The following is a 72,089-nucleotide window of genomic DNA, read 5'->3' as shown; positions in this document are numbered from 1 at the left end:
AATTCCATAGTCTTCTAATGTATTTTTCATTCAAATGACTTGTGCACAACATGCACTTGCAGCAATGTATTCGGCTTCCGCCATAGATAGTGCAATTGAATTTTGTTTCTTGGAAGTCCAAGAAACAAGTGCATGTCCTAAAAATTGGCATGTTCCAGATGTACTTTTTCTATCTATCCTGCATCCGCCAAAATCGGCATCTGCATAAGCTATTAGATCGAATTTTTCAGATTTTGGATACCACAATCCTAAATTTGGAGTTCCTTTAAGATACCTAAATATTCTTTTAACACTCTTCAGATGAGATAATTTAGGATTAGATTGAAACCTAGCGCAAAGTCCTACACTAAACATAATATCTGGTCTAGTCGTGGTGAGGTAGAGTAGAATACCTATCATTCCCCTATATGTTTTTTGATCAAAATTTTCATTATTTTCATCCATATCTAACTTAGTCGCAGTACTCATAGGGGTGTTTATTGCTTTTGAATTATCCATGTTAAATCGTTTTAATAATTCTAATGTATATTTGGATTGGTTAAGAAATATACCATCACTAAGTTGTTTGATTTGTAATCCTAAAAAGAAAGTTAATTCACCCATTAAACTCATTTCAAATTCATGACTCATACATTTGGCAAATGATTCACATAGTGATTCATCCGAAGAGCCAAAAATAATATCGTCAACATAAATTTGCACAATAAGAAAATTATTTTTAAAATGTTTAATAAATAATGTAGTATCAACCTTGCCTTTGGTAAAATTATTTAAAATAAGAAATGAACTAAGCCTTTCATACCAAGCTCTAGGAGCTTGTTTCAAGCCATAGAGAGCTTTAGTCAATTTGAATACATGATTAGGAAGAAGAGAATTTTCAAATCCGGGAGGTTGTTCGACATATACTTCTTCGGAAATAAAACCATTCAAGAAAGCACTTTTGACATCCATTTGAAATAATTTAAAATTATTACTATTAGCATAGGCAAGGAGCATCCTTATGGCTTCTAATCGAGCCACGGGAGTGAAGGTTTCTTCGTAATCGATACCTTCTTCCTGGTTGAAACCTTTGGCCACTAATCTAGCCTTGTTTCTAACCATGATACCATTTTCGTCTTGCTTGTTTCTAAAGACCCACTTAGTACCTATGACTAAGTGGTCACTTGGTCTAGGAACAAGCTTCCATACCTCATTCCTCTCAAATTGGTTCAATTCTTCTTGCATTGCAATGACCCAAAAATCATCTTTTAAGGCTTCATCAATGCATTTAGGTTCAATTTGAGAAAGGAAAGCGGCGTTGGCACAAAAATTCTTGAAAGAAGAACGAGTTTAAACCCCTTTTGTTGTATCTCCTATAATTAGCTCCTTTGGATGAGCATTTACATACTTCCATTCTTTGGGTAAAGAAATTTCGGAAGAAGATGCATTCAAATAGCTATTTTGAAGAGGGGGTTCGTTTAAATTCAAATTATCAAAACCAAGATCATCATCAAAATCATTTTTCTTTAAATCAGAAATTTCATTAAAAACTTCATGGCTTAGAAACGGAGGAGTAACCAAGAAAAATGCCTTCATCGGATTTAGCATCAAATTTACCTAGGGCATCCTTTTCATTTAAAATGAAGCATTTACAACCAAAAACTTTAAAATAAGAAATATTTGGTTTTTTGTTATTCCATAATTCATATGGAGTTTTTGATAGAGATGGTCTTATTAGGACCCTATTCATGATATAACAAGCCGTATTTACGGCTTCGGCCCAAAAATATTTGGGTAAACTATGTTCATTTAACATAGTTCTTGCCATTTCTTGTAGGTTTCTATTTTTCCTTTCAACTACTCTATTTTGTTGAGGATTTCTTGGAGTTAAGAAGTTGTGATTGTACCCATTAACTTCGCAAAAATTTTGAAAGTTACGGTTTTGGAATTCACCACCGTGATCACTCCGAATTGATGAGATCATGAAGCCTTTTTCGTTTTGAGTGAGTTTACAAAATTTAGAGAAACACTTGAAGCAATCACTTTTGTGAGCTAAGAAATAGGTCCAAGTGTATCTAGAGTAGTCATCCACAATCACAAAAGCATATTTGCTTCCACCTAGACTTGTTGTATCAATTGGTCCAAATAAGTCCAAATGGATCAATTGTAATGGTCTAGTGGTGCTAATTTGATTTTTTGGTTTGAAGCTTGTTTTTATTTGTTTGCCTAGTTGACATGCATCGCATACCTTATCCTTAATAAACTTCATATTCGGAATCCCTCGTACTAATTCTTGAGATGAGATTTTAGATATTGTTTTCATGCTTGCATGACCTAATCTCCTATGTCAAAGCCAAGCATTATCACTTACGGCGGAGAAACACATTTCATTACTTAGTTCATCAAGATTGATGGTATAGACATTATTTTGTTTTAAAGCAATCATAGTCATGTTATGATTTGGTTTTTCAATAATGCACATATTTGATTCAAATCTAACGATATAACCTTTATCGCATAGTTGACTAATACTCAAGAGATTGTGTTTCAATCCATCAACTAGTAAAACATCATCAATGGAAAAACTAAATTTGTTACCAATAGTTCCCTTGCCAATGATTTTGCCTTTGTTGTTGTCTCCGAAGGTCACGTACCCTTCTTCTTTGCTAGTGAGCATAGAGAAATGAGATGGATCTCCAGTCATATGTCTTAAGCATCCACTATCGAGATACCATCTCTTGCTCCTAGCTTGTGGGTTTGTCTACAAAAGAGGATGATTTTTAGGTACCCATTTGATTTTGGGTGCCTCAAAAATTGACCCACTAACTTTGTTATTTATTATTGAATCCTTTATAGTTCCTTTAGGAACCCATATTAATTTTTGTGAACTAATTTTCCTAAATGGATATTTGTAGGCAATATGTCCGGATTTGCAACAGAAGTTGCATTTCATATAAGAGGAAACATGTAATGTAGGTCCTTTTATGAAAGTGGTAGGATTTTGATGTAATTCTTTTACAAATCCAATTCCATTTCTATTTGCGATGTGACCCTTGTGTGCAAGGATCATATCTAATCCTTTGCTACCAACCTTAAACTTGTTTAAGGTTTCTTTAAGAAGCAAATTTTTATTTTTTTATTGCTTCTAAATGTTCTTAGAGCATGGAGGAGTTTGAAGATTATCAAACTTATCTTGTGGCAAAGCATGCTCTTTCTTTAAGATACTTAACTTCTTGCTAACAGTTCTACATTCATCAAATAATTCATGAAAAGCGATAGAGAGTTCTTCAAAAGATAAATCTTCATTAAATAAATCACATACCTCTTCTCCTAAAGCCATTAGCGCATAATGAGCAACTTGCTAGGTGTTGGACTCCTCTTCTTCGGACGCACTTGAATCATCCCACGTTGCCTTGAGCGCCTTCTTCTTTGATGTTCTCTTCTTGGCTTGAGGACAATCGTTCTTGTAGTGTCCCAGTTTTTTGCATTCATAGCAAATTACTTGGTCCTTCTTTTGTTCAAATTTATTTTTTGTATTATTTTTAAATTTGTTCTTTCTTAAGTATTTCTTAAATTTTTGAGTCAAAAGTGCAATGTCATTGTCACTGTCCTCATCACTTGATGTTCATTTCAAGTGGTCTTCTTGTGATTTGAGTGTCATATCCTTCCTGTTCTTTGGAAGGGGGTTCTCAAGCTCGTCATGAGCTTGACATGTCATTTCGTAGGTCATTAGAGACCCAATGAGTTCTTCAAGAGGGAATGCTTTAAGGTCTTTGGCCTCTTGAATGGTCGTAACTTTTGGATCCCAACTTTTAGGGAGAGATCTTAAGATTTTAGTTACTAGTTCAAAGTTAGTAAAATCTTTACCAAGAGCTTTGAGTCCATTGATGACATCCGTAAACCGGGTGTACATGTCTCCGATGGACTCACTTGGTTTCATTCGGAAAAGTTCGTAAGAGTGCACAAGGATGTTGATTTTGGACTCTTTCACTCGGCTAGTGCCTTCATGAGTGACCTCAAGAGTTCTCCAAATATCAAAGGCCGAATCACAAATTGAAACACGATTAAATTCATTTTTGTCTAGTGCACAAAACAAGGCATTCATAGCCTTTGCATTCAATGCAAAAACCTTCTTCTCCGATTCATTCCATTCGCTCATCGGAAGAGAAGATTTTTGAAATCCGTTTTCAACAATAGACCAAAGCTCAAAGTCCATAGAAATGAGGAAGATCCTCATGCGAGTCTTCCAATATGTGTAATCCGACCCATTAAACAAAGGTGGTCGTGCAATAGAGTGGCCCTCTTGCATGCCGGAGTAAGCCATCTCTCATGGGTATTAAACCAAATATGAGAGATAACCTCGCTCTGATACCACTTGTTAGGATCGGAGTGGCACTAAGAGTGGGGGGGGTGAATTAGTGCAGCGGATTAAAACTTCGGTTTTAGAAAAATCTTTCGTACAATAAGAACGGAACTTGAAAAGCTTAACTTGAAGGCATATTCTTAAAGTTGCACAGCAAAGGTAATAAGGAACTAAAGCATGTAAGAAGGTTTGTAGTAATGTAAACAGCAATAATGAAATGCAAACCAGAGATTACGCCGATTTTAGAGTGGTTCGGTCAAATGACCTACATCCACTTGCGAGGCCCCTCTTCGATGAGGCTCCCACCTTCCACTAGCAAATCTCTTGAAATGGAAGGGTAAATACCCCTCTTATAACCTTTTACAAACAGTTCAACCTCTTACAAATTTTTCAATAAGAAAGAAGGAGGAGAACTCTCTAGCAAATTGAAAACAAGACTTGCTAAGACTTTCTAAGACTTGTCTCTCAATCAAAATGCTTCTCAAAAGTTGTAATCTCAGTTGAGATTTGAGAGATATTTATAGGCCTCAAGAGGATTCAAATTTGGGCTCCAAAATTTAGGCTCCAAAATTTAAATTCTCTTTGGGTTCCCGATGCTGGCGGTGCCACCGCCCAGCCAAGCGGTGCCACCGCCCAGCGCTCGGGTGCTGGACGGTGCAACCGCCCAGCCCAGGAGGTGTCACCGCCCAGCTCTCGGGTGCTGGGCGGTGCCACCGCCTGGCTCTCCGGTTCGCTAGTTTGGCTCAGTTTTAGCCCAAACCAAATCTGACTTTGGGCCCAGTTGGCCCCTAACCAAGATATAGGATTATCTCTTAATCCTAATCTTAATTACAAGTGAACTACATAACCAAAACACATCCTAAGCAAGTTTTCAACCGCGAACGTCGAGTCTTGTTCCGGCGAGCTTTCCGACAAACTTTCTTCCGACGGACTCCCATCAAGCTCCCGATCTTGTGATGACTTTAACGAGCAGCCGAGCCTTCTCGGTGATCTCCGTGAACCTCCGATGATCTCTTCGGCGAACTTCCGAAAATTCCGATAGGTTCCCGATTTCTTCTCGGTTGGTTCCGGCAGCATCTCCGACGATTCTTCGGACTCTTAAACGTCCATCGATCTTGACTCCGGTATCCTTGCTTTATGTTTTCTAGTTAACGTAGTTAATCCTGCACACTTAACTCAATAATATGGATTAGATCAATTAACCCACCAATTGATTATATCATCAAAATCCGAGATTCAACAATAATTGTTCATGCCTTTACTCGGTTCATGTTATTTTTCAATAGTAAGTGATAGGAAATCAATTATACATGATATGTAGATCACTTTGAATATTCTTCCTTTTTATTGGTTATAATCTTTTCGCATGAAGGAGGAAGGTCATTTGTGATACCAGCTATTTGTGAATTTACACTAAGTGAAGTTAAAATCGATCATGGTTCAAGTATCAAGATATGTATGTGAAGCAAATCTTTGCAAGTAAAAGCACTATCATTCATATTTCAAGATGGAATTCATAAGCAGGAATCATTTCATCAAATCCATTTTAGAAAAATATTTTTCACATATAAGTGTATGAGAAAATCTGATTTTTAGGATACCAATTGTTAAGTGAATTTACACATGAAATGAACACTTTCATGTATTCGGACAAGACTATGCTACAGATTTTCAAATACAATCATGAAGACAAAACATGCTTATGTTATGGAAATTTTTGTATTCAACACATAATTTCCAATATGTTATTTAGGCATGTAACGATAGTCAAGTGATTTGATCATTCAATAAAGTCCAAAGGATAATTTTAACTAGTTTATGTACTCGGACACATCAACATTTCTAACTCTCTTCTTATGAAATCAAATTATTCTTTACTTAGAGGTTTTGTAAAGATATCAGCTAGTTGATATTTAATATAACATGACGCATCAACTGCATTGGTATATCATTTTCACAAATCATATTTATCATGGATACCAAGGCACAAGGTTTCAAAAAAAACATTTAGTTTCGATGTAAAATCCGACAGTGAGTAACGAGATTAAACAATGAGTGATGTTTGTAACTCCGCTCACAAATAAATACATCATGTAACCAGATCAAGGATCAAGGCACAAGGCATTGTGATCATAGTGAGTAACATAAAGAGTTTACAATACACATACAAGCTCATTCAAGAGGTGAAAAATTAAAATGCCTAAATAAAGAGTCAAATTATCGATGAATTTGTTACAGCTCAGATAGGATTTGATCTTGTCGATGTTCAAGCCATTCTTGTCTTTGTTCAAATCGGTCCATCCGAATCCCAATATCTTCCACAGATGATGTATGAGCTGGCTCAAATGAATGTGTTTCCTCAAAGGGACATATCGGAGGAGATTGAGTACCCCTAAAGATTGGTGTTTCCGGTTTTGGTTCAGGTTGAGAGGGATCGGTTCTTCTAGGCATTCTAACCCAGTTACCGTTTCTATAAACACATCTTAATCGGTGAAGTAGATTTTTATTTACTATGCTAAACCTATCTACTTTTATTACTTCTTCTTCTAGTTGTATTAGAATATCGTAGGCTTTCAGTATTCTAGTGATTATACCACCATATGGAAGCATCATGTCTTTCTTAGATAGTTCTAACATGTTTTGCTGGATAAGGTAGCCAAGACAGATGTCATGTTCTTTCATGATCAAATACATAGTTCCTAATTCTAATTGGCTTACTTCATCATGATGGTATTGTTTATGGAGAATGATGCTAGTTAGGATATGATGAAGTACCTTAGTGTTTAGTGGCAGTAGATGTTCATAACTTTTAGGAACAAATGTTATGTTGGGATTAGCAAAAATAGTTCCTAAGGCTTCAACATATGTTGTCCCAACAGTTTCATCATCCCATGATCCTCTAAAGTAAAGTCCTCTACTTTTTATGGGAATGCCTATCATATCGCAAATGAATTTATCCGTAATAGAGATGTGTTGTCCTAAGAGATAGGTAGACATTCTTTCTTCTTCATCTACTTATATGTTGTTGTAAAACAATCTAACAAGTCTTGGATAGATGGGTTCATTAATTTGTAAAATAGGGAGTAGATCTAAGTTTGCAAACCATTGGATTGTCTCTAAGTCTCTTAGTTCATTTAAGTCAACATGTTTTCCCTTATTGACACTCCTAAGTTCGAAAGATGAAAACTTTTCAGCATGATATTTTGAATCGAAAAGGGTAAGATCAAAATCTTCCACTAATCTCCTCTTCCCTTTGTCCCTTGAGGATCTTCTAGACCCCATAACTACTTCTGTTTAGGAGGATAGTAATGAGCAAGAGTAAATGAATCAAAAATAGAATTTAAGGGCTTCTTAGATAATACCTTAGTGAGATCTTCAAGAGGGGGAAAGATTGTTGATCTTTTGCTTCGAAATGAGGAGTATTTGGTATGCTATGAGGGGAGAAATGGAGGTGGAGAAGCTTTGGAAGAGTAAAGAGGGGAAAGGAGTGAGTTGGGTTCGGTTCCACCGCCGGCCCTAGCTCGGGTTAAAAAGGGACAGAGTTGCGGGCGGTTGCACCTCTAGCTGGGGCGGTGCAACCACTTGCAACACGTGACAGCCGGAGGTGCTACCTCCAGCTGGGGTGGTGCCACCACCTACAGGCGGTGAGCACTAGTTCTGACCGCAGTGTGATCTGATGTGAGAGTTTTTGACTTGAGAAGACTTTTCATTCAGAGCAATCAACTTTACTTACGTAATTACGTAAGAGTTTTTATTTTAAGATAAGAACTTTTGTACGATCAAGATAGATCTTTTGACGTGCATACTCTCAATGTCGTACACATGTTTGTGACAGTTTGTTCAAGTTGGTAAGCCTTGTAAGTTCATGACAAACTTAGTCAGTTCATGATATAGAGTTGGATTCGAAAGTTACGAACGGATAAAATCGATGGGCTCGAAAATCTAGAGGATATGTGAATTGAGAATCATGGGTTTCCAATTCTGAGAAATCAGATAGGTTTGAATCTAAATCGCATTTGTGATTTTAAATTTCTAATCTTCATCTATTATTTAGGCTAGAGAGCATCGCGAGTTCTATTTGGATCTCGGGTCATGAATATCGAGAATCCAAGGAGCAGGATATTATTTCTTGCTCCAGCTTATAATTTTTTATGTCTTTATAGGAAAGGATGATTTTTAGGTACCCATTTGCTTTTGGGTGCCTCAAAAATAGATCTACATTGTTTATCATGTTGCATAGAATTTATCATGGTTCCTTTAGGAACCCAAATTAATTTGTTTGGACTAATTTTCTTGAATGGACAATTATGCGTTTTGTGTCTAAGTTTGCAACAAAAGTTGCATTTGCTTTGGTGTCGAACATGTAAGATGGGGCCTTTTATGAAGGTGGTTGGATTTTGGTGAGGACTTCTCACAAATCCGATTCCACTTCTTTTGGGAACGTGACCCTTGTTTGCAAGGATCATGTTCAATGACTTGCTACCAACCTCGAACTTCTTCAAGGTGTCCTTAAGTAGCAAGTTTTCCTTTTGGAGAGTTTCTAGATCATGGAATTTTGTGCATGAACTTAAACTATCATGATATTCAGTTTTTAACTTATCAAAATTACAAGTAAGACTATAATGCTCCTTTTTTAGCAATTTATATTTTCTACTAATAATCTTGCATTCATCAAATAAGTCATGGAAGGCATTTAATAATTCATCAAATGATAAATCTGCATCTATTAAATTTGTTACCTCCTCTCCGATGGCCATTAAGGCGTAATGAGCAACTTGCTCGGTGTTGGACTCCTCTTCTTCAGACGCGCTCGAGTCATCCCATGTTGCTTTGAGCGCATTCTTCTTTGATGTTCTCTTCTTGACTTGGGGACAATCACCCTTGTAGTGTCCCGGCTTCTTGCACTCATAGCAAATAACTTGGTCCTTCTTGGGTTCAAATTTATTTTTTGTTTCATTCTTAAACTTGTTTCTTTTAATGAATTTTTTAAATTTTCTTGTTAGAAGTGCCAAGTCATCGTCACAGTCCTCATCACTTGAGTTTTCTCTCAAGTGGTCTTCTGAAATTTTAAGTGTCATATCCTTCTTGTTCTTTGGAAGGATGTCTTCTTGCTCTTCATGAGCTTTGCAAGTCATCTCGTAGGTCATTAATGACCCAATTAGTTCTTCAAGAGGAAAGTTGTTTAGATCTTTCGCCTCTTGAATAGCAGTGACTTTAGGATCCCAACTCTTAGGAAGGGATCTTAGAATCTTATTTACGAGCTCAAAATCCGAAAAATATTTTCCGAGTCCTTTTAGACCATTGACGACATCCGTGAAACGGGTAAACATGTCGCCAATAGTCTCACTCGGTTTCATCCAGAAAAGTTCGAAAGAGTGTAACAAAAGGTTGATTTTTGACTCTTTCACTCTACTTGTGCCTTCGTGAGTCACTTCGAGTCTGTGCCAAATATCAAATGCGGTTTCACAAACCGAAACACGGTTAAACTCGTTTTTATCAAGTGCACAAAATAAGGCATTCATAGCCTTTGCATTAAGAGCGAAAGCCTTCTTCTCCAATTCATTCCAATCGATCATTAGAAGAGAAGACTTCGAAAATCCATTTTCGACAAGATTCTAAAGTTCAAAATCCATAGAAATAAGAAAGATCCTCATTTGGGTCTTCCAATAGGTGTAGTCCGTCCCATTGAACATGGGTGGACGTATAATAGAGTGGCCCTCTTGGTTTCCGGCATATGCCATCTCTCTTGGGTTTTAATCCGTTTGAGAGTTAACCCCGCTCTGATACCAATTGTTAGGATCAAGAGCACTAAAAGGGGGGGGTGAATTAGTGCAGCGGAAATCTTTCGACGATAAAAACGTTTGAACGATAAAAACGATTTTGGTGTGAAAGCCGATTCTAAGATTACTTTAACTTAAGATCAAGCGAGATGACGTTAAAGTCAATCTATGAAGGCAGTTTACAGTTATGATGAAAACCAGCATACGAGCGCAAACTGAAATATGACGTTCGTATGAAGAAACTGATTTACGTCTAAATGCTGATTCGTAAATCACTTGATTAGGCGAGATGCAGATTAAGCAAGGATATTAAGGTAGTTTGCAGTTAAGATAGAAATCAAAACGTAAATGCAAACTGAAATATGATGATCGTACGAAAAAACATATTTACGTCTAAACGTTAATTCGGAAAGTGCAAAGCTGAAACCCGATCGTATATGCGCAGAAAGCAGTAAGCTTTAGAGGAGGTTTGCAGTAAAGGTAAAATGCACAAAGTAAATGCAAACTGAGATTTAGAGTGGTTTGGTCAATCTTGACCTACTCCACTTTTGGCTTCCTCCACCGACGAGGTCACCGACGTCAACTAGAGGCCTTCCTTTAATAGGCGAAGGCCAACCACCCTTTTACAGTTTCACTCCTTTTGACGGGCTTAGGAGACAACCCTTATAGAATTTTCTCTCCTCTCCTCTCTCTACAGCTCAGAACTTAGAAGAAAAGAGGGAGAAGGACTTTTGGCCTTTACAACAATTTTGAGGCTAACGATTCATGAATTTTGGGAATTTGATATTCAAGTCATCATAGTTCTCCCAAGTGGCATCTTCTGTTGGTAGGTTCACCCACTGTATTAGCACTTTAGTAGCGGGTCATCGTCGTCGAGTCACGATCCGTTGATCAATAATGGCACTTGGTTGGGTCTGGAGTTCTCCTTAGATAGTCATATTTGGTGGGTGGCTTTAGGCTGTCTCCAAGCACCTATTTACAACTTTTGTCTGGCCGTTGATTTGTGGGTGATATGTCGTACTCCTTTTCAATTTAGTACCCTGCATATGAAATAACTTTGTCCAATATCTGCTCATGAAGATGCAAGTAGAATTTATCATAAGCACCATGCGTCCCTTATAGTGTAATTCTTTTGAGTCTCAATTGTAATGAGCCACGGAGCTTGGTGCTTCCTCCAATTTTTTTATAATCTTACTAGTCTGTGAATCTTCCTGCCATTCCATCTTAATATCCTCAAGGAAGTCGCTGATCGGAAGTGAAATGGCCGAAATTTTAGCTTGCTCGGGTAGCTGCGAAAACGCACCTGCAAGAACATTCTATTTCCCCTTTTTGTAAGTTATTTCATAATCAAATCCAAGAAGTTTTGTTACCCATTTTTGCTACTCAAGGGATGATATCTTTTGCTCCAAAAAGTACTTGAGGCTTTTATGGTCAGTTTTAATTTGAAATCGTCGACCAATCAAGTAGGGTCTCTACCTCGTTGCTGTGCGCACAATGGCGAGCATCTCTTTATCATATGTTGACTTATTTTGATAGGAGGGAGATAATGCCTTGCTAGTGTATGTGAGTGGTCGACCATCTTGAATGAGAATGGCTCCAATTCTGACTCCATATGCGTCGACCTCAATAATGAAGGGTCGGTTGAAATCTGGTAGTGTTAGCACCGGCGTCGTCGTCATGGCTGCCTTAAGTTTGTCGAAGGCAGCGAAGGCTCTGTCTAACCATTGGAAGACATCTTTTTCCAGTAAGAAAGTAAGTGGTGCATTGATCTTTCCATAGTTTTTCACGAACTTACGATAGTAGCCTGTTAAACCCAGAAAGCCATGTAGCAATTTTATGTTCCTCGGGGTAGGCCAGTTTTGCATTGCTTCAATTTTGAAGGGGTCCACTATCACACCTTCCTCTGATATGATATGTCTAAGATATTTCACCTTCTATTGAAGAAAGCAAAAATTCATAGTGGTTGTTGTGTGTTCAAAAGGTAGTTTTCGGTATGTCTTCTTCGCACACTCATATTTGATGATACCCGGATCAAAGGTCCAGCTTTGTAAAGATTTGTGCTCCCTTTCATCTAGCAATTCATCTGCTATTGGAATAAGGTATTTGTCCTTGATGGTTATGCCATTAAGAGCTCGGTAATCAACGCATTTTCGCCATGTTCCGTCCTTCTTGCATACAAGTAGCACCGGTGAAGAATAGAGGTTGCAACTTGGCCGAATAACTCCTGTTTTGAGCATCTCTTTCACAATCCTTTCTATTTCATCCTTCTGGAGATGTAGATATTGATATGGCTGAGTATTTGCTGGAGGTTTTCCTGAAAGAATCGTTATATAATGATCATGCCGACGGGTAAGAGGTAGGTTGTACGGTTCGTTAAATATATCTGAAAATTCAGCAAGCAAAGGAAGTAGGTTTGGATCTTCAAATTCTATTGGCTCTTCCTTAGTTTGCTGCTCAAGTTGTACCAAAAATCTGCTGCATGCTTTATGCAAAACATTCTCCATTTGTTGTGTGCAAATCGTAGTTACATCGCCCCCATGTTTCCCGTTCAGTATCACCTGTTTCTCCTTACTGTAAAATTTCATAATTAGTTGCATAAAATTCCAATAAATATCATCTAATGTCATCAACCATTTAATTCTAAGTATGGCCTCATGATCATCAAGAGGAAGGAGGAAGAAATCTGCAATTATCTCTTGGTCCTGCAGCAATAGTTTCACCTGCGGGCACCTATGATCACACTTCAAAATCCGTCCGTTAGCGACCTTAACGACAAACCTGCTACAATTCTCAATAGGTAAGTTCATATGGACAGCAACCTTACTGTTTAGGAAGTTATTAGTGCTGCCCGTGTCGATGAGAATAGTGATCGGTTGTTGTTTGAGAAGGCCTCCAACTTTCATCGTTTGCGGGTTTGAGTAGCCAGCTAGTGTATGTACCGTAACTTCGGTCAGTTGTGGCTCTTCTTCTGCATCTTTTTCTTCATGTTCAAGGCTCTCTTCTAAATGTTCAATGACCTCTTCTTCTATCGGTTCAATCATAAGAAGTCCCCCTTTACTACAGCGATGCTCACAACTCCACGGCTCATCATAATGCCAACATAACCCCTTCGCATATCGCTCCCGAAGCTCTTCTCTTGTTAACCTCTTTGGTGTAGGGACTTGGTCGACGGTAGGGGGGGCTGAGGGCTTCAATATTACTAGTTGAGGAGCAACCCTAGTCCTCCGAGCTTCATGGTTCAATTGCTCCTCTTAATGTCTTGCGAAAGAGATGGTTGCCATAAGCGTATACAGTTGTCGCGCTTTAACTTCTCCTCGGATCTCCGGCTTCAAGCCCTCAATGAAGGTCCTCAATAGCTATTTTTGAGACTAATCATGAGTTTGATTAGATAACCTTTCAAACTTGGTTTGGTACTCCTGAATGGTAGAGGTTTGTCGGATCTTTGCTAGTTGTCCGTCAATATTCTCGTAATCGGTTGGTCTAAAGCGGATCAGCAGTCCTTCTTTGAATTGTCGCCATGAAAGGACTCCATAAGTATGTTCAAACTAGTCAAACCACTATATAGAATCCCCTTCAAGATGTATAGCTGCAATTTTCACCATAGATGCATATGCGATTTTATGGTACCGAAAATATCGCTCCACACGTGAGATCCAACCAATTGGGTCTCCTTCTTCCCATCTAGGGAAGTCCACTCTCATGAATGGATAGTTGGGGTTGGTCATAGAGCTTCCCCTCTCTTGGAAGTCATATCTTCGGGCTTGGTGCGATTGGGCAAAGCTCTCTCCTTGATGTGATTTCTTCGGGCTTAATGGACGACCCAATCTGAGTTCGGTAAAGAGCGTTCGAATCTTATCCTCCATTCGCACCTCGAAGGCTTCAAATTTAGCATTGATTACTTCCTCAAATGCCATAGTATATGCCACCAAATCTGTGATGTTAAGATCTCTCTTTTGTTGTTAGGTTAAAGGCATGTATTGGTTGAGAGAGGTGATGGTCGAAAGGGTTGGTGGATTGGTGGATGTAGGCTATGGTTTAGGATTGTTTTGTGGCTATTTTGGGTGCAGTTTGAGGGTGTGGTTTAGTAGAGTTTTAGGGTTATGGATGAATGTTTTGGATCTGTGGTAGATGGTAGCAAAGGTTTGATAGAAATCAGTAGAAGTTGCAGCAAGTATGTGCTATCTTGTAAGAGTAGAATTGTCGTCGAAGAAATAACGGTTTCTCGATATAATTTCCACCAAAAACTTGAGAGAATTGAGGAGGGAATTGATAGCAAAATCACAGTTTATATAACAGCAAGGATATCTAATTTAATCAAGAAAATTTCGACAGTATAACAGCAAGGAAATTGGTGCAAGTTGCGATTGCAGAATTTTTGTCGAAAAATTTCAGCGGGTTACGACGAAAATTTGTAGTAACATAAAATTGTTTTTAGAGATAAATTTCTTAATAGATCAATCTTAAATGGAAGCCAAGATGATCTATGAAGTGTATAAGAAATTTCATTCAAAAAAGATTGCAAATAGATGGGTTAAGGCAACAATATGCGGCTGAAATTTTCTGCAACATAGATTTTTAGGTATAGCAGATTGGATGTAAAAGATCTGTAGTTTATATTGAGAATTTTTTTATGAAACCAAAGGGAAATCCACTGTTAGGAAGTGTCAAAGCTATCATAAAAATTTTGTAGAGATTTGGATAGAAACAATGTAGTATCAAGATCAAAAAATAGTGCTATACGGCTGAAATTTTTCAATGCAGATTTTCAAGTATAGCAGATTAGATGTAAAATATCAATGGTTTATATTAAGAATTTTTGACAAAACAAAAGGAAAATCTGCTGTTTGGAAGTGTCAAAGATGTCATAAAAATTTCGTAGAGATTTGGATAGAAAAAACATAGTAGCAAGATCAAATAGTCGGTGCTATACGGTTGGAATTCTGCAATGTATCTTTCGTCGTAGAGATGAAAACTTTATGACGAAAAGTTTATGCAGAAATATAGGAATAGTTTTTTTGAGATTTTCAAATAAGGATAACTAAATTGTAGCAGCAGTAAGGTAGAAAATCAGAACCTATTACAATTCACGGGGAGATCAAAGGATGATCCGTGGTGGTGGAGATGACGATAGAATTTGGTGATGATCTTTTAAGCAATTGTGGGAATTGCTTTGAGCAGTTGTGGAGGGTTGATGGAGCTGTGGAAGGGTAGCGAGATGCCAAGAACGCTGCTCTGATACCAAGTGATAGAACCCTTGCAGATTCTAATCTTGGGGTTGATCTCTTTAAGGGGATCGGCCTCCTTGGAACTCTATAGGGGTTCCTCCCTCCAAGTTGCTGCTCAAAGGCTGCAGAAAAGATTCATCTATTGCTTATCAAAAGAGGAGGAATACATGGCTATTTATAGGGTTTCTAAACCCTAACTCCTAATAGGACTCCTACTCAAGACTCCTACTTCTAACCAACTCCTAATAGGACTTCTACTCAAGACTCCTATTCCTTTACAACTCCTAATTCATCTCTAAGAAACAACCTCCTAACCCTAGCCGGCCTCTTCACTTCTTTAATAGGGGTCGGCTTAGGTAGGTTTTACATGAATGTCCCTCTCAATTAGGACTCTCCTAGCTAGAGTCCTAACACTTACTGCCTTCTGCGCATTTACGATCGTGTTTCAAAGTTCAGTATTTTTCAAATCGGTGTTTAGATGTAAATAAGTTTTATCGTACGAACATCATATTTCAGTTTGCGCTTACATTCTGATTTCCATCATAACTGCAAATTGCCTTTATAGATTCGCTTTAACTGTATCTTGCTTGATCATAAGTTAAAATGATTTACGAATCGGCTTTTCTACCGAAATTGCTCTTATCGTACGAACGTAGTTTTAATCGTCGAAAGTTTTCCGCTGCACTAATTCACCCCCCCCCTCTTAGTGCTCTTGATCCTAACAATTGGTATCATAGTGGGGTTAACTCTCAAATGGATTAAAACCCAAGAGAGATGGCATACGCCGGAAACCAAGAGGGCCATTCTATTACACGTCCACCCATGTTCAATGGGACGGACTACACCTATTGGAAGACCTGAATGAGGATCTTTCTTATTTCAATGGATTTTGAACTTTGGAATCTTGTCGAAAATGGATTTTCGAAGTCTTCTCTTCCAATGATCAATTGGAATGAATTGGAGAAGAAGACTTTCGCTCTTAATACAAAGGCTATGAATGCCTTATTTTGTGCACTTGACAAAAATGACTTTAATCGTGTTTCGGTTTATGAAACCACGTTTGATATTTGGCATACACTCGAAGTGACTCACGAAGGCACAAGTAGAGTAAAAGAGTCAAAAATCAATCTTTTGATACACTCTTTCGAACTTTTCCGAATGAAACCGAGCGAGACTATTAGCGACATGTACACCCGTTCCACGGATGTCGTCAATGGTCTAAAAGGACTCGGCAAAAGTTTTTCGGATTTTGAGCTCGTAAATAAGATTCTAAGATCCCTTCCTAAGAGTTGGACCCTAAAGTCACTGCTATTCAAAAGGCTAAAGATTGAAATAACTTCCCTCTTGAAGAACTAATCGGGTCATTAATGACCTATGAAATGACATGCAAGGCTCATGAAGAGTAAGAAGACATCCTTCCAAAGGACAGGAAGGATATGGCACTTAGAACTTTAGATGACCACTTGAGAGAAAACTCAAGTGATGAGGACTGTGACGATGACTTGGCACTTCTAACAAGAAAATTAAAAAAATTCATTAAGAGAAACAAGTTTAAAAATGACACAAAAAATAAACTTGAACCCAAAAATGAAGTTATTTGCTACGAGTGCAAAAAACTGGGACACTACAAAAGTGATTGTCCCCAAGCCAAGAAGAGAACATCAAAGAAGAAGGCGCTCAAAGCAACATGAGATGACTCGAGCGCGTCCGAAGAAGAGGAGTCTTAACACCGAGCAAGTTGCTCATTACGCCTTAATGGCCATCGGAGAGGAGGCAACAAATTTAATTGATGCATATTTATCATTTGATGAGTTATTAAATGCCTTCCATGACTTATTTGATGAATGCAAGATTATTAGTAGAAAATACAAATTGCTAAAAAAGGAGCATGATAGTCTTACTTGTAATTTCGATAAGTTAAAAACTGAATATCATAATAGTTTAGGTTCTTGTATAAAATGTCATGATCTAGAAACTATCCAAAGGGAAAACTTGCTACTTAAGGACACCGTGAAGAAATTCGAGGTTGGTAGCAAGTCTTTGAACATGATCCTTACAAACAAGGGTCACATTCCTAAAAGAAGTGGAATCGGATTTATGAGAAATCCTCACCAAAATCCAACCACCTTCATAAAAGGCCCCATCCTATATGTTCGACACTAAAGCAAATGCAACTTTTGTTGCAAACATGGACACAAAATGTATTATTGTCCATTCAAGAAAATTAGTCCGAACAAATTAATTTGGGTTCCTAAAGGAACCATGATAAACTCTATGCAACATGACAAACAATGTAGATCAGTTTTTTAGGCACCCAAAAGTAAATGGGTACCTAAAAATTATCCTGTCTTGTAGAAACGTAAACCATCCCAAGCTGGGAGCAAGAAATAATATCCTACTCTTTGGATTCTCAATATTCATAACCTAAGATCCAAAAAGAACACGCAATGCTCCCTAGCCTAAATAACAAAAAGAGGATTAGAAAATTAAAATTACAAGAGCAATACAAATACAATCCTATTTGATCCCTCAGAATTGGAAACCCATGATTCTACCTTCACATATCCTCTGGATTTCCAAACCCATCAAATTGACTTGTTCGTTACTTTCAAATCCAACTATTTCATGAACTTACGTCTTGTAAACAAAGTTTGTTATGGACTTGCAAAGCTTACCAACTTGGATAATCTGTCATAAACATGCGTACGACATTTGAAGTAGAGTATGCGCGTCACTAGATCTATCTTGATCGTGCAAAATTTCTCATCTTAAAATGAAAATTCTTACATAATTACGTAAGTAAAGTTGACTGCTCCATAAATAAAAAATTATTCTCAAGTCAAAAACATTCAAATCAGACCACACAGCAATCAAAACGAGTGCTCACCGCCTGCAAGCGGTGGCACCACCCTAGTTGGAGGTAGCACCTCCAGCTATCACGTATTGCAAGCGGTTGCACCGCCCAGCCAGCGGTGCAACCGCCCGCAATCCTGCCCCCTTTTAAACCAAGCTAGGGCCGGCAGTGGAACCGACCCCAACTCACTCCCTTCCCCTCTTTACTCTTCCAAAGCTTCTCCACCTCCATTTCTCCCCTCTTAGCATCCCAAATACTCCTCATTTCGAAGCAAAAGATCAACAACCTCTCCTTCTCTTGAAGATCTCACTTAAGGTATTCTCTAAGAAGCCTCTAAATTTTGTTTTTGATTCATTTACTCTTGCTCATTACTATCCTCTTAAATAATAGTAGTTATGGGCTCTAGAAAATCCTTAAGGGACAAAGAGAAGAGGAGATTAGTGGAAGACTTTGATCTTACCCTTTTCGATTCAAAATATCATGCTGAAAATTTTTCCTCTTTCGAATTTAGAAGTGTCAATAAGGGAAAACATGTATATTTAGATGAACTAAGAGACTTAGAGACAATCCAATGGTTTGCAAACCTAGATCTACTCCCTATTTTACAAATTAGTGAACTCATCTATCCAAGACTTGTTAGATTGTTTTACAACAATCTACAAGTAGATGAAGAAGAAAGAATGTCTACCTATCTCTTAGGACAACACATCTCCATTACGAATAAATTCATTTACGACATGATAGGCATTCCCGTAAAAAATAGAGGACTTTATTTTAGAGGATCATGGGACAATGAAACAATTGGGACAACATATGTTGAAGCCTTAGGAATAATTTTCGGTAATCCCAACTTAGTAATAGTTCCTAAATCCTGTGAACATCTACTACTACTAAACACTAAAGTACTTCATCATATCCTAACTAGCATCATTCTCCCTAAACAATACCATCATGATGAAGTAAGTCAAATGGAATTAGGAACGATGTATTGGATCATGAAAGGACATAACATCTGTTTTGGATACCTTATCCAACAAAACATGATAGAACTATCAAAGAGAGACATGATGCTTCCATATGGTGGTATAATCACTAGAATACTTAAAGCTTACGATATTCCAATCCCACCCGACAAAGAAGTGATGAAAGTAGATAGGTTTAGCATAATAAACAAAAATCTACTTCACCAATTAAGATGTGTTTATAGAAACGGTAATTGAGTTAGAATGCCTAAAAGAACTGATCCCCCTCAACCTGAACCAGAACCCAAAACACCAGTCTTTAGGGGCACTCAATCTCCTCCGATCTGTCCCTTTAAGGAAACACATCCATTTGAGCAAGTTCCTGCATCATCTATCGAAGACATTGGGATTTAGATGGACCGATTTGAACAAAGACAATATCTGCTTGAACACCGGCAAGATCAAATCCTATCTGAACTGTAGCAAATTCATCGACAATTTGACTCTTTATTTAGGCACTTTAATTTTCCACCTCCTGAATAAGCTTGTATATGTGGACACAATCACCTCTTGTTGTAACAATTGCGTTGTTGTAAACTCTTTATATTACTCACCTTGATCACAATGCCTTGATGACTACTAATCTTTGATATGGCTACTTAATGTATTAATTGGTGAGAATATGCAAGGTTATGTTGCTCAATCTCGTTACTCATTATCGGATTTCATGTTTCTCTAATGCCAACTTTGAAAACGTTGTGTCTTGGTTTCCATGATAAATGTGAAAGTAATATAGCCATGAAATTGATGTGTCATTTCCATGATGTTAATGTGACATAATATTACCATGATGTTGATGTATTGCCATAATACTAAACATCAACTAGCTGATATTTTTACAAAAACTCTAAGTGAAGAACAATTTGATTTCATTAGAAGATAATTAGGAATGTTAATGTGTCCAAATGCATAAACTTGTTAAAATTATTATTCGGACTTTATTGTTTCAATGATCAAATCACTTAATTGTCATTACATGCCTAAAATAACATGTTGAAAATTAATACAAAAATTTCCATAACAATGAGCATGTCTTCATGATTGTATAGTCTTGTCCAATTGCATGAAAGTGTTAAATTAAATTTTCAGTTCCAATCGGATTTCATGAATACATTATTCTCTTTCAGACTTAATAAACATATGTCACATATAGTTTGATTCACATCATTGATTTTTGACAAATAGAATCATCTAGCAAATGCATATCTTTTAGACTTATCATGTGAAAAATATTCTCTTTGAGAAATAGATTTAATGATTCCTTCTTATAAAAGGAAGATATTTTTATGTGCAAGGATTTGATTCACATAAATATCCTAATCCTTATAAAGCATGTCTTAATATCCTATCGATTTGAACTACACAAATGACTTTCCTCCTTCATACAAAAAGATAATAACAAATAAAAAGGAAGAAGTTTTTACTCTATAATCTTCATGTCATGTTTTTCTTGAGATGTTTGTATAATTTATATCCTATCACTCTATATAGATAAATGACATGAACCTACTTATGGCATCACACGTATATTTAAAAGTTGTTTATATCGTTCTCCTTTTTGTTGATGACAAAGGGGGAGAAATATATGAATTGATGCTATAAATGCCATATTATGTTGAAATAAGCAGATATATGAGTATTGATGCTATGATTATGCCATGCTTGCATCATCAAAAATATATGAATTGATGATAACTATGATTGCCATATTTGCATTATGCCATGTTTGCTATGATTGTTATATTTGCATCATGTTAAGATATCAAGAACTTGCATCGTAATTTTACGTGTTGATATCTTACCATGTGATGAAATTCTATGATTGCTAAAATACTTGAAATGTGTGCATCATGTTAAGATATCAAGAACTTGTATCGTAGTCCTACGTGTTGATATCTTACCATGTGATGAAATGCTATGATTGCTAAAATACTTGAAATGTGTGCATCATGTTAAGATATCAAAATCTTACTTCGAAATTTTACATGTTGATATCTTACCATATGATGAACTGCTATCATTACCATCATTCACATTTGAAATTTGAAAATGGATGTCAAGCCTTGACATCATACATCATTTTCAGAGAGATACATCATGATGGGAATCAAGATGGGAGTATTGATAAAGTTAAATGATTTTAACTTATCAATATGTCTCTTAAATTCAAAGGCTTTGAATTTAAAAATGACTTATCTCAATTATGGCACATAGATAGGGGGAGTTAAGGTAAACTCCGTTATCAATTGATTGTCATCATAAAAAAGGGGGAGATTATTGAATCTCGGATTTTGATGATAACGTCAATTATCATTTGTTATCTAATCCATATGTTGAGATAAGTGTGCAGGATTAACTATGATGAAAGTAAGACATGCAGCAGGAGTTGCGCCGGAGTCAAGCCTATGATCACGGTGGGAGTTCGAGAGTTCGACGGAAGTCCGGACGGTCGTCGGAGGTTCTACGGGAACAAATCCGAGAAGTCCAGGAGCTTGCCAAAAGAAGCTCGTCGGAACTCGCCAAGTGGATCGTCGCAAGTCCAGGAGTTTGCCGGAAGCTTGCAGGAGCATCACCGAGGGTTCATCGGATGATCGACGGAAGTTCACCGGAAGCTCGCCGGAAGAAGCGATTGACGCACTGGAGCAAGTTACAGTAAATGTCTTAAGAAAAATCATAGTTAGCACGATAATTAAGTTAGAAATGGGAGGTAATCTCATTAACTTAATCTTGGGACAATTGGGCCCTTAATAGACCCAAATTGGGCCGAATGGATCAGCCCATTCGGACCTAGATTTCTTGGCCAGAGGTGGCACCGCCTGGGTCGGCGGTGGCACCACCCAGAGCTCAATCTTTGAGCTCTGGCTGGGTGGTGCAACCACCTCTGACAGAGGTGCAACCGCCTGAGCTCGGTCTCTGAGCTCTGGCAAGAGGTGCAACTGCCCCTGACAGGAGGTGGCATCGCCCAAAGGCTCAGTCTTCGAGCTCTGCCAGGCGGTGCAACCGCTAGACCCCGGAATTTCGGGAATTGACAATTTTGAGCTCGGAATTCAAACTGGGTTGGAGCCTATAAATACCCCACCCTTTCAGCAATGAAAGCGCAACAAAAAAACACCAAAATCCTGATCTTACTCTATAATTTTTAGATCTCAAAAGTATTGTATGAGTTAGAAGTTCTCCTCCCTCTTTTCTTCCAAGTTCTGATCTTTCAAGAGAGGAGAGAAAATTCTGTAAGGGTTGTCTCTTACGCCCATCAAAAGGAGTGAAACTGTAAAAGGGTGTTTGGCCTTCACCTATTGAAGGAAGGCCTCTAGTGGACGTCAATGACCTCGTCGGTGGAGGAAGCCAGAAGTGAATGTAGGTCAAGATTGACCGAACCACTCTAAAATCATGGTGCTCTTTGGTTTGCATTTACTTTGAACATATTATCTTTACTGCAAACCTCCTCAATAGCTTACTGCCTTCTGCGCATTTACGATCATGTTTCAAAGTTCAGTATTTTCCGAATCGGTGTTTAGACGTAAATCAGTTTTATCATACGAACATTATATTTCAGTTTGCGCTTATATTCTGATTTCCATCATAACTGCAAACTGCCTTTATAGATTTGCTTTAACTGCATCTTGCTTGATCACAAGTTAAAGTGATTTACGAATCGACTTTTCTACCGAAATCACTCTTATCGTACGAATGCAGTTTTAATCATCGAAAGTTTTCCGCTGCACTAATTCACCCCCCCTTCTTAGTGCTCTTGATCCTAACAAGAAGATTATAAGATTCACCTTAAGAACATTCCCATAAAATGTGATAACACGAGTGCAATATGTTTAACAAAAAATCCTATTCAACACTCCAGAAATAAACATATTGACATTATGCATCATTTCATAAGAGATCATATTAATAATCATGACATATCTTTAGAGTTTATTGATACGAAATATCAATTAGCCGATATCTTTACAAAACCTTTAAATGAAGAATAATTTAATTTTATTAGAAGAGAGTTAGGGATGTTAAATTGTCCGAATGCATGAATTTGATGTATATCTTTTCCGGACTTTCTCGATTTTTTTTAAACGACTTTCATGAAATTATTTCATTTCGTATCTAAGGCCTTTATGAAATCCGGAATATCAATTTACTTAGTATCAAATTTATTTCATACCCTTGCTCCATCACTTAATGATTCTTAATACACTTAATCACTTCACTCATAGAATTCATTGATAAATGCATCTCTCACAGATTTCACTCTTGTGAATTTTTAATGAGAAACGAATTTGATTTATAAAGTTTTATTCATGAATTTCTTTTTATATGATGCTCCTCTCCCATGAATTCTTCCTTATTCTTCTCATGAAAGATGAATTTTATAAATTCCAATGGATATCTTGATCTTTGAAAGATGAATTTTAGTGTGTGATGATTACTTGCAAGAATGGCGATTTGATTTCACATGGATATCTTGATCCTTTTCTTGAATCCCTTCTCTTTGTTAAAATTGAAACATGAGTTAATGAAACTTATTTATTATTTTGAATTTGACTTGATTCAAATCATTTCATATATTTGGTTCTTAATGGATTTTATCCTTACCTTTCTTCCTCTTCTTCTTATTTTTATGATAAAAAGAAGAAAGAAACCTGCACATCTAAAAAAAAAAAATCAAAAAGCCCTTGAGTAAAAATATTAGTTTATCCAAAAAGATTATCATGCAAAGTTTTTGCTTACCTTCCTTTATGGCTTGGATAAATTGGTGTGAAACTTGCTTAATGGTTCTCCTTTTTGTTTACCACACTTGCATTGTTGAATAGTACTCATTTTTTGTTGATCACAAAGGGGGAGAAATGATATCAAAATGTGGTAAATTGATGACAAATTGGCATTATAAATGTATACAATGTATCTTATCGTATATGCTTATATCTTATCTTATCTTATCTACTTGTATGTTTTGCGAATGCTTAAAATATAATTAGAATCATCAAATACATCGCAACACATCGCAAATGCTTGAAACATATCAAAATACATTTCATATGCATCGTAGATACTTGAAATATTTCATGAATGCTTGATAATTGTCTATCATTATGATAAGATATCATGAGCTCAACTTGCTATTATGAATTGCTATCTTTGTCATTTTGCTAAATTTTATATTTGAAATTTGTATCATACTTGAAAATGATGATTGTCTATCATCATTAGGCTTGAAAATACATGTCAAGCCTTGATATCATTTTTTATTGATAAATACGTGATATCGTATTCGTAAATCATAATAAGTATCATGATGTGCATGTTTGATAAGTTTAAAAGAATATAACTTATCGGTTTGATGCTTGAATTCAAGGCCTTGAATTCAAGAACATCTTTTCTCAGGTATGACATATAGATAGAGAGAGTTAAGGCTAACTCCGTCATCAATTGATTGTCATCATAAAAAAAAGAGAGATTGTTGAATTTCGGATTTTGAGGATGAAATTAATTGGTAAAGTGTTTAATCTAATCTATATGTTGAGATAAGTGTGTAGGATTAACTACGATAGTAGTAAGGCATAAAGTAGATGTTGGGCTGGAGTCAAAAATTGGACGATACATCGAAGATTCGAACGATGTGCCGGAAGTTTGTCGGAAGTTCGCGGAGAGTTCATCAAGAGCTCGCTGAGAATTCATTGGAAGATCGCCGAGAGTTTGTCGGGAGTTCGTTGGGAGTTTGCTGGAAGTTCATCGAGAAATTCGTTGGAAGATCGTCGAAAGAACAATCGACATATCTAACAAGAGATTGCTTGTTTAAGTGTCTTAATTATGATAGTTAGACCTTAAGTTGAGTTAGGATTGGGAGGTAATCACATTAAGTCAGTTAAGGGCTAAGTGGGCTCTTAATAGGGTTGAACTAGGCCGGTTGAATAACCCATTCAGCACTTGAAGTCATGGTCAGTGGTGGCACCACCTAGTGACCCAATCTCCTAAGTGGGCTGGGCGGTAGTACCACCGGCAGTTAATGCTGCCAATAGTGGTATCATCGATAGTTAATGCTACCAACGATGGTACCACCCCTATCAAGCGGTGGTACCGCTAGAGCTCGGTCTCCGAGCTCTGTCGGGCGATCATATTGCCCAATGTTAGTCTGCAGGCGGTAATACCGCCCAATAATGGTGGTGGTACCACCGGTACCCCGAAATCCGGGGATGTGATATTTTTTAGCTCCAATTCTGAAGTCATTAGGGCCTATAAATATCCACCCTTTTCTGCATGAAAGTGTGAATAAAATCTTGAATTCTTGGGTTGTTAGAAGTGTTGTAAAAGTGCAAAGAGTCCTACTCCCCCTTTTTTAGTATTATGATTATTCAAGAGAGGTGTAAGACTTGTAAGGGTTATCACCCATGAAAAGGAGAAAGTGTTGTAAAGAGGTGGTTGGTCTTCGCCTATTAAAGGAAAACCATTAGTGGATGCCGGTGACCTCGATAGAGGAGGAATCGGAAGTGGATATAGGTCATACCGACCGAACCACTATAAATTCTAGTTTACATTTATGTTATTGCTATTTACTTAATTTGCAATAGCTTCACTTCCTTCTTACTTATCACTACTCTTACGAACAAACATGCTTTCAAGTTTGTTAGGATCGAGAGCACTAAGAGGGGGGGTGAATTAGTGCAGCGGAAATCTTACAGCGATTAAAAACCAAAAGCTGCGTTCGTTCAATAAAAAAAAAACTATTATGATGTAAAAGCTAATTCTCAGTTTGTATCTAAGTGCAGTTTGCGTCTAAGCGCAGATTGCGTCTAAGCGCAGTTTGCGTCTAAACACAGTTTGCGTCTAAGCGCAGTTTGAGTCTAAACACAGTTTGCGTCTAAGCGCAGTTTTACGTCTAAGCGCAGTTTACGTCTAAACTCAGATTTACGTCTAAACGCAGTTTTACGTCTAAACTCAGATTTACGTCTAAACGCTGTTTTACGTCTAGACGCAGATTTACGTCTAAACTTTGAAACTCGTTTGTATACTCGCAGAAAGCAGTATGCAGTTGAAATCAAGACGTAAACGTGAACTGAGAACTGATGATTGTGAGAGGAAAGCCGATTTACGTCTAAATGCAGTTTTACGTCTAAATGTTGAAACTCGTTCGTAAAATTGTAGAGGACAGTTTGCAGTTATCAATAGGATCAAAATGTAAGTGTAAACTGCAAAGAAACTCTTTCGTAAAAGCACCGAAGACAGTTCTGCAGAATCAAACGTAAACGTAAACTGTAATGTACGAAAATACGAATTTACGTCTGAATGCAGATTCGGAAGAACAGCACTTAGAACTTGTTCATGAAAGCGCAGAGAGCAGTAGTAATGGAGGAGGTTTGCAGTAATGATAAAGTGCTCAAAAATAAACGCAAACCAGAGATTTAGAGTGGTTCGGTCAGCCTTGACCTACTCCACTTTTGGCTTCCTCCACCGACGAGGTTGCCGACGTCAACTAGGGGCCTTCCTTCAATGGGCGAAGGCCAAACTGCCCTTTTACAGTTTCTCTCCTTTTAACAGGCTTAGGAGACAACCTTTACAGACCTTTCTCTCCTCACTTTACAACTGAAAACTTGAAGAACAGAAGGAGGAGACTTAAAGGCTTTACAACACTTTTGAGCTCTTAGAATCACAGAAAAGATCAAGATTTCGGTGTGGGTCTGTTTCTTTTCAGTGCTGAATGGGTGGGGTATTTATAGGCCCCAACCCAATTCAAATTTCGAGCTCAAAACGATCAAATCCCGAAATTCCGGGATCAGGCGGTTGCACCTCTTGACTGGAGAGGTGGCACCGCCTGGCAGAGCTCGAAGTCTGAGCTCAGGCGGTTGCACCTCTCGACTGGAGAGGTGGCACCGCCTGGCAGAGCTCGAAGACTGAGCTCAGATGGTTGCACCTTCTCTGTCAGGGGTGGTTGCACCTTCCTGCCAGAGCTCGAAGACCGAGCTCAGGCGGTGCATCTCCTGACCAGAGAAGTTTCTCTTCTCTGCCAGAGGTGATCGCCCCTTTCTGCCAGAGGTGGTTGCACCTCTCTGCCAGAGGTGGTTGCACCTCTCTACCAGAGCTCGAAGACTGAGCTTAGGCTGTGCATCTCCTGGCCAGAGAGGTCGTACTTCTCTTCCAGAGCTCGAAGACTGAGCTCGGTGATTGCATCACCAGGCAGAGCTCGAAACTTGAGCTCAGGCGGTGCTACCGCTTGACAGAGGAGGTTGCACCGCCCAGTCTCGCTTGGAGACTGAGCCCTGGGCGGTTGCACCGCCTGGCTAGAGCGGTTGCACCTCCCAGTCTCGCTGGGAGACTTAGCCTGGGCGGTGGCACCTCCCTGCCTGGGCGGTTGCACCTCCCACAGCTTCTTGGGTTCGAATGGGTTTAACCATTCGACCCAACTTGAGTTCTTCAGGGGCCCAATTGCCCCAGGATTAAGCTAATGGGATCACCTCCCATTTCTAACTTAATCACCGTGCTAACTACGATTAAATCTAAGACAATTTCTGCAGCTTTGCTTCGGTACGTCAATTGCTTTTTCCGGCGATTTTCCGGCGAACTTCCGTCGATCATCCGATGAACCCTCGGTGATGCTTCTGCGGACTTCCGGCAAACTCCTGGACTTTGCGACGATCCACTTGGCGAGTTCCGATGAGCTTCGCTTGGCAAGCTTCTGGACTTCTCGGATCTGTTCCCGCAGAACCTCCGACGACCGTCCGTACTTCCGTCGAACTCTCGAACTCCCAACGTGATCATGAACTTGACTCCGGCGCAACTCCTGCTGCTTGTCTATCTTTCATCGTAGTTAATCCTGCACACTTATCTCAACACATAGATTAGACAACAAATGACAATTGACTTCATCATCAAAATCCGAGATTCAACAATCTCCCCCTTTTTGATGATGACAATCAATTGATAATGGAGTTATCCTTAACTCCCCCTGTCTATATGCCATAGTTGAGATAAGTCAACCTTGAATTCAAGACCTAAGAATTCAAGTGACGTATTGATAAGTTAGATCAGTTAAACTTATCAATACTCCCATCATGATACCTATCATGATGTATCTCTTCAAGGATGATGTCAAAGCTTGACATTCATCATCAAGTTTGTATGATAGTGTTTGTGACTATTCATCATGTAATTGAACATTATCATTTAAAGCTCGAAGGACTATTACATGATGCACACATATTATCATTCTAGCAAGTTTGCATTTACTTCACAAAATAGGATATCAACTCAAGACATAATGCAAACTATAGCACATGTTTCATATATCTCTTGGTGATGCAAGGATGGCATTGTGCAAACATTATTTATAGCATCACTCAAGGTATTTCTAATCACAGTGTTTATCAATTCATATATTTCTCCCCCTTTGTCATCAACAAAAAGCATTGTTATACAAGGAAGACCAATTTAGACGAAAGCTTATAGAGGGATTTTACATAGATTGCTTTGAAAACTTCTTCCCCCTTTTGTTATAATTCATTTTACCCGTAAAGATATTACAGAATGACATACATATTCAGGAATCACTTTATCAGATTTATTTCAAAAAACTCATTTTTCATGAAAGTGTACGAATAAATCTGTTTTATAGCATTCGAACAACTAAGATGCATTTGGACAAGATTTTGTTACAGATATAATCATAGAAAATGGCATTTATGTGATCTGATCATTCAATATAGTCCGAAAAATAATTCTAACAAGTTTATTTATTCGGACACATGAGCATTCCTAACTCTCTTCTAATGAAATCAAATTGTTCTTCACTTAGAGGTTTTGTAAAAATGTCAGCTAGTTGATGTTTAGTATCAATGAATTCTATGGTTACGTCATGATTGGTGACATGATCTCGTATAAAGTGATGTCTAATATCAATATGTTTTGTTCTTGAGTGTTGTATAGGATTTTTCGTTAAGCATATTGCACTTGTGTTATCACATTTAATTGGAATATTTTTGAGATGAACTTTATAATCTTCTAAGGTATTTTTCATCCATACAACTTGTGCACAGCATGCACTTGCTGCAATATATTCAGCTTCGGTTGTTGATAGTGCAACTGAGTTTTGTTTCTTTGATGACCAGGAAACAAGGGCATGTCCTAAAAATTGACATGATCCTGATGTGCTTTTTCTATCTAATCTACACCCAGCAAAGTCAGCATCAGCATAAGCAATTAACTCAAAATTTTCTGATTTTGGGTACCATAATCCTAGATTTGTGGTACCATTAAGATATCTAAATATTCTTTTAACTGCTTTGAGATGAGACATCTTAGGGTTTGATTGAAATCTAGCACAAAGTCCTACACTGAACATGATGTCTGGTCTGGTTGCAGTGAGGTAAAGTAAACTTCCTATCATACCCCTATAAGTTTTTTGATCAAAGCTTTCTCCACTTTCATCAATTTCTAATTTAGTGGAGGTGCTCATAGGAGTGTTACTGGCCTTTGAGTTGTTCATGTTAAACCTTTTTAATAAATTCATGGCATATTTAGTTTGACTAATAAAGATGCCATTGCTTAGTTGTTTGATTTGTAAACCTAAGAAGAATGTTAATTCTCCCATTAAGCTCATTTCGAATTCAAGACTCATAGTTTTACCAAACGATTCACAAGGAGATTCATTTGTAGAGCCAAAGATGATATCATCAACATAAATCTGAACAATGAGAAAATTATTTTCAAAATTCTTGATAAACAATGTAGTATCAACCTTGCCTTTTATGAAATTATTTTCAATGAGAAAAGAACTAAGTCTCTCATACCAAGCCCTTGAGGCTTGTTTTAAACCATAGAGAGCTTTAGTTAGTCTAAACACATGATTAGGGTAGCCATTATTTTCAAATCCAGGGGGTTGTTCAACATAAACTTCTTCGGAAATGAAACCATTTAGAAAAGCGCTTTTAACATCCATTTGAAATAACTTAAAATTATTGCAACTGGCGTAGGCAAGGAGCATCCTTATGGCTTCCAATCGAGCCACAGGTGCGAAGGTTTCTTCGTAATCGATACCTTCTTCTTGGTTGAAACCTTTGGCCACTAATCTAGCCTTGTTTCTAACCACGATACCATTTTCATCTTGCTTGTTTCTAAAGACCCATTTAGTACCAATAACTAAATGGTCATTTGGCCTAGGAACAAGCGTCCACACCTCATTTCTCTCAAATTGATTTAATTCATCTTGCATTGCGATAATCCATGAATCATCTTTCATGGCTTCATCAACACATTTGGGTTCAATTTGGGAGAGAAAGGCGGCGTTGGCACAAAAGTTTTTAAAAGAAGATCGTGTTTGAACCCCCTTTGATGTGTCTCCTAGGATTAGCTCCTTAGGATGAGCATCTATATACTTCCAATCCTTGGGTAAGGATGTTTCGGAAGTGGATGCATCCAAGTTGCTAGTTGGAGACGGGGTTTCGTTTAAATTCAAGGAATCAAAATCATCATCAAGATCATTTTTCTTAATTTCTGAAATCTCATTGAAAACAACATGGATGGATTCTTCAATAATTAAGGTTCTTTTATTGAAGATGCGAAAAGCTTTAGAAACCGAAGAATAACCAAGAAAGATTCCTTCATCAGATTTAGCATCGAATTTTCCTAAGTTATCCTTTTCATTCAAGATAAAACACTTACACCCAAAGACTTTGAAATATGAGACATTGGGTTTTTTGTTATTCCATAACTCATAAGGAGTTTTGGTGAGTAAGGGTCTTACTAGGACTCTATTTAAAATATAGCATGCAGTGTTTACAGCTTCGGCCCAAAAATATTTGGGTAGGCTATGTTCATTCAACATTGTTCTTGCCATTTCTTGTAAATTTCGATTTTTTCTTTCTACTACCCCATTTTGTTGAGGATTTCTTGGAGTAGAGAAATTATGGTTATATCCGTTGAGTTCACAGAATTCTTGGAAGTCATGGTTTTGAAATTCTCCACCATGATCACTTCTAATTGACGAAATCATAGATCCCTTTTCATTTTGAACAAGTTTACAAAACTTGGTAAAATATCTAAAGCATTCATTTTTCTGTTTTAAGAAGTAGGTCCATGTATATCTGCTATAGTCATCAATAATGACAAAGGCGTATTTGCTACCTCCTAGACTCGATGTAGAGATTGGTCCGAACAAGTCCATATGGATCAATTGTAAGGGCCTAGAGGTGCTTATTTGATTCTTAGCTTTGAAGCTACCCTTAATTTGCTTACCTAATTGGCAAGCATCACATACATTATCTTTGATGAACTTGATATGAGGAATTCCTCTTACAAGTTCTCTAGATGATACTTGAGTGATTAGTTTCATGCTAGCATGACCTAATCTTCTATGCCATAGCCAAGCATCCTCATTCATAACGGCAAGGCACATTTCATCACATAAGTCATTGATGTCAATAGTGTATACGTTGTTTTGTTTTAATGCAATCATAGATATATTTTTGTGTGGTTTTTCAATGATGCAAGCATTAGATTCAAATCTTATAATATATCCTTTATCACATAATTGACTAATGCTCAAGAGGTTATGTTTTAAACCATCAACTAGTAAAACATCTTCAATAGAGAGGTTGGATTTGTTACCTATGGTTCCTTTGCCAATGATTTTACCCTTGTTGTTGTCTCCGAAGGTGACATATCCTTCGTCTATGCTAGTGAGCTTAGAGAATTGAGATGGATCTCCGGTCATATGCCTTGAGCATCCACTATCAAGGTACCATTTCTTGCTCCTAGCTTGCGATTGTTTAGTTTTCTACAAGAAAGGATGATGTTTAGGTACCCATTTGCTTTTGGGTGCATCATAAATAGATCTACATTTTCTATCATGTTGCATAGAGTTTATCATGGTTCCTTTAGGAACCCAAATTAATTTGTTTGGACTTATTTTCTTGAATGGACAACAATGTGTCTTGTGTCCAGATTTGCAACAAAAGTTGCACTTGGTTTGGTGTTGAACATGTAAGATGGAGCCTTTTATGAAGGTGGTTGGATTTTGGTGAGGATTTCTCACAAATCCAATCCCGCTCCTTTTTGGAATGTGACCCTTGTTTGCAAGGATCATGTTTAATGACTTGCTACCAACCTCGAATTTCTTCAAGGTGTCCTTGAGTAGCAGGTTTTCTTTTTGCATAGTTTCTAAATCATGACATTTGATACATGAATTTAAACTATCATGATGTTCGACTTTTAACTTATCAAACTCACAAGTAAGACTATCATGCATCTTTTTCAGCAATTTATATTTTCTACTTATACTCTTGCATTCGTCAAATAAGTCATTGAAAGCATTTAATAATTCATCGAAAGATAAATCAGCATCTATTGAATTTGTTACCTCGTCTTCGATGGCCATTAAGGCGTAATGAGCAACTTGCTCGGTGTTGGACTCCTCTTCCTCAGATACGCTCGAATCATCCCATGTTGCTTGGAGCGCCTTCTTCTTTGTTGTTCTTTTCTTGACTTGGGGACAATCACTTTTGTAGTGTCCTGGCTTTTTGCATTCATAGCAGATCACTTGGTCCTTTTTGGGTTCAAGTTTATTTTTTGCATCATTCTTAAACTTGTTTCTTTTAAAGAACTTTTTAAACTTTCTTGTTAGAAGTGCCAAGTCATCATCACAGTCCTCATCACTTGAGTTTTCTCTCAAGTGGCATTCTGACGTTTTGAGTGCCATATCCTTCCTGTTCTTTGGAAAGATGTCTTCTTGCTCTTCATGAGCTTTACAAGTCATTTCATAGGTCATTAGTGACCCGATTAGTTCTTCAAGAGGGAAATTTCGCAGATCTTTTGCCTCTTGAATAGCGGTGACTTTAGGATCCCAACTCTTAGGAAGGGATCTTAGTATCTTATTAACAAGCTCAAAATCCGAAAAGCTCTTTCCGAGTCCTTTCAGACCGTTGACGACATCCGTGAAACGGGTAAACATGTCGCCAATGGTTTCACTCGGTTTCATCCGAAAGAGTTCGAAAGAGTGTAACAGCAAATTGATTTTTGACTCTTTTACTCTACTTGTGCCCTCATGGGTCACTTCGAGTGTGTGCCAAATATCAAATGCAGTTTCACAAGTTGAAACACGGTTAAACTCGTTTTTATCGAGTGCACAAAATAAGGCATTCATAGCCTTTGCATTTAGAGCGAAAGCCTTCTTCTCCAAATCATTCCAATCGATCATTGGAAGAGAAGACTTTGAAAAACCATTCTCGACAAGATTCCATAATTCAAAATCCATAGAAATAAGAAAGATCCTCATTCGGGTTTTCCAGTAGGTGTAGTCCGTCCCATTAAACATGGGTGGACGTGTAATAGAATGGCCCTCTTGGTTTCCGGCGTAAGCCATCTCTCTTGGGTTTTAATCCTTTTGAGAGTTAACCGGGCTCTGATACCAATTGTTAGGATCGAGAGCACTAAGAGGGGGGGGTGAATTAGTGCAGCGGAAATCTTACAGCGATTAAAAACCAAAAGCTGCGTTTGTTCAATAAAAAAAAAACTATTATGATGCAAAAGCTAATTCTCAGTTTGTATCTAAGTGCAGTTTGCGTCTAAGCGCAGATTGCATCTAAGCGCAGTTTGCGTCTAAACACAGTTTGCGTCTAAGCGCAGTTTGCGTCTAAACACAGTTTGCGTCTAAGCGCAGTTTTACGTCTAAGCGCAGTTTACGTCTAAACTCAGATTTACGTCTAAACGCAGTTTTACGTCTAAACTCAGATTTACGTCTAAACGCTGTTTTACGTCTAGACGCAGATTTACGTCTAAACTTTGAAACTCGTTTGTATACTCGCAGAAAGCAGTATGCAGTTGAAATCAAGACGTAAACGTGAACTGAGAACTGATGATTGTGAGAGGAAAGCCGATTTACGTCTAAATGCAGTTTTACGTCTAAATGTTGAAACTCGTTCGTAAAATTGTAGAGGACAGTTTGCAGTTATCAATAGGATCAAAATGTAAGTGTAAACTGCAAAGAAACTCTTTCGTAAAAGCACCGAAGACAGTTCTGCAGAATCAAACGTAAACGTAAACTGTAATGTACGAAAATACGAATTTACGTCTGAATGCAGATTCGGAAGAACAGCACTTAGAACTTGTTCGTGAAAGCGCAGAGAGCAGTAGTAATGGAGGAGGTTTGCAGTAATGATAAAGTGCTCAAAAATAAACGCAAACCAGAGATTTAGAGTGGTTCGGTCAGCCTTGACCTACTCCACTTTTGGCTTCCTCCACCGACGAGGTTGCCGACGTCAACTAGGGGCCTTCCTTCAATGGGCGAAGGCCAAACTGCCCTTTTACAGTTTCTCTCCTTTTAACAGGCTCAGGAGACAACCTTTACAGACCTTTCTCTCCTCACTTTACAACTGAAAACTTGAAGAACAGAAGGAGGAGACTTAAAGGCTTTACAACACTTTTGAGCTCTCAGAATCACAGAAAAGATCAAGATTTCGGTGTGGGTCTGTTTCTTTTCAGTGCTGAATGGGTGGGGTATTTATAGGCCCCAACCCAATTCAAATTTCGAGCTCAAAACGATCAAATCCCGAAATTCCGGGATCAGGCGGTTGCACCTCTTGACTGGAGAGGTGGCACCGCCTGGCAGAGCTCGAAGTCTGAGCTCAGGCGGTTGCACCTCTCGACTGGAGAGGTGGCACCGCCTGGCAGAGCTCGAAGACTGAGCTCAGACGGTTGCACCTTCTCTGTCAAGGGTGGTTGCACCTTCCTGCCAGAGCTCGAAGACCGAGCTCAGGCGGTGCATCTCCTGACCAGAGAAGTTTCTCTTCTCTGCCAGAGGTGATCGCCCCTTTCTGCCAGAGGTGGTTGCACCTCTCTGCCAGAGGTGGTTGCACCTCTCTGCCAGAGCTCGAAGACTGAGCTTAGGCTGTGCATCTCCTGGCCAGAGAGGTCGTACTTCTCTTCCAGAGCTCGAAGACTGAGCTCGGTGATTGCATCACCAGGCAGAGCTCGAAACTTGAGCTCAGGTGGTGCTACCGCTTGACAGAGGAGGTTGCACCGCCCAGTCTCGCTTGGAGACTGAGCCCTGGGCGGTTGCACCACCTGGCTGGAGCGGTTGCACCTCCCAGTCTCGCTGGGAGACTTAGCCTGGGCGGTGGCACCTCCCTGCCTGGGCGGTTGCACCTCCCACAGCTTCTTGGGTTCGAATGGGTTTAACCATTCGACCTAACTTGAGTTCTTCAGGGGCCCAATTGCCCCAGGATTAAGCTAATGGGATCACCTCCCATTTCTAACTTAATCACCGTGCTAACTACGATTAAATCTAAGACAATTTCTGCAGCTTTGCTTCGGTACGTCAATTGCTTTTTCCGGCGAGTTTCCGGCGAACTTCCGTCGATCATCCGATGAACCCTCGGTGATGCTTCTGCGGACTTCCGGCAAACTCCTGGACTTTGCGACGATCCACTTGGCGAGTTCTGACGAGCTTCGCTTGGCAAGCTTCTGGACTTCTCGGATCTGTTCCCGCAGAACCTCCGACGACCGTCCGTACTTCCGTCGAACTCTCGAACTCCCAACGTGATCATGAACTTGACTCCGGCGCAACTCCTGCTGCTTGTCTATCTTTCATCGTAGTTAATCCTGCACACTTATCTCAACACATAGATTAGACAACAAATGACAATTGACTTCATCATCAAAATCCGAGATTCAACAAAGTTATCTTCCGAGATCATTCTTAATATATAAAGATTTTTAAATTGATGTTTTAATCTATTGCACTAATTCACACCCCTCTTTTTGGGTCAGGAAGTGTATTATTATTTGTACCATGATTTTATATCTTAAGCTTATAAATATTTCTTGTATTTTTCTATAAATATTTTGGGTGTCTCAGGCAAAGTGATAAAAAAAAAAATAGTATAGAAGAGAGTCATTAAGCAATGGGTGAGCCGGAAACGCTAGGAGGGACTCTACCATCTAGATTAGATTAGTCACATAATTATCCCACCATTCTCTCATAGGTAAGCCACAAAGAATCATATCTACTATATTTCTATATACGTATGATATACATATTTTTTGACATAGTAATAATATTTATTTAACACTTGATAAGATGTTTTGATCAACTTTTGTTATAAGTTTTTGTATAATTGATTTAACGTAAAGAAGTTGATATGGCCATATAGCCGTGGAGGCATTGAATACTGGAGCAGCACCGCGTAATAAACCAGCACTCCATACTACACAACGAAGAGTTAAGTCATGGTTGGGTGATCTAGGCTTGGACTATCGAGTAAAGGGAAGAGGTGTGGCACACCCAAAGATGAAGATCGAAACCAAATGCAACCACAAGAAAATTATTAAGGGACAAGAGAAAAAAAAAAAGAGGACGATTTAACCCCAAATCCCCGTCAAACCCAACAGAAGAAGAAAAGGAATGAGCTTCGCACATGTTCTTCCATATATAACAATCAAGCCACCGAATAAAATCCGAAGGATACCATAAAAGAGTATCTGTGCAAGGCACATGTTCTTCCATATACAACAATCAAAATTAAATTTTAAAAAAATAAAATACCACAGGAACCCTTTTGTTGTTTGTTGTTGCTTAACCTTCTTGTTTGATGGATGAATACGGATTGAAGATGGTTGGGTTGGCGTGGAATTAAAAGAGAATATAAATTGGGTGGAGTCATAAGTTCCATTAATTAAACGCATCACTTTCATGGACTGAATCAAGCCACCGACCGACACATCCAAAACACCTTCTGCTGAAACAGCTCACCTCGCACAACTTGCCTTGCATGTCTCGTGAATCTTGCGACACTCGCTCACGGCGTCACCTCTCTCTCTCTCTCTCTCTCTCTCTCTCTCTCTCTCTCTCTCTCTGTAAAAGTTAGGTTGAGAAATAAAAATAAATAAATAAGAAAAAAGTAAGCAGCAAAGGAGTCATTCTATATTACCGAGCTTCCTATATCTAATTAACTACCATCCACATCTTCCATCCAATCTTAGTAGGACGCTAGGAATTCTTTAGCAAGGCAGAAGTGGACCAACTCATAATCCATTAAATCTAATATTAAAAACACAGTCTAGTAAGTGCTATTATAATCCAAAGGAATGCAATTAAAGCACACATGGATTTAGAATGTTTGCATTCGACACGAATCATAATACATTGGATACATGAGGATGGATCAAACTTGGAACTCCTCCCTTGAAAAGACAAAGAATATTCTCCACCTGGTCAAAAGATTTATATTTATTTATATATATATATATATATACACACCTCACATGTATATTATATTCCTTCATTCGGTTCTCGTTCCATCCATCTTTCCTTACCTTATGGCCAGTTTATTCCACCATCGCGGATGGATCGGAGACCGGCACCAAAGTAGTTCATGCAACTTGATTTGGGCACGAGCTTTCGATTCTTGAAAACTTACAACTCCAAGTCAAAACAAAACAATTAGTCTTTCGATTCTTCTTAAAGCTCTACCAATTGAAGTCTAGTCTTATTAAATTTAAATGTTCTTGATGCTCCGCCATTCACACGCGGGAATAAAAGGTCACTTGATGTAAAAAGAAAAATCATTTCAATCACAAAGTTACGATCTAAAGTTAAAGGCATGATGACTGCTATTATGATTGATCTAAAGTTACGATCAAGTCAGTAAGGCAAGGAAGTTTATGAAGGCGGTCAAAATGTGGATATTGATAGTACAAACATTGATGATCTATTTATTATTTATGTGGGTATGGTTTTTATGGTCCGCCGATATTGTGGATGGACTACTTTCACGGAACAATAATTCTACGCCATCTAACGTCAACAGACCATCTAATATCGATGGAGGGTGGAGACGTAAGAAATTAGTGGGACGTAGGGTGACGGGCATGAGAATTAGAATGCTCGCTCCATTACTCCTTTGGAAGGATAGGGAGGACCAGTGTTGTATTGATTGGGAGAATGAGGCCACAACCTCGAGTCCTCGAACAAAATAACTGTGTCAGCCAGCTGGCTGGATGACCAATTTGGGTTGGACAGATCAACCACCCATCAGAAGAAGAAGATGACGGATCAACCAACACGAAGCACGGCAGGCCAGCCAGCCTCACACCGTAGATTGATGGATGGATGGATAGTTATGGTATGCAAACACACATGCGGTCGAAATTGGAATTCCCCAAGTAACTCTCCCTTCTCAAGGAAATGCTCCGTCCCACAAGATTCTAGTTCCGATCTCTCTCTCTCTCTCTCTCTCTCTCTCTCTATCTATCAAAGAATTGCCCCACCACCACCTTCCCCACGTACGGAACACTGAGAGCAAAAATCCATGTCACTTTGAAGTTCCAACTTCCCACATATATATTAAAAAGAAAAGATTCCCAATTCCAACGACCGTCCATGGCTGGAGTTCACGGGAAACCAATCGATTGCTTCAACTCCTCCGCATTCCCCCCTTGGTTGGACGGTCGAATCGGCCAAAGAGACAAAGAAACAAACGGGTGGTGTGGGTCTATCTCTCGGTCTCTTTCTTCATCACTTCGCTTGTTGGTCGGAGGACAGATTGACGCCAATTACACTCCACTACACTTTGCTTCTGCACGTCCCCGTCGGCCCTTCCCCATCACCATGCGATGCATGTTATCATATGCCACCATCCAACAGACTGACGGAAAGCGGTAAAAAGAGAAGAAGAAAACAGAAGGAGAGTCGCACTGACCCGTTATCATCTTCTTTTGAAATTTTACCTATAGGGAGTAGAAGAGAAGGATTTGCATTTGTGATGGGGACGCATTATGATCAGAATGTAGATGGAGAAGGAGGAGGACGAGCCGAGGTTGTCCACCCACATGGCTGTCTGGCGCCGTGAGGTGAGGTGGATTCCGTTATCCCCCTCTTCCTCTTCCCTTCCTCTTCTTGTTTGTTCCGGTCGTCTACACTTATCACAGCTCATATTTAATTTTTAAAAAATAAATTATTATTTTATTATTCATAAATTTACAGAAGATACATTCTTTTTTTTATCTTTAAATTCAAATCTCTATTATTACGATAATCTATTTTATTAACTAGAATGATAGATTATTCTAAAAATAAATATAAAATAAAAATATATCAACTTAATAATCATAAAAATATTTTTTATTATTCATAAAATATATACAAATATTAATAATTTAATATGAGATGATAATATATCGATTCATTATAAAACTAAAAAATTATTATTATTATTATATAATAAATAAAATCATGTATCAATCACATGCAATACATACATAATAGTCAAATAACAAATACATATATCACACTCGACGGTACACTCTCATAATAGCAAATGAAAAGACATAATCCACGAGACAGATTGTTTTCGAGGAAGAGAACTAATATTGTACTCTTAACAACAAATGGAGTAGTATCTCTCATCCGTTTAAGTGGGGACACGTTTCTATCAACAACGGATAGAGAAATTATCTAACGATCATATTTGATGGCCCACTAATCCTCGAAGAGAATCGTCTTATTTTTCTTCATTCACGTATGTATCTAAGAGATAGTATGATAAAATATTATTAGGGACTATGCTTGATATATGATCTGTTAAACTATATGTCCAGTAGTAGCTTCACATTGTGATGAGCCTGTAACAATCATATCAATATCATAAACTTTTGAAAAGTAGTAAACCAATAATCATTTCCATGATACTTTCAAATAAAACTTTTTAAATTCATCAAATTAATTAAAATATTTTAAAGACATGTGATATTAATCTCTTGATAATTCTCAATCAATCAAAATCCTAATTAGAATGACTCAATTAACTTAAATCAAACTAAAATCAATTAGGACGTAATGAACCAACCTCAAATCCTTATAGAATCGATTTGAAATCACCCTAAACTAGTTTAATTTAAATTTAATTAATTTCAATTAGTCATGTTAGTTTGGAATATCCTAAACAAGCTTGAATCAATCAAACATATATGTTCAGTTAATTAATAAGTTCAAACCAATAAAGAGATAAAATAATCAGATTATGTCGCATAGTGATAACCCAAATTGAATTAATGCACCTAACTTTGGGTAACGTGCGCCACACATACTTGTCCTAAGTAATATGTTGGGCTAAGGTACAATGGGTTAGATAGAGGAGCGACGATATGTCTAACACCAATCGCATAGCTAGGCTGGTCTAATTTCGTGAACTAGGCTAAACTTCACTCACAAGTTGAGTTGAGCCTTATCGTTGAACTTGATCATGCTTGGCTCGCAGGTTGGGTCGTGCCTAGACACATGAGTTAGGATCATATTTGACTATATGAGCTAGATCGTGTATAACCATATAGATTAGGTTGTGTACCTTACCACATTGGCTGGGTCCATACATAGCCACATATGTTAGGTTATGCCTGACCACGTGAGTTGAGCCATACTTGATCACATGGGCTGGGTCGACTCGGTCTAGTAGATCAACCTAACTCAAATCAAATCATAATTAGACTCTCCTTATCAAATTAGATTTTAGTATTCTAAATTATTAAAGAATAACTCATATTCATGAATTAAAGAATTTAAATTTATGAGCTTAAATTTAAAACTAATTAAATCATAAAAATTCGTACATAATTCTTGAAACACAAATATATCTAATTAAATAAATCAAAATTATTATGTTAATCCAAATATAAGAATTTTAATAGTTAACTCAATCTTAAAATTCACTTAAGGTTAAGAGACCATGATAAGTCAAATAACCATTATAACACCACAAATTAATTATTATTATTTATTAATCATAAAATTTTAAAATTAAAAATAATATTATGCATCATCTAATTATAACAATCATAACATCAAATATTTCAAAGCATGAATGAAAGTTAATTAAAAAAGAATAGAGGTTTTTATCTTTCCTCGACTATCCTCTTCTCGAAATATCGAGAAGCCCAAAAATATGATGTTCTCAAAAGGTAAATAATAATTTAATTTTTATTTTTAATTTATTTTCATACATAAAGATAGAAATATAATATTTATTTATTATGATTCACATATAAAAATAGAATATAAACTATTTAATTTTAAAAATCATAACATTCACTAGAAAATAAATCGATTAATAATTTAATTGATTGATAAAATTAAACTCATCGATGTGATTAATGAAATCAATCCATCATTCCCTTAACCATAATACATAAACAAGAAAAATAATAATTTAAATAAAAAATAAGTAATATATTTTAAAAGAGAGAAATTATGGTGATTACAATACTCGTCTGCTCTTCATTAGTTAATAATTCTCTTTCTGCTGCGATCTCTACTCTTTTCCATTCTTTACGAAAAAGGAAGGAAGATAAAAAGGAAAAAAAAATCTTATCTTTCCTACTGTTGTTGCGTTCACGGACCGACTTTGTGCAGCTCACCCTCCTCCCTTATTGTAGAGTGGAGTATAAATAAATATCCCGCCTCCTGCCCCCATCCACAGGCTCTTTGTTTGTTGGAATCTTTCCGTTCCATTCCTCTTTCGCTCTAGAGTTCTATATCCTGTGAGGGGGGCTTGTTTCTTGGTACAAGGAAGTGTCATGTCTTTCAAAGGATAACAACACCCTTTTTATCTTCTTCTTATTCTGCTACTTCTTCTTCTTTCTTCTTGTGTTGTTAGTCATGAGCTGCGTTCTTCTCTGTCATCGCTGTTGTACACCCACCTAATTTTGGTCACTGATATCTCTCCTACAATCACTGCTTCGTCTTCTAGTTTTGTGAAATAGTGGTCGCATTTAGCGTGATTTTGCACTTGCATTTGCTTCTGCGGTTTCTGAACAGTAGTTAGCCATTCTTTCCAAGTAAAACCCTCTTTTTTTTTTTTTTTTGTACTGAATTTTCTGGGGATACGTATAAAAGGAGTTGAGAATTCGAGTGACATGTAGTCGCTTCAATTCCATTTTCTTTTTCTTTTTTTTTCGATTCTTATCCTCATCAAATCTATTTGTTCCTCGCTTTGCATCAAACTGATTCATACCCGTCGACAAAAGACGATATGGAACTGCGCTGGATCTTTTGCTTCTTTCTTCTGGCATCCTCACTGTATGGTCATGTCTCCGGCAAGGAATGCACCAACATTCCTACTCAATTATCCTCTCACACGGTTCGTGCTCAGCTTATGTCCACCACCAACCAAACTTGGAAGGCGCAGATGCTCTCTTATTACCACCTAAACCCTACCGATGAGTCGGCATGGATGGATTTGCGACCAAGAAAGCTACGGAACAAGGAGGCTCCGATGGAGGAGTTTGACTGGCTGATGCTCTACCGAAGCATGAAGGGTTTCGGTGGGGCTAATATGCGGCAGCAAGGAAGAAATTTCCTTGATGAAGTGTCTCTCCATGATGTCCGCCTCGACCCGGATTCCATGTATGGACGAGCCAAGCAGACTAATCTGGAGTACCTGTTACTTCTTGATGTCGACCGACTGGTTTGGAACTTTAGGCATCAAGCTGGTCTTCCAGCTCCTGGTGAACCTTATGGAGGATGGGAGGGGCCAAATGTGGAGCTTAGAGGTCATTTCGTGGGTTAGTGACTTCTTCTTTTTTTGATTAGGAATTACCCATGCTGACCGCTTGCCTTTTGCGAACTAATAATGTTCTGTTATCATAGTTCACGGATAAACTATTTTGTGCCTGTTTTTCTCATTAATTTGTTTGGGTTAAAGCCATTTGTTTTTCTCATTAACATCTCACATTGATGTTATGTACTCATAAGTAGTTGATGAGTCACTGAAGAGTGCTTCCTTTTGCTATTAATATTTCAGGGGGTAACATACTTGAAAGAATTGTGACCCTTCCCACCTCTAGTTTTCACTTTGGGTTTCTCAAACATCTGCAGTCATTTCCACATTGTTCGTTTCTTTGTGGTGGATTGAATTTTCTCTCGTTGTTCCTCAACTTGAAAGAACTTTTTGGTACTGCCTTATATGTGGTAAAACTAAGATGTTTGTTGAAGATGCCATGCGGCAATCATTGCTTTCTATCCTATGACCTCCCTGTGGCATGTCTTTCGTGGTTGGGCATCAAATTTTCATGAACTCTTCCTTTCTTGTTAATCTCTTCATCAGTCAAGCCTTTTGGTGATACCTTTTCTGTTTCTTTTTAGATTGACATGGTCAGGTTCTGACAGTTCTATTGTATCTCAGACAACAGAAATGATTTTTTTTTTTTAATTTGTACTTGTTGATGCTTAAAGAAACAGAGCATATTTATATCACCTTACTGCTACCACCCAAATGGCATGGTGGTTAAACTATCCGGAAAGCCTCCTTTTGGTTATCATGGCATTATTGTTTAAAGATTTGCCACTGACACATTAGCACAATTATATATGACACTTTATGTGAGATTAGAAATTGGTTCACTAGTGCCATGATTAACTTGAATGGTTTTAATACATCTACCCTAGTAACTTTTTGATTAACTTGAATGGTTTTAATACATCTTCCCTAGTAACTTTTTGTAATCTTTCATGGTGTACATTATACATAGGTTCATTTCGAATATGTTTAGCTCAATACCTAACTTCGAGTATTATTACAAGTAAAAGAGACTTGTAATTGACGTATGTTTTCCTCTATTTATAGTGTATATAAACTTAAATGTAGCTTAAATTTGATTGTTTATCAGACATCATAAGATAGCAAATCAATGTTTTCCAATTATGGTTCATTGTGCATCTAATTTAAAAACTACAAACATGAACCACTCTAGTTATGCATAGTTGTCTTCTATTTAAAAACTACAAACGTGAACCCTGATTGCCATATTTAATATATCTGCAAGTTACGGCCCATTAAGTTGCTATTACATGTTTTGCGTTTCATTTGATTGAGCATTTAAATACAAGGTTATGTGGCGTCAGACACATTGGAGCTATTTATCATGACCTTATCTATCAAGTTACCCTGGCATTGAAGGAACATTCAGATTCCCTACAGTAAGGGATACATGGATTAATTATGGAAAAGTCATGATCATAATCGATTAATCATTTGAAGTTAATCTGACTACTTATTTCTTGTTTCTATCATGGTTGTGTGATTGTTAACCATCATGTTCTCATGTGACCGCACTTGTATGTTAGTTCCTCCTTGCTTCATATTAAGTATATTGTTAAGGATCCTCCACTTGCATTTTCCAAATCACGAGTTTTTCTTTGCTTAGTTCTTATTAGAAAATTTTGGTGAAATTGGTCTGGGGTAGTGAGAAAGGAAACATGACCCTTAGTCTCTCTAATTGTGCTGCCGTTCACTGAGATAACTACCGGAGATAGCTACAGATCTATTAAGGCTATCACACATGTAGCGGAATGACAACTTTTTGTCATTTTTGTTTAAACTGCCCCTGGAAGCTTAGTTGATGATTATGTTGTTGTCATCTCTATTTTGTTGTGTTTGAAATCAGAACAATAGTCTATGGTACTTCTTGTCATGTTGCAGGCCACTACATGAGTGCCTCTGCTCAGATGTGGGCTAGTTCACATAGTCAAACCCTATATGAAAAAATGTCATCAGTAGTTGATGCACTTTATGACTGCCAGAAGAAAGTAGGCACAGGATATCTTTCTGCTTTTCCTCCTGAATTTTTTGATCGCTTTGAAGCCATAAAAAGTGTTTGGGCTCCATACTACACCATTCATAAGGTAATCTATCTTGATACTTGATTACTAAGGAAAGCTACTGTGACATTTATGCCTACGTCTTCATCTTTAAATTTACTCTATAATAACTAATGCTGATTCATGAGCAGATCATGGCTGGCCTTCTTGATCAATATATATTAGCTAGCAATGTCAAAGCATTGCAAATGGTGGTGGGGATGGCTGATTACTTTGGCAACCGTGTTAAGAATGTCATACTCAAATACAGTATAGAAAGACATTGGACGTCCCTCAATGAAGAAACTGGTGGCATGAATGATGTTCTTTACAGGCTGTACAGTATTACGGTAAATTATTCTTTGAACTGCTACATACTTATTCCAGTCATGTAGTCTGAAGTATGGTAATTTCTACACAGCTTTTTCATCTTGATCGATTATACTTGGCTTTTTTACTACTCATTTTACCATTAGCAGACAGCTTGATGGATTATACTTGGTTTTTTTTACCAAAAAACAATACTACATTTTTTTTTTGTTTTCTTTATGTACAAGAAGTTATTCCATTAATTCACATTGTAGGTTTGCTTAAAGCAATAAGAAGTGTACCATTTGTTTGATAATTTGTATGCAATATATCTGAATATATCCAGGTTACTGAAGCAATTTCACTATGCTACAATCTATATCTGGTTATTCAGGCACCCACGTTAACACTTATTCTTCTAAGTTTGTAACTTAATACATGATGAACATGGATTATTTTTAGGAAAAAATCACTTTTTTGTTGTTTTTATAGGCTTATAGTTTCATGCAGTTTACTGGATCTAGGTGGTCTGAACTTACAAGAAATTTAGCTGGAAAGAAGCTCATGTAGAGTGGGGAATAATGGTCGAACTGTTTAAAGCATTAATAAAGATAATTTTAGTACCCATTGCTTCTCTAGCTAGACTGAAGTTTCTAAAGCTTTTAGTTATGTGCTCTTAAGCTACATGGAACCCTTTTTTTCAGTTGATCAAAATCACTATAGAGATGTGACTTTTAGACAAGTCTGTCATTGTCATGTAGGTAAAATTTAATATGAAGTTACAGCTCCCATTTTCTAGTACTTCTACATAATGTCTGGCTCAAAAACAGCTTTATAGAGCAATTGTAGTGACAGCTTCAGAAAAATTTCAATACTGACAATTTGTAATAATAATTTGTTACCTGCATTTAGAGTCAATCTGTGGACATCTAATTTATTTCTGAGGATCTTGGAGAAAAAACTAAATCAAATTCTTGTTTGAAATTAATGCAGAACGATCCAAAGCATGTGGTATTGGCTCATCTTTTTGACAAACCATGTTTTCTTGGTTTGCTTGCAGTGCAGGTAATCATTCTTTACATCTTTTTGCCTCCATATTAGTTTGTGTATCTTCTTTTTGTTTCACTAGCAGTAAACTTGATTCAAATTGAAAACAGGGTTTCAATTTGATTTTTGCCCCAGTTTTTTGTCACATGATATGAGATACATACTCTTTTGAACTCTGCTTGTGTCATGAAAGATTAACATTAATATATAGATATTTTGATAGACTAATAATGCCTTTTCTGATACCTCTGTTATTGAGCTTATATTTATATTTCTTCATAAGTTTCTTTTTTACTGTCTAATATCAATCACCCAAGCCCATAACACTCTATGCCCAACACTAACTGTATATCTACCACTATATTAGTTGCTTCAAATCAACGTATACATTTATTTTGACTTGGAATATGATATTCAAACTATCATATCTGGAACAAGACATTGTATCTTCAGAATTGGATTTGTCACTGTCCTATTTTAAACAGCCTAATCTATAGCATTCTATCTCCAATTCAAACTCATTGTATATCTGTCAGGAGAAGAATATGCTGCAGACAAACTGACACGATAATTTCTTGGAACAATGTGGAACTGTTGCAATCAAGGTTATAAAGATGACATAATGGAAGGATATTTTATTTTTAAAAAAATAAAGGGTGTTTTCAGTCAACAAATTGTAAATAACATGCAAATCGAGAAAAACAAGTGTAAGATTTATGGTAGTCCTTGTAGTGATCTTTTTATACAAAACTTCTCTTCTTCCCTTGTCCAACAAATTCTTCTCTGTTTATACCTTTTCAAATGTCATCAGTAATGCTATAATCTAGATGCCAAAGAATATGACCAGATCCATTCATGAAGGCATCTTATGCAACAGGTCTCAGTTGTGTTAATCACAAAATGTGATGATTAACATACATTAGTTAACCAACAGCAAGTGTTTTATGGTGATGAACAGTAGTTGCAAAGTGCAAAATCCATTGTATAAACAATGATAGTTTCACCATCCTTGTGATCTGTAATGCTAAGGAAGCTAACTCTTTCATACTTCTGATTACAGGCCGATAGCCTTTCTGGTTTCCATTCAAATACACATATCCCAGTTGTTATAGGAGCACAAATGCGATATGAGATCACGGGTGATCCACTTTACAAGGTAAAATTTATAATTGACATTTGAGTATAGACTTTAGTGGTGTGTAGATCATTAATCATTTAATTGATTGACACTTTTCGATTGACATTAGCAACTTATTAGCCGAGCTGAATTATTTCCATGAGTATGTTCTCCACTCTCTTCATTGGAAGAGTAGTATTCTGTCTGTTGCTCTGTACCTGGTTTCAATGACCGTACTATACAGGGTTACTTCTGAGGTTATTGCATTCAAGAAAGCACTTGTTGCTATATTTGGAATTTCACATTCACAGCTGCATGATTAGCACATAATTTTTTTACCTGAATTGCTTACCAGAACTGTAATTTTTGGATGAACCAAACACATCGGGTTAAATGCACTTGTGGAACCATGGATGCAAGGTAATGTTAAATCCATCTGCTTAGCAGTACCCTTTTGGCTGCCTTCAGTTAAAACTTTTAAGCCCATACCAAATAGGTCCTAATCTTGATTATTTACTTGTTGAAGTCCAGACTGGGTCTGACACAACCTGAATGTATTTGATGCAAGATTTATATAATCACTGAGTATGATAATATATATTCTTTAATTTTATGAGAGATACTTGAACCACAGTATTGAAGCCAAATGAGCCATTGATTATTAGTTTAGTCCTACTTCCTGCCCAAACTCCAAGATAGGCCTCTGGCCTAGAAATTGGCCCATCAGTTAAAGGCTTGTTTCAATTTTTAGAAGTGCTTCCATGCAATCCATCCTTTTCTCTTCTGGAAATTTAGATCTCAAAATTTCTCTTAGTATGTTGAATCACCTAGTGATAGACTTGATTAATTTTTTAGGAGATTGGTGCATTCTTTATGGACATCGTGAATTCTTCCCACAGCTATGCAACAGGAGGAACCTCTGTCAGTGAATTCTGGTAATAGAACTAGCAAAAGATTTTGTTCTTGTTTACAACCCTGATGTACATAATATATACTAAATTGTTCATGTGATGATGAATCCTGAAATTTCATGCCAGAAATATTAGCTTTACTGAGTGTTGATGCTTTGTAACGGTTTACAGACTGTTTTTACCTTAATATGCAGGTCTGACCCAAAACGTCTGGCAGATACACTAAGCACAGAAAACGAAGAATCTTGTACAACTTACAACATGCTTAAGGTGTGGCAATCTTGCTTTTGCTAGTACTACCACTAATATGTTTTTCAGAATATACAGTTATTTCTTTTACATTCGAAGTTCTTGCTTGAAATGACAAATACAAAAAGGTTAGGTAGAGGAGTTAGAGTTTACTTTAAGATGTTTAATTCATATAAAATAAATTGTCGGCATATTAAATTTCATCATTTTTCAAAATTTTTTGCATGCCTATCTTGCAGGTATCTCGAAACTTATTTAGATGGACGAAGGAGATGGCTTATGCTGATTATTATGAGAGAACATTGATGAATGGTGTGCTAAGCATTCAAAGAGGAAGGGAGCCTGGGGTGATGATTTACATGCTTCCGCAGGGCCCTGGACAGTCAAAGGCAAGGAGCTACCATGGGTGGGGAACAAAGTTTGATTCATTTTGGTGTTGTTATGGAACAGGTAGTGTAATGTTTCCTCTGGACCTTTCCGATTCCTAAGTTACCAGAAGTGGTATTTCAAGTCTTTGTGCTTTTGTAAATTTCCTAAGTTATCTATTTGGCAGTGACTACACGATCATAAATTCATAAAGTCTGCATTTGCATGTCAGATAGTAGTTTCTGAAAAATCTGAACTTGTCTTAGTTTCAACTGATCTTGCTGTGTATTTGTAATTCATTAGATGTGTATTTGCTTATGATCATCATGATCATTAGATGGCTGCATATGTATTTGCATATGATCATCTCTTTCCCTTTGCAGGAATAGAATCATTTTCAAAACTTGGAGATTCTATTTATTTTGAGGAGAAAGGGACTACACCAAGCCTTTATATAATACAGTATATATCAAGTTCTTTTAATTGGAGGTCTGCAGGGGTTGTACTCAGTCAGAAGACAAAATCTGTTTATTCATTTGACCCTCATCTCCAAATTTCGATAAGAATCTTGACTAACCAGGTACCAATCTTTTTACTGTGGATTATCAATGAGCTTAGCAGTTAAATATAGTCTGCTGAGCATACCCGTAAATGTTATTCTTATTTTTTAAGAATTATGCATTAATCAAGTTTCATGTTGTAAAAGCATTAAGTTTAGACCTTTGCTCATTGGGTTCACTTCCACTGGCAAAGAATATCACAGAAGTTTTTTTAATGCCATGAGAATTAGTTTTTGATTGAGAGACATTATGAGTAACTTAGTTGACTTTTGTCTTACATTTTGTTTCCCACATGCACAGTCAACTAGTCAATCTTCAACTTTGAACCTGCGGATGCCATCTTGGACATCTTTAGATGGTGCAAATGTGACTCTGAATGATCAAAACCTGCCACTTCCATCTCCTGGTATGATATCTGTCCTTGTGTTATCTGAGATAGTCATCGTCATGGCTATTGATGTTTTTGCAAGAATCGATACGGACATTCATTGATAAAATGTAGTATGAAAGAAATTTGGCACCTCTGCTAGCTCTGTCAGTGTAAAAGAGCTTTGTCGTCATGCTTTTCTCGACATTGATATACGATTTTCATTTATGAAAAGGCAGAAGAAGTGTTTTAGATGCAAGCAAAAACGAGACACTTGACTGCATCAAACCTTAGTTTCCAGTGGTTTTATTTCTTTGTATAACAAGTTCAGTAACCAATTGCAAAATAAGTCCAACTTTGCTACCTAATTTGATTTTCTAAATACCTGTCGATTTCTAAAGAAAGAAAAGAAAAACTAGAGATTGTTCTCACTACGTTGGTTGTTGGTTTTGTCATTCAAGCTTGCTAATACTTGTGTGTTTTGGTAGGAAACTTCCTGTGTGTTGCCAGAAATTGGACTTCAAATGACAACTTGACCCTTGCGCTGCCTCTCAAATTAAGGACGGAACCCATAAAAGGTCAGTGAGTATAAATTCCACAGAGTTCATTAGGTGCATTCATTACTCTTTTTTTTTTTTTTGGCTTCGACTGAAATCAAACTGGAAACGGTATACATGACATGACGATCTCACTTTTGATCTTGCTCCATAATTCTGGCAGATGATCGGCCGGAATACGGTTCTCTGCAGGCAGTTCTTTTTGGTCCTTACCTTCTTGCAGGCCTCACCAGTGGAGAGTGGGACATAAAAACATGGAATTCCAGCTCCATCGCGGATTGGATCACTGCGGTTCCAGCCTCGTATAATGGTCAGCTGGTGTCCCTCATCCAGGAGGCCAACGGGAAGATTTTGGTCTTCTCCAACTCGAACGGTTCGATAACGATGGAGGAGTGGCCGGCGGAAGGGACGAATTCAGCCGTCCATGCCACGTTCAGAGTCATCTTCCAAGACTCTAATCGCCCGCATTTCCTAGCTACCAAGAAGATGAAGACGGCGACGGCAACGGCGACGGCTCAGAATGATGCGACATTGGAGCCGTTTGATCTTCCGGGGATGGTGGTGGCGCATCAAGGGCCGAGCAATGGCCTCGCAGTCTCAACTGCTGCTACCGCAGATTCTATATTCAGTGTGGTCCAAGGGTTGGATGGGAGACAGGACACGGTGTCCTTGGAGTCGAGCAGTCAGCGAGGGTGCTTCGTGTCCGGTGGAGTCGATTACTCTGCCGGAACCAAGGTTCGACTCATCTGCTCCTCGAACTCGGACGTGGCGTTCCGGCGGGCGGTCAGTTTCACTCCTGTTTCCGGGTTAAAGCAGTACAATCCCATCAGCTTCGTGGCAAAGGGAGCGAAGCAGAACTTTGTGCTGGAGCCATTGTTGAGCTTGAGAGACGAGACATACACCGTCTACTTCAACGTCGGAGCTTGAAACTCCAAGGCATGTTCAATAAGAAGAGCAACATCAGGGGGTTCATGCTCGTCCTCCATGTACCTCTAATTCGCACCGTTGATAGCGTTATTCTGGACAAAGAGGGGTACCATAAGATCCACTGGAACTAAGCCTAATGTTTTGGAGTCATTATTGGGTTGAAGAATAAGAACAGGAATTGGGAACTCCGACTCCAGCATATCTATCTGGCTAACCTATATTGTGTTCCTGCGGTTGTCGCTAATTATGGATTCAGTAGCTGTTTCGTCACAAATCTCTCTTGGATCCTTTCGTATATATATATATATATATATATATATATATATATATATATATATATATATATATATAATCATGAAATTTTGTAAAAGATTAGGAGCAATATAAAACTAAGTATACATTAAATTTCAGTTTAAAACAGAATCATTTGGAGACTAAATTATTTTTTCAATTCAATTATCAATATACATAGTTAAATAAATAAAAAAAAGGAAAGGATAATTAGGTATCTAAGTGGATTACTTGTCATTAATTGCTATTACTCACGAAACGGAAGCAAATGGGGAATAAAGTGCCCAATAAAACTAAATAAAGATTAAATTATGATACCAAGTGAAGTCAAGATATAATCCCAAACGATAAACAATCAAAAAATGTGACCCATTTGTCCTAAGAGAACTCGATATACATTAATTTTGTTATGCCCAAAGTCATTCTGCTGCCACAATTAGTCCTCTATGAGTTAGGAGAGAAGGTTAAAACAAACTAATCAACCAAGATTTACAACAAATGTGATCATATACTTGATGTATTGCATCAACATAATAATACCTATAAAAAAATAAGGAACTAAGCTAGTTAAAGACTTCAAGATCAGAGTCACCTGCCTGAAGAATGGAAGAATGAACTCATTAGCTTCTTACGACTCAACTTGGAGTCTCTTAGTGATATACAACATCTTATCAGAACTGATCCAAACCATAATTTGGTTCAGCAGAAGCTAAGAAGATACATCCATGTATGTCAGTTGCTTATTGTAAAGGAAATAGATAAGTTATCAAATGTTGACTTTTTATGTGAAATATGATATCCTGAGTAATAAAAAAATGAAAGACATGTGTTGAATATAGTGTTTTTAATAAAGTTGTGCCAAAGATAATTTCTCTATTCCTCAAATCGTCCGGTTGGTTTACCTTTAAACATGAATCATTAAAGTTCATGGATTCATTTTTGATATACGATCAAATCAAGGTGGCACCCAAAGATGAGGAGCATCCATCATTCACTACTGGTCATGAAATATACTATTACATGCTCATGCCATTTAGACTTGAGAATAATAGTTAATAAAATGAAGATCACTCCTGTTTATTAGTCAAAAGCTAGAAAGCCTTCACCTATTTAGCTGACCTTAAGAAGACCTTCAATACAAGCAAAAGTTGAATCCCTCCAAATATGCATAAGGGTTGGCCTGAGTAAATTTTTAAATTTTATAATTCATTAAAAGATGATCGATATCAACCTAAAAAATGTTAAGATCATCCTCAACATGAAATCTCCAACCTTAATGAAGGAAGTTCAGAGGCTAACTATAAAAATTATCACCCTCAATCAATTCATATTTAGAATAGGTGATGGGTGTCTATCCTTCTTTTAGGCACTCATGCATTCTAAGAAATTTTATTGGACTAAATAATATTATATAATCTTTAATTAATTAAAAAATATCTTAGCTTAACCCCTCAAGTTTCTAGATTTAGGTTTGATGAAGAGCTATATCTCAACCTCTAATGATTGGGTCAATAGTTAATTCCAACTTATTTAAAAAAAATGAAAAAGTTCATAGGCCAATTTGTTATGTTAATCATGTTTAAAGGATATGGAGCAATGTAACCCAAATTTTAAAAAATTATTGTATTCTTGATACTAGGTGTGAGATAACTTTGACCCAAAAATTCGCCCCAAAAAAAAGGTCCCTATCAAGTCTTAGGAAGTACTTTTCCTAAGCAAAGGATTCAGCTCCAACGTTAAGCATAGTGCAAGTATACATCAGTTTTAGTAAAAGCTATACTTCAATGAAAGACAAAAAGTATATATATATATATATATAGTAGCCTTTTACATTCCATTTGTAAAAAAGATAAACTCCTAATAACAAAAAGAAATAAAAATATATTTAGACAATTAGTGAGATGTAAAGGTACTCGATCACTTTCACTACCTTAATGTCATCTACCACAACAATTATTTTAAACATGGAGATGTTGAGCTGCTCTTCAACCCTTGATTTTGGCACCCAATACTACTTCAACTTTAATAGTAGCTACCTCATCCACTTAGCCAATTTTTTTGTTGAATCTTAGATTTTTGATGATAAAGTCAATTATCATTTGATTATATAATCCATATATTAAGATAAATATACAGAATTAACTATGATGACAGTAAGACATGTAGCAGGTGTTGCATTGGAGTCAAGACCAAGATCATATTGGGGGTTCGAGAGTTCGACGGAAGTCCGAATGCTCATCGGAGGTTCTATGGGAACAAATCCGAGAAGTCCAAGAGCTTGCCAAAGAAGCTCGTCGGAACTCGGCAAGAGGATCGTTGCAAGTCCAGGAGTTTGTCAGAAGTCCGTCGGAGCATCGTCGAGGGTTCGTCAGATATTCGCCAGAAAGTTCACCGGAAGCTCGCCGGAAGAAACGATTGACGCACCGGAACACGAGTTGCAGTATTAATGTCTTAAATGTTATAGTTAGCATAAAGATTAAGTTAGGAATGGGAGGTGATCTCATTAACTTAATCTGGGGCCAATTGAGCCCTTAACAGACCCAAATTGGGCTGAATGGATCAGCCCATTTGGACCCAGATTTCCTGGTCGGTGGTGGCACCGCCCAGAAGCTCAGTCTCTGAGCAAAGTCAAGCGGTAGTACCACCCCTGTCAGGCGGTGATACCGCTTGAGCTCAGTCTCCGAGCGAAGTCAAGCGATGGTACTACCCTTGTCAGGCGGTGGTATTGCCTGAGCTCGGTGTCCGAGTAGTGTTAAGTGGTAGTACCGCCCAGTTCTGGTGGTGGTACTGCCAAGACCTCGAAAATCCGGGAGATGATACTTTTGAGCTCTAAATTCAAACCAGTTGGGGCCTATATAAACCCCACCCTTTTCTGCATGAAAAGGCACTGAAAGCTTGTATTTATTCTGAGAATTTGAGAGCTTAAAAGTGTTGTAAAAGGCTAGAAGTTCTTCTCCCTCTTTTCTTTTAAGTTTTGATCATTCAAGAGATGAGTGAAAATCTGTAAGGGTTGTCTCCTAAGCCCATCAAAAAGAGTAAAGCTGTAAAAGGGTGGTTGGCCTTCGTCTATTGAAGGAAGGCCTCTAGTGGATGTCGGTAACCTCATCAGAGGAGGAAGCCAAAAGTAGATGTAGGTCAAGATTGACCAAACCACTCTAAATCTCGATTTGCATTTACATTCTGCTCTCTATCTTAACTGCAAACTGTCTCCGTTGCTTTACTTTAACTATACTTTTGTTTGATTTTAAGTTGAAGAACTTTCTGAAATAGTTTTCATCGAAAACGCTTTCATCGGACAAACATTGTTTTAAACCAATGAAAGTTTTCCGCAGCACTAATTCACACCCCCCCCCCCCTCCTCTTAGTGCTCTTGATCCTAACAATTGGTATCAGAGCAGGGTTCACTCTCAATCGGATTAAAACCCAAGAGAGATGTCATACATTGGAAACCAAGAGGATCACTCTATTACATGTCCACCCATATTCAACGGGACAGATTACACCTATTGGAAGACCCGAATGAGGATCTTCCTTATTTCCATGGATTTTGAACTTTGGAATATTGTTGAAAATGGATTTTCAAAGTCTTCTCTTCCAATGATCGATTGGAATGAATTGGAGAAGAAGACTTTCGCTCTTAATGCAAAGGCTATGAATGCCTTATTTTGTGCGCTTGATAAAAACAAGTTCAATCGTATTTCGATTTGTGAAACTATATTTGATATTTGGCATATACTCAAAGTGACTCACGAAAGCGCAAATAGAGTGAAAGAGTCAAAAATCAATCTTTTAGTACATTCTTATAAACTTTTTTGAATGAAACCGAGCGAGACCATAAGCGACATGTACACCCGTTTCACGGATGTCGTCAATGGTCTAAAAAGACTTGGTAAAAGTTTTTTAGATTTTGAGCTCGTCAATAAAAGTCTAAGATCCCTTCCAAAGAGTTGGGACCCTAAAGTCACTACTATTCAATAGGCTAAAGATTTAAACAACTCCCCTTTTGAAGAATTAATCGGGTCATTAATGACCTACGAAATGACTTGCAAAGCTCATGAAGAGCAAGAAGACATCCTTTTAAAGAACTTGAAGGATATGACACTTAGAACTCTAGAAGACCACTTGAGAGAAAACTCAAGAGATGAGGACTTTGATAATGACTTGGCACTTCTAACAATGAAATTTAAAAAATTTATTAAAAAAAATAAATTTAAAAATAACACTAAAAATAAACTTGAACCCAAAAAGGACCAAGTTATTTGCTACGAATGCAAGAAGTCGGGACTACAAAAGTGATTGTCCCCAAGCCAAGAAGAGAACACCAAAGAAGAAGGCGCTCAAAGTAACGTGGGATGACTCAAGCGCGTCCGAAGACGAGGAGTCCAACACCGAGCAAGTTGCTCATTATGCCCTCATGGCCATTGGAGAGGAGGTAACGAATTTAATTTATGCATATTTATCATTTGATGAATTGTTAAATGCTTTCCATGACTTGTTTGATGAATGCAAAACAATTAGTAGAAAATATAAATTGTTAAAAAAGGAGCATGATATTGTTATTAATAATTTTGATAAATTAAAAACTGAACTTAATGATATTTTAGCTCCATGTATGAAATGCCATGATCTAGAAACTCTCTAAAAGGAGAACTTGCTACTTAAGGACACCTTGAAGAAATTCGAGGTTGGTAGCAAGTCTTTGAATATGATCCTTACAAATAAGGGTCACGTTCCTAAAAGAAGTGGAATCGGATTTGTGAGAAGTTCTTACCAAAATCCAACCACCTTCATTAAAGGCCCTATCTTGCATATATCATACCAAAACAGATGCAACTTTTGTTGCAAACTTGGACATAGAACTTATCATTGTCCATTCAAGAAAGTTAGTCCAAACAAATTGATTTGGGTTCCTAAAGGAACCATGATAAATTATATGCAACATGATAAACAATTTAGATCAGTTTTTAAGGAACCCAAAATTAAATTGGTACCTAAAAATTATCCTTTTTTGTAGAAACATATACTATCACAAGCTAGGAGCAAGAGATGGTACCTTAATAGTGGATGCTCAAGGCATACGACCGGAGATCCATCTCAATTCTCTAAGCTCACTAGCATAGATGAAGGCTATGCCACCTTCGGAGACAACAACAAGGGTAAAATCATTGGCAAAGGAACCATATGTAATAAATCCAACTTCTTTATTGAAGATGTTTTGTTAGTTGATGGTTTAAAATATAACCTCTTGGGCATTAATCAATTGTGTGATAAAGGATACATTGTCAAATTCGAATCTAATGCTTGCATCATTGAAAAACCACACAAAAATACATCTATGATTATATTAAAACAAAATAATGTATACACCATTGATATCAATGATCTTTGTAATGAAATGTGTTTCTCGATTTTGAATGACGATGCTTGGCTTTAGCATAGGAGATTAGGTCATGATAGCATGAAACGAATCATTTAAATTTCATCCAAAGAACTTGTAAGATGAATTCCTCATATCAAGTTTATCAAAGATAATATGTGTGATACTTGTCAATTAGGAAAACAAATTAAGGGTAGCTTTAAATCTAAGAACCAAATAAGCACCTCTAGACCCTTGCAATTGATCCATATGGACTTATTCGGACCAATCTCTATATCAAGCCTAGGAGTAGCAAATACACCTTTGTTATTGCAGATGATTACAGTAGATACACATGGACTTATTTCTTGAAACACAAAAATGAATGCTTTAGATATTTCAGCAAGTTTTGTAAACTTGTTCAAAATGAAAAGGGTTCTATGATTTCATTAATTAGAAGTGATCACGGTGGTGAATTTCAAAACCGTGATTTTCAAGAATTTTATGAATTTAATAGATACAATCACAACTTCTCTACTCTAAGAAATCCTCAACAAAATGGAGTAGTAGAAAGAAAAAATAGAAATTTATAAGAAATGGCAAGAACTATGTTGAATGAACATAGTCTACCCAAATATTTTTGGGCCAAAGCCGTAAACACTGTATGCTATATTTTAAATAGAGTTATAGTAAAACCTTTACCAAAACTCCCTATGAGTTGTGGAATAACAAAAAACTCAATGTTTCATATTTTAAAGTTTTTGGGTGTAAGTGTTTTATCTTGAATGAAAAAGATGTCTTAGGAAAATTTGATGCTAAATCCGATGAAGGAATTTTTCTTGGTTATTCTTCGGTTTCTAAAGCTTTTCGTATTTTCAATAAAAGAACTTTAATTATAGAAGAATCCATTCATGTTGTTTTTAATGAGATTTTCGAAATCAAGAAAAATGATTTTGATGATAATGTTAATTTCGATTCTTTGAATTTAAATGAAACCCCTTCTCCAACTAGCAACTTGGATGCATTCACTTTCGAAACATCCTTACCTAAGGATTGGAAGTATATAGATACTCATCCTAAGGAGCTAATCTTAGGAGACACATCTAAGGGGGTTCAAACACGTTCTTCTCTTAAAAATTTTTATGCCAACGTCGCTTTTCTCTCCCAAATTAAACCTAAATGTTTTGACGAAGCTATGAAAGATGATTCATGGATTATCGCAATGCAAGATGAGTTAAATCAATTTGAGAGAAATGAGGTGTGGAAGCTTGTTCCTAGGCCAAATGACCATTAGTTATTGGTACTAAATGAGTCTTTAGAAACAAGCAAGATAAATATGGTATCATGGTTAGAAACAAGGCTAGATTAGTCGCCAAAGGTTTCAACTAAGAAGAATGTATCGATACAAAGAAACCTTCGCTCTTGTGGCTCGATTAGAAGCCATAAGGATGCTCCTTGCCTATGCTAGTGATAATAATTTTAAGTTATTTCAAATGGATGTTAAAAGAGCTTTTCTTAATGGCTTTATTTCTGAAGAAATTTATGTTGAACAACCTCCTAGATTTGAAAATAATTAGCCTCCCTAATCATGTATTTAAATTAACTAAAGCTCTCTATGGTTTAAAACAAGCCCCAAGGGCTTGGTATGAGTGACTTAGTTCTTTTCTTATTGAAAATAATTTCTCAAAAGGTAAGGTTAATACTATATTGTTTATTAAAATTTTTGAAAATAATTTTCTCATTGTTCAGATTTATGTTGATAATATTATCTTCGGTTCTACGAACAAATCTCTTTGTGAATCTTTTGCTAAAACTATGAGCCTTGGATTTGAAATGAGTTTGATGGGAGAATTAACTTTCTTCTTAGGCTTACAAATTAAACAACTAAGCAATGTCATCTTTATTAGTCAAACTAAGTATGCTTTAAATTTGCTAAAAAGATTTAATATGGATAGCTCAAAAGCTATCAACACTCCTATGAGCACCTCCACTAAGTTAGAAATTGATGAAAGTGGAGAAAGCTTCGATCAAAAAACTTATAGGGGTATGATAGGAATTTTACTTTACCTCACTACAATTAGAACAAATATCATGTTCAGTGTAAGACTTTGTACTAGGTTTCAATCGAACCCTAAGATATCTCATCTTAAAATAGTTAAAAGAATACTTAGATATTTTAAAGGTACCACAAATCTAGGATTATGGTATCCAAAAACTGAGAATTTTGAGTTAATTGCTTATGTTGATACGTATTTTGCTGAGTGTAGACTAGATAGAAAAAGCACATCAAGAATCTGTCAATTCTTGGGATATGCCCTTGTTTCCTGATCATCTAAGAAACAAAACTCGGTTGCACTATCAACAACCGAAGGTGAGTATATTGCAGCTAGTGCATGCTGTGCATAAGTTGTATGGATGAAAAATACCTTAGAAGATTATAAAGTTCATCTTAAAAATATTTTCATTAAATGTGATAACACAAGTGCAATATGTTTAACAAAGAATCTCATTCAACACTCAAGAACAAAACATATTGATATTAGACATCACTTTATATGAGATCATGTTACTAATCATGATGTAATTATAGAGTTTATTGATACTAAACATCAACTAGCTGATATTTTTACAAAGCCTTTAAGTGAAGAACAATTTGATTTCATTAGAAGAGAATTAGGAATGTTGATGTGTACGAATGCATGAACTTATTAAATTTATTTTTTGAACTTTCTTAATTGCTATGATGAGAATTTTACACAATTACATGCCTTAATAATACATTAGAAATTATGTGTTTTTGATGCAAAAATTTTCATGATGATGAGCATTTGAAAAGCTATAGCAAAAATGTATCTGAATGCATGAATGTGTTAAATTTCACTTTCGAAATTTCTTGATCCTAACAATACATGATTTAGTATTTCTCTTCTGGACTTAATATAGCTTTTATAAGCCTATGTCATATCGAGTTTGTTCCGTATTATTGAATTTTGACATATGGAATCAATTAACAAATGCATCTCTCATAGATTTACCTTGTGAAAAATATTTTTTCGAGAAATGGATTTGATGAAATGATTCCTTCTTATGAATTCCTTCTTGATGAAGGAAGATTTTTAAAATGAAGTATGATTTAATCTTTTATCATTTTAACTTCGTTCAAGTAAGTTCACAATGGCTTTCCTCCTTAATGCAAAACATTAATGACAAATAAAAGGGAAGAAGCAATGAAAGCTATCTTCATATCATGTTTGCTTAAAAAATTTGTATAATTGGTATCCTATCACTTATTATTGAAAAATAACATGAACCTTTTTATAACATGAATCATTACCACACTTATGCTTAAAATTTGCTTAAATCATTCTCCTTTTTGTTGATGACAAAAGGGGAGAAATATGTGGTAAATTGATGATAGAATTGCTATAATTGCTATGATTGTCATATTTGCATTATGTTAATATATCAAAAGCTTGCATTGTAACAATGTTGATATCTTACTATGTGATGAAATGCTATGATTGTTATACACTTGAAATGTTTGCATTGTGTTAAGATATCAAGAGCTTACATCGTAATTTTACAATATTGATATCTTGCCATATGATGAAATGCTATGATTGTTATACACTTGAAATATTTGCATTATGTTAAGATATCAAGAGCTTACATCGTAATTTTACATGTTGATATCTTACCATATGATGAATTGCTACGATTGCTATTTTTCATATTTGAAATGTAAGATGTGAAAATGGATGTCAAGCCTTGACATCATTTTCAAAGAGATACATCATGATAGGAATCATAATAGGAGTATTGATAAGGTTAAATGAACTTAACTTATCAATATGTCTTTTGAACTCAAAGGCTTTGAATTCAAGAATGACTTATCTCAAGTATGGCATATAGATAAGGGGAGTTAATGTTAACTCCGTCATTAATTGATTATCATCATCAAAAAGGGAGAGATTGTTCAATCTCGGATTTTGATGATGAAATCAATTATTATTTGGTTATCTAATTTATATGTTGAGATAAGTGTGCAGAATTAACTACGATGGCAGTAAGACATGCAGCAGGTGTTGTGCCAGAGTCAAGACTAAGATCATGTTAGGGGTTCGAGAGTTCGACGGAAGTCCAGACGGTCGTCGGAGGTTCTGCGGGAACAAATCCGAGAAGTCCAGGAGCTTGCCAAAGAAGCTTATCGGAACTCGCCAAGAGGATCGTCGCAAGTCCAGGAGTTTGCTGAAAGTCCGTCGGAGCATCGCCGAGGGTTCATCGGATGTTCACCGAAAGTTCACCGAAAGCTCGTCGGAAGAAGCGATTAACGCATCGAAACACGAGTTGTAGTATTAATGTCTTAAATATCATAGTTAGCATGAAGATTAAGTTAAGAATGGGAGGTGATCCCATTAACTTAATCTGGGGCTAATTGGACCCTTGACAAACCCAAATTGGGCCGAATGAATCAGCCCATTCAGACCCAGATTTCCTGGCCGACGGTGGCACCGCCTAGAAGCTCAGTCTCTAAGAGAAGTCAGGCAGTAGTACCACCCCTGTCAGGCAGTGGTACCACTTAAGCTCGGTCTCTGAGTGAAGCCAGGCAATGGTACCGCCTGAGCTCGATCTTTGAGTAGTGTCAGGCAGTGGTACCATCCAGTTTTGGCAGTGGTACCGCCAGGACCCTGAAAATCTAGGAGATGACACTTTTGAGCTCCAAATTCAAACTAATTGGGGCCTATGTAAACCCCACCCTTTCCTGCATAAAAGGACACCGAAAGCTTGCATTTATTCTGAGAATTTGAGAGCTTAAAATTATTGTAAAATGCTAGATATTCTTCTCCCTCTTTTCTTCTAAGTTTTGATCATTCAAGAGAGGAGTGAAAATCTGTAAGGGTTGTCTCCTAAGCCTGTCAAAAAGAGTAAAGCTGTGAAAGGGTGGTTGGCCTTCGCCTATTGAAGGAAGGCCTCTAGTGGATGTCGGTGACCTCATCGGAAGAGGAAGCCAAAAGTGGATGTAGGTCAAGATTGACCGAACCACTCTAAATCTCGGTTTGCATTTACATTCTGCTCTCTATCTTAACTGCAAACTGCTTTCGTTGCTTTACTTCAACTATACTTTTGTTTAGTTTTAAGTTGAAGAACTTTCCGAAACGATTTTCATCGAAAATGCTTTCATCGTACAAACGTTAAAGTTCCCACCCCTCCCCCCCCCCCCCACCCCTCCTCTTAGTTCTCTTAATCCTAACATATTCTCCATTATAGGATAATCTACCTTAATTAGCCTAATTTGGTGCTATTCTTGCTCCAAAGGAGGGCCATCATCATGGCTAAGGTGATAGATGCTTGGTCGAGTACCACTATCATGAACTGATGCCCTTGCAATATAGAAATTAACACTAGCCAAAACTAATAAAGAAGTCAAAGGCACCAAACCCAAGGACACAAAGAAATTGACATTAGTCAAAACCAATACAGAAGTCAAAGGTGTCAAACCCAAGATCTCAAGAGCTCAATGTTGTCATCACCTGCTTTTGGGCATCGTTGAGGGACTCTGTCTCATGAATACAACCCATTCGTAACGCTCGAATGCATAACCCTTTAGTTCCACTATATCGCCCGCAAATGAGAACTCATCCTTCGTAAGATCAGCCTAGCAGCCTAACAATTGGCACATGAACTCATCCTGCTTAATTGGATAGAGTTCATATATAAAAAGTCAAGCTGGAGCACTCAATTAGCCCAAGAGGGATGCGGGACATTGTTTTGACATCAGCCTACGAGTGTTGGGCTATCTTGATGCTTCCTCTTAGAGGATGAGTGGGGAGCTTACTCCATGGCACCTTGAGAGCGGGAGGTGCCTTCAATCTATCTCCTTTGGCTTTTATAGGAGGGTGAATGATCAATCAAATGCTTCCAATGGGCTACTAAAACTAAGGACCACCTCTCCTCCTCTAGTATGGTACCTTGACAAGAGCCTCGATTGCTCTCTAGGCTCATTCCTCTCTCTCGTTTGGGATGATTTGTTAACATATTTATCTTTTTATCCTTCTTGTAAATAACATAGAAGAGTCTTCGAATGAGATCTCTGTGAGGAATAAAGAACAAAGTCAGATATCGAAGACAAATAAAACAATCTAGTATTCGTAGATTGTTGGGCTCCACTAATCGAGGAAACTACCCTCGAAGGGATAGCCTCCCTCCCTCACAATAACAACTGTAGCCTCTTTAGAGGAGAAGTGGGGTCGAACCAAGGGAGTGAGAAATGGTGACTAGCCCAAATCCGAAAAAGATGATAAAAATGGTCTGGAGAGTCAAGTTGGCAATAAGCATGAAGAAGATAAAAATGGATAACCCTGTTTCACAAGGGTCGTGTTATGTGAAGGTTTGACTAGGGAAGTGAAGTGGCAACCTCTGGTTGGCCATTGAAGTTTGGTCGATAGGATACGAAGATGGATAGCCCTGTTTCACAACGACTGCTCTCACTCGATCACAGATGACAACTCGTCATCCTCTTCGAAGCAGTCAATACTACCGACCCCATAGGCCGAGTGCCCACTTCCTAAGGCTTTAATGTGGTCTTTGGTGATCTCTCGTGCTTTGAACTCTGAAACAGTTTTTCTTGTGGATTCGGCACCGATCCTCTGCAACACAGAGTACCGTCAAGTGCATCATGTACAAGGTTGGAATAAAATTTCTGAAAGAATAATAATCTGATTTCAAAGCATCATGTAAGTCAAGATTGCAAGCCAAGAAAGATAACTGGCTCTCTCCACTATGTAGCAAACTTCTGTTTCGACTGAAGACAAAAATAGTTCATAGTTGCATACCTTGAGATCTACACGGTTGATGTTGTCCACATACACTAGATTATCAAAACTGCAGCTGCATGCGTCAGAAAGATTATACATACAATATGAAAGATTCCGTAGTAGCTGAAAGTCCGAGGGCATCATCTAATTGCGACATCCAATGCCAAAGTGGAGATTCCGTAGTAGCTGAAAGTCCAAGGGCATCATCTACTTGTGATATCCAACTCCAAAGTGGAGATTCTGTAGTAGCTGAAAGTCCGAGGGCATCATCTAGTTGCGATATCCTACTCCAAAGTGGAACCTCCTTGCATTTTTATCATTAAATGCATACTCAAGGCGGAGAGGCCCCAACGGTGAATCCACACGAATACCAATCCCATAACCGAAACCACTGCCTGGCTTCCCCCGTGCCCCAGCCGGATCACCTGTACAACACGAGGGTCAGCAAGCGAGATAGCAATATTAATTTTTCCATTCTTATGTATTTACCAAATCACTGGAAATATCATATCTACCTACACACAGTATACTGCATTAAATGGAACTTAATTGACTCCTACTTTCCTCCAGGAAGCAAATCATAAGGTAGGAGGCTTTTTGGACCTTGCTTGATTTATCATCAGAATATACTTATGATATATTACTGAACCCTTCAAATGTAGAAGAGAAGTTTAAATTTCTTAGTCGTAGACTTACCAGGCACCGTAGGACCTGAACCAAGATCACTTCCATAGTCTCCAAACAGCACACCTTCCAGTGGCCCATACTACAAACAAGAATAGAAAAAAGTTGATGCAAGAATGTGAAGATGAGACTTGCGATTAGAATTGACAAACACAACAGCTACGAGGGTTGTCCGAGGGTCCCAGAGACTGCTATGAATCACATTCAAACTTTGTGACAGAAATAACACCAAAGGTGTATCTTATCATTTTGAGGTTCAAGCAATCAAAAGAGGTTAACTTCCAAACAATGGATGTTTTTAGATGAGGTATGCACTCTCTTTAATTTCTCGCTGCAATCTTAAGTTGTTGGCATCTTTGCTTCCAGGCAACTAGATGGCTTGGGCAGACTTGAATCACTTTGTCTACCAAATTCTGAGTGTTGTGGCAGCAGCCAAAGTTGGTGTATCAGTTCTAAAGGCAGTCAGCAGAAGCAAAAAGGCTCAAGTGATTTAATATCCAACTATACCCCATCAAGATTATTCCTCTACGTCAACATTGTAACAGATGCTGTAAGATATTAAACATTAAAGCTGTCATGGTATTGGGAGAGACAAGTATGAAGAATGTTTTAGCAATGTTACAAGTTATATATGAACCTAAACTTGCAATGGGGCAGACACAAGCCATAGATACCAACTAGTACCTAATTATTTCCATATTTCTTATAATTGAAATGGTCACTTAAATAGTATTAAAATACAAGTGATTTAAGCAGATATAATACTTTCCTATTAATGCTTCTCCATTATTCTATTCCAGTTAATGGCTCACAATTACATTGAAAGTACATTATAGAATAAACAAAACTCAAAACTTACCATGCCAAAGGAGATTTCTCCACTGCCAACAGCATATGAACGGCCAGAACCTACTGCACCTTCTTCATAACCTCTTACGCTGTTTGTCCCACCAATAGCAAATGCTTCATGAGGAGAAAACTTGCCAAACACATGGCCTCCAGAAACACTGTGATCCACAGAAGCAGGTTAGTATTTTTATATGTATGGAGTTGTTTGTGCATGGAATGTAGTAGCAAAATCAGCTGAATGTTTTATAATTAACAGAGTCAGAAAGAATTAGATGTACATCAAAAAGGTTGCCATATACTAACTACACTATCTCCTATTTCTTACTTATGAGATGAAAATCATAAAAGAAAAAAGGGGTTCATAAATAAGGAATGTGGCATGCTGTATAGGAATTTTTAACAAACATACCTGTAGTTGATGAGATCACTTCCATTTCCTTTTCTAGTGGTTAAAATATAGATGTTCAATCATCTAAGTGATGCAACTTAACAATGACCACAAAAAGTAAAGGCATGACTTGAGATCCTTAGCAGCTAGCATGAAGTACTGAAATATGATCCATCAAAGTTGTCATCTATGAATCATCTTCACCCTAGTTGTCTCATGGGAGCCATTAACTCTTACCAATGCAGTTGCTTAAATGTTCATTAGAATTGAACCATTCAAAGCATTCAAATCCATATTAGACATCTGAGATCAAGCAAACACATTTATTTATAAAGATCTTACATGCTAAAATTGCTTGAATGCCGACCAATAGGCGTCTGAACCATAAATTCTAAACCTATGCTTATGTTATTTCCTTTTTTTATTAGTAAAAGAATTTTGTTCTCATGGACCACCATTGTTGCTGTTACCATCCCAAGTGCACAAGCACACATAGAGCACTGTGTCATGAACCACAGCAGAAGTTAATATATGAAGTTAATATGGTTAAAGGGAAAAGGCAAGGATACCTTTGCTTGCATTACCTCATCGATTACCTTTGCTTGCATTTCCTCATCTAAGTAAAATGACAGTTCATAAGTTCTAAACAATGTGCTATCACTTGTAATAATGATTTTCTAATTAAGATATTAAGATGTGGGTTACAGGATACAGGGTTAAAGTCACTAGTTTTCAACCCACTGACAGGCTTTAGACTATACCTTTTTTCCCTATCTTATTATAATATAAGGGCTTTCAACATCTTTCTCATCATCAGATAAAAAAAAATCTTTATTTTTCTATGCTAGTAAAGCACATCATTGACCTATCTTCCCACCTTAGGAGAATATGCATACTCTTTTTGAATCCTTTAAATGTACATTTATTTTTCTTTTCTGCATGAGTATAAATTTTCTTGCCTTTTCAGGTCAATCATTTGATGCACTGAGTTGTACTTTAAATAATGTGTCCCGCACAAAGCACAAACATGAATATGGAACATTGATCATCTCCCAAGTCCACAAAAGAAAATATGATAATGTTTTCTGGTCATTAGAACATTGACTGTGTTTGTTAATTCCTACTCAAGCATTTTAATATAGGTTATGTTCAGTGATTTAAAAAGGCGCTCGGGCACTCGCCTAGGCGCTCGAGCCTCATTTCCAGGCGGCGCGCTTCAAAGAGGCACCGCCTGGGCGCTCGCTCGAGCCCAGGCGTCGGGCACTTCGGGCGAGCGCCTGGGTTAAACCAGGCGACCGAACCAGCGTTTGAGGTTTGGTTAGATCTCCGGTGCTTTAGTTGGTTCAAACGAACCAACTAAAGCACCGATATCAGCGTGACTTCCCCAACCCTAGCCATGCTCGCCGTTCACGCGACTACCGCAGCTGCTCGCTGTCGCCGCTCACCACTCTCGCTGCCGCTGCTCACCGCTACCGCTGTCGCTCCCACTGTCGCCGCTCCCGCTCCTGTTGTCGCTGCTACCGTTGCCACTGTCTCCGCTCGCCGCTTCCGCTCCCGCTCCCACTGTTCGCTGCTACCGTTGCCACTGTCTCCGCTCGTCGCTTCCACTCCCTCTCCCGTTGCTCGCTGCTGCCGGTGCCACTGTCGCCGCTTGCCGCTCTCGCTATCGTTGCTCGCTGTTGCCGCTGCTACTGTCATCGCTCGCAGTTGCCGCTCCCGCTCTTCTCAGTCAACACCCTCGGTCTTCCGACTCTTCCCTTACACTCTTCTCCTCTTTCGATAGTATAATGTTAACAGTATACTATATACTAGTAATAGTATTTGTATTTATTAGATTAATTTAATAACATATTTTTATTTAAAAATATAAATAATTATATTTATTAATTATATTATATATTTTTATATTTTAGCGCCTCACTTCGCTCGGGCAAGCGCCTAGCGCCTCGGGCATTTTTGAACCTTGGCGCCTAGCACTTTTTAAATCACTGGTTATGTCTGACTTGCACAAGGTATGAATAATAAATTCTAGATTTGTAAAGAACTTTTTCAAATAGTTGTGGCTTCTATCAGATGACCCCAAAATCCAATCCATAAATATGATGGAATGAATTAAAAGCACAAGAGAAAGAGCATGAATAGGCAACCTTATTTCACAAGCCCAATTGTTTTAAGTCCAACATTCCTAAAAATGAAGTTCCACATAAGAATAACAAAAACCCCACTTGCCATATGTTACACAATATATTCCACTTATCAAAATAGTCAAACATTCCTCAAAAACCAAAAGTCACTATGATTATATTGAACTACTTGATTGATCTTAATCAGTTTAAAGTAGTTCACACACCACCATTTAGCCATTGCAGGCTTCCTGTTCACATTCACAGGGTGTATGTCAGTCCAAGTATGAATATTACTTACAAGGAGTGTATCATGAGATGTACAAGTATAATAAACATTCCTCATGGCAAAACTGCATATAGATTTTGCTCAAGTAATTATATATTCAAGTTGTGGCCCAAAAAAGTAATTGTAAAGCTTCTGAAAATACTATCCATTCCTGTAGTTATAAGAAAACAAATCACCATCCAAAAATAGAAATTTTCTGGCTTTCCACAGTCACAACGTACATTCACTCATATTCATCTTATATCAACAATATTCATAGTGCTAAAATATCACTAAAGAGTCATACCTAAGCATAAGGCGTGCAGGCCCAAGTTCATAGCCTTGTCTAGCACGAGCACTGACCCTGTTGAAATACAGCCACTCGGGAAGGAAGGGAAGTCCTTGTTCCATGTTGAGCACAAACTGGAAGTAAAATGACAATGGAAGATCAAATAACAATCAGGCCAATGAAATCATCTAACATAATTAAATTAAAGGCTAAAAGAAGACCGACCATTGAGGAGCTACGATCACCAGAATCTGTATAGACACTTTCCAACTTTGCAATCAGCATTTCATCATAAGCATTGCCACTGAAATATCATGTGAACAAAAATATAAGATTCCAAAACACTTAACTACAAAGTGTACAACAATATACAAAGAAATTGCAGCATATTTATTAAACACTGAGGCTCAGATTGCCACTGAGAGGTAAATGAAGAACTAGATACCTAGCAGTTAATGGGTTGCTGTAGAAGTCTTTTATAATGGGTTCACCTTTATCATCACGAGCACCAGCACGCTAACACAGTATAAATTGCAATATACATTAGGGAGCAGAAATAAAAGTACAAACAAGAGAAAAGACGAGTGAATCAAGAATTACATACTAAGATCTTAAATTTTGTTGACATCATAAGATCTTAGCTTTTGCTTCTCTCTTATAAATGGTAGAAATTCAAGTTGCCTTATGCTACGTAAGTTAAACTTGATGTGATCGTCATAATTCCCCTGTATATCGGATGGTATAAAAGTCCATGTGGTGCCAGGCTCTTCATGCAACAAATATGATGAACTGTTAAACCAACCAAAAAATTGGAAAAACCCAGCTGAACTGGAGGATCTAGTTAAGTTTGGTTCGGCTATTTTCTTTAAGATTGGATCAGTTTCAATTTCAGCTTAACTGGAGCATTTGTTAATGCCACCGTGCCACAACACGTCAACACTTTGCAAATTTTCCATTCCAAGAAATATATTGAGAGATGAGATGAGGTCATCAATCCAAGAGCAGAAGCTCAATGAGGTCGTCAGAATGCTGCCATGACTTCTTTAATGCTAAAAATTTTGCTCTCATCTTCTAGTGCCTAGACTAATAAAAAATAATAAAGATTTGGCATAGGGTAAGTATCTAATTTCTTGGATAATAAAATCTGACTAATGAATTCAACCAAGTGATCTGTGCAGTTCAGTTGGTTTTTCAGTTACTTGAACCAGTTTCAGGTTGTGTGATTGGAAAACTGAAACGGTTTATTTGGTGCAAAGCTCTCATGGATTCCCGAGCAGAAAAATACACCACTGCATGTATGACACCAGAGCATCAGTCATTGATATTATACAATGTAGAAACATTGATGCCAAAGAAAAGCACAATTTGGACAGTGTTAGTGGTGCCTGTGAAGCCTGAGATCCCACATCAGATAAAAGAATCCTACTAATCCAAGTGAACCAAACAAAGGCATCAGTAATTAAGTGAAAGAGGTTAAAAAATCCCAAAAATAATCCATACTGGATATAAGAAATTATGAATATTAAAAAATATTAGAACAGTAACTCTAGCGTATTCAAATCATGATGAGGATCAAGGAGTTATAATCCAGTTTCCATGTGGATGATAAATATCTTGGAAGCAAATCATATAGTTCCAGTGTCTTTAGAAAACTTACTGGTAAACAGTTTATGTTTCAGACACAATAAAATTAATTTTCAGATCATACAGACTGATATCATTAGTGCGCTTACTACTTGATGTTCAGATCACTTACCCATGGACAGTAATGGCAATTTTGCCATTTCATATTAATTATCTAGACTATTGTCTTTTCAAACTTACAAGCAAACACAAGTACATGAAATTCCAAATGAGAAGTTGTAAAACTATTTTCCCATGTTCAGGAAATCTGGAGGTTCAACATTGCAATAGTAAAAATGTGAATTTTTCCATATCCTGATGACAACAAAGGGACATATGTTGTACAAACACCAAATACAAGTACTATTACCAAATTATATAATCCATATCAAGGTTCGTGATTTCATACCATACCGGAGTATCGAGTTCAGCTCGGTACAGTATGGTATGAGTATACCAAGCGATATGCTCTGGCATACTACTCGACGTATATATATATATATATATATATATATATATATATATATATATATCAAAAAAGTTAAAAAAAAAGGGGGGACAACGTTGAGGCGACGTCGCGTCGTTTCTTCTCCCCACGTGGGGAGAAGAAAACCTCGAAACCTCGGTGACATCGCCGAGGTTTCTTCTCCCCGTGCGGATTAGGAGAAGTCGCCGACGTTGCCGAGGTTTCTTCTCCCCACGCAGAGGCTTCTTCTCCCCACGCCGAGGCTTCTTCCCATGTGGATTAGAAGTCGTCGACGACGTCGAGGCCTCGTCGCCTCAGACGAGGAGGCAACATCTCATTTGCAACATCCAGTTTGTGAGGGCGACGATAGATCAGGATCATCGAGGGAGAGCGACGCCGGATCTCTAGGTTCTCCCTTTTCTTCTCCCTCTTCTTCCTTCTCCCTAGGCTAATACCGCCTGGTAGCAGCCGGCGACGGTTGAAATCGACTATCACCATCTGATTTGGGGTAGTAATGGGACGAAAACAGCCCCAATCGATGGTACCGCCCAGTAGCGGTCCGTGTACCGGTCTATTGGCAGACCGGTATGTACCGCCCAGTATGGGCAGTATCATTCGAAATTAAAAACTCTAATCCAAATATCCATATAACACAATATGTATATATACATCAGTTATACATGTATCAGACAAATAAATAAATGGTGTCATATGCAGCAGGCTAGTACCAGAAACGAACAATAGGATCTAAACTATATACCTGATAAATAAGACCAACGGTACCACTCCACTTTGGTCTAAAAGGTCGACTGTATTCAATTCCAGCAGTAACTCGTCCAATGGTTAGGCCACCATGATCAGATTGATTATTTCCATGTACTAGTGTTCCAGGAGTCCGAGAATTCTGATAACAAGAAGGAAAGATGATTGATTGTCAAAAACATATATCTAATCGATATAATTACCTGAACCATGATTGTCCTGGATGTTCTTTTATTGTCTGCATTTATCCACGGATCAGTATAATTTATGCGAAATATCGAGTCGATTTGCCCCCTTTCTAGTGAAAGATTGAGCTTTTGGTTCCTCCCAAATAGATTTCTATGAGAATAAGCAAAGCTGCAACAAAATGAAAAAATAGAACAGCAGATCATATGGATTCAATTTGACAAAGTCTGGAGGTCAATTGAGACTGTAAACAAATTTAATTAATTTCAAGGCTGTACCATCTACTTTGGGAATATTTCAATAATACTATGCATGTATGATAAATCATTAGCCGCTTGCTTGCTTAACCACTTATGCATGACCATCCAAGTAGAGGTAATTCAACAGTACATACACTAACAAACTACAATAGCACTGTCTTCTTATCACAATTTTTACACATGTACTTTTTTGTAAATAAATGTAAGGATCTCATCAATTCACATTTGCTAGTAAAGGCTTATTTAAAATAATCAAATAGAAAACATGATTGACGTTAATACATGCCTAACATCTTAGCACAACTAATAATAATGACTCTATCAAGGAAGAGTTTGGCTTTGAATAAATGTTAAATCAAGTATTCAAAATAAAAAATTAACATAAATGCTGTTTTATCTCTTCCTTCCTAACATGCAAATAAGAGTTATGTAATATAAATTAATAACTACTATGGTCATTTGCTATGACAAAGCTTTCAAC

At 37.4% G+C, this 72,089-nt stretch overlaps 2 protein-coding genes across 3 annotated transcripts in view; one reads left to right on the top strand and one right to left on the bottom strand.

Annotated features, from left to right (window-relative positions):
* Positions 1-41,668: 41,668 nt before the first annotated feature.
* Positions 41,669-51,447, top strand: LOC135649654 (uncharacterized). Its single transcript, XM_065168255.1, has 12 exons — positions 41,669-42,764; positions 44,681-44,883; positions 44,991-45,188; positions 46,141-46,212; positions 47,255-47,350; positions 48,167-48,246; positions 48,417-48,492; positions 48,711-48,921; positions 49,221-49,417; positions 49,698-49,803; positions 50,253-50,342; positions 50,485-51,447. The coding sequence occupies exons 1-12, from the start codon at positions 42,233-42,235 to the stop codon at positions 51,246-51,248; spliced, it is 2,625 nt and encodes an 874-aa protein (XP_065024327.1). The 5' UTR covers positions 41,669-42,232; the 3' UTR covers positions 51,249-51,447.
* Positions 51,448-63,630: 12,183 nt separating this feature from the next.
* LOC103998380 (outer envelope protein 80, chloroplastic) overlaps positions 63,631-72,089 on the bottom strand; it is a 13,829-nt gene continuing 5,370 nt past the window's right edge. For both annotated transcript variants that reach the window (XM_009419842.3, XM_018818562.2), the window contains 8 exons: positions 71,366-71,519; positions 71,161-71,304; positions 68,757-68,827; positions 68,537-68,615; positions 68,330-68,445; positions 65,254-65,401; positions 64,407-64,476; positions 63,631-64,135 (listed from right to left, as the gene is read on the bottom strand). In XM_009419842.3, the coding sequence (XP_009418117.2) occupies positions 63,981-64,135; positions 64,407-64,476; positions 65,254-65,401; positions 68,330-68,445; positions 68,537-68,615; positions 68,757-68,827; positions 71,161-71,304; positions 71,366-71,519 (937 nt within the window). In that variant the 3' untranslated portion in view covers positions 63,631-63,980. The remainder of the gene's footprint in view (positions 64,136-64,406; positions 64,477-65,253; positions 65,402-68,329; positions 68,446-68,536; positions 68,616-68,756; positions 68,828-71,160; positions 71,305-71,365; positions 71,520-72,089) is intronic.

The sequence above is a fragment of the Musa acuminata genome, chromosome BXJ3-9 (genome assembly GCF_036884655.1).
Source record: "Musa acuminata AAA Group cultivar baxijiao chromosome BXJ3-9, Cavendish_Baxijiao_AAA, whole genome shotgun sequence".
Classification (NCBI taxonomy): Eukaryota; Viridiplantae; Streptophyta; class Magnoliopsida; order Zingiberales; family Musaceae; genus Musa; species Musa acuminata.
The sequence above is the reverse complement of the archived record's forward strand: the minus strand, read 5'-3'. Positions and strand labels throughout refer to the sequence as shown.

Excerpts from the sequence above, each read along its gene's own strand:
- LOC135649654 (XM_065168255.1), top strand. The coding sequence starts at position 42,233 with ATGGAACTGCGCTGGATCTTTTGCTTCTTTCTTCTGGCATCCTCACTG. Across the intron at positions 46,213-47,254 it reads TTGGTTTGCTTGCAGTGCAG|GCCGATAGCCTTTCTGGTTT; the intron begins GTAATCATTCTT and ends TTCTGATTACAG. Across the intron at positions 48,247-48,416 it reads ACCTCTGTCAGTGAATTCTG|GTCTGACCCAAAACGTCTGG; the intron begins GTAATAGAACTA and ends CTTAATATGCAG.